General features: G+C 49.1%; 2 protein-coding genes and 1 long non-coding RNA gene across 5 annotated transcripts; 1 reads left to right on the forward strand and 2 right to left on the reverse strand.

Moving 5' to 3' along the window:
- Positions 1-5,932: 5,932 nt before the first annotated feature.
- LOC118906633 lies at positions 5,933-10,067 on the reverse strand. Of its 2 annotated transcripts, none has more exons than XR_005022561.1 (4): positions 9,810-10,067; positions 7,990-8,414; positions 6,929-7,014; positions 5,933-6,797 (listed from the first exon to the last, which is right to left on the reverse strand). XR_005022561.1 is itself a non-coding variant. In XM_036874144.1 (4 exons), exons 2-4 carry the CDS (start codon positions 8,142-8,144, stop codon positions 6,375-6,377), a joined length of 681 nt encoding a protein of 226 aa, XP_036730039.1. In that variant the 5' UTR covers positions 8,145-8,414; positions 9,810-10,067; the 3' UTR covers positions 5,945-6,374. The 2 variants fall into 2 exon arrangements, 1 of the variants encoding a protein (XP_036730039.1); XM_036874144.1 differs by having other exon boundaries at positions 5,945-6,797; positions 6,912-7,014.
- A 512-nt stretch (positions 10,068-10,579) lies between these two features.
- On the reverse strand, positions 10,580-14,369 carry LOC118880360. Its single transcript, XR_005016263.1, has 3 exons — positions 13,774-14,369; positions 12,233-13,038; positions 10,580-10,830 (listed from the first exon to the last, which is right to left on the reverse strand). It is a non-coding gene; the product is annotated as an uncharacterized LOC118880360 (long non-coding RNA).
- On the forward strand, positions 12,480-59,037 carry TBX5 (T-box transcription factor 5). Of its 2 annotated transcripts, none has more exons than XM_036824019.1 (9): positions 12,480-12,562; positions 15,096-15,280; positions 16,914-17,008; positions 19,122-19,241; positions 20,077-20,224; positions 23,792-23,944; positions 31,670-31,761; positions 47,658-47,884; positions 56,948-59,037. In XM_036824019.1, exons 1-9 carry the CDS (start codon positions 12,553-12,555, stop codon positions 57,526-57,528), a joined length of 1,611 nt encoding a protein of 536 aa, XP_036679914.1. In that variant the 5' UTR covers positions 12,480-12,552; the 3' UTR covers positions 57,529-59,037. The 2 variants fall into 2 exon arrangements, with proteins under 2 accessions (XP_036679914.1, XP_036679915.1); XM_036824020.1 differs by having other exon boundaries at positions 56,951-59,037.
- The last annotated feature ends 10,698 nt before the right edge of the window (positions 59,038-69,735 follow it).

The following is a 69,735-nucleotide window of genomic DNA, read 5'->3' on the forward strand; positions in this document are numbered from 1 at the left end:
CATAAATCCTTTCTTTTATTTTTATTATTATTACAGCTCAGGGTCTAGCATGGGCCATAAATGGATTTAAGAGGCTGCAAGAGTATAGAATTTAATACAGTTGGCACCATTAAATAGTGGCATAGCAAACCCACTTGGAGAAGTGCGAACCCTCCCTCACCACCACCCGCCCCCTTCCCCATCGCCTCTCATCTCCCTTCTGATCCCGAAAATCCTTCTGGCAAAGGTTTTCCCCCCCCCCCGTCAGAGGGGGAAGGGAAGAGGGGAATGGGGCAGACACAAGGACAGAGGCAAGCGGGGAGAGTGTCTGCAGCCCCAGTGGAGAGGGCATTGGGCAAATGGCCAATTAGGGACATTGGGGAGATGGGACAGAGCTTTCTAGATAAGCATGGTTTTTTATCAGCCTATAAAAATACCACTTTCACTTATCTGCTGGCTCCTTGTCCAGGCTCCTGGGAACAGATGGAAGGGGGCACAAAAGAAAGGCCCAGAGGACATGGGAGGGACAGTCCAGGGTAGGGGGCATTTGGGGCAGGGAGAGAGGAAGCGGCTCCGAAAGCCAAAAATATGCTGCAGGGACGTTTTCTTCCCTCCAAACTTACCAGTATTCAGACTTCTATTCTTATTTCATTGCATGGAGCAGGGAGAGTCCTACAGTCTTGTGCGTCCTGTGCATTTTATTGATTCCGTATATATGCTTTGTCTGTGTCTCCACATCGTTGGGTCTGAGTCCATCTGTTACAATACCTTCATATATTCTAGTCAACTGATATTTATCTAGCGCCATGTAGAAGGGACAGATGCGGTGTTGAATAAGACAGTCACGATCTCTGTCCTAGGCAGTTTAGAGCCTATGGTGGAGGCAGATAATAAACAAGCACATAACAAAGATGATAGAAGGAGGCGGCCATGAGGAGAGCTGGGAGCAGCGGCAGTGGCACATGCAAAGGTCCTGGGGTGGGAACAAGGGTTGGTGCAAATGCGGAACAGAGAAGGAAGTGGATGGAATGTGGAGGCACAAAGGGGGCGGGAGATGACGTGGAAGGGGCAGGGAGGGGACAGCTCATGCAAGGCCTTAAAGATACAGAAAGGAGTTGGTTGGTGTTTTTATTTTTGGTTGTGCCGTGCAGCTTGTGGGATCTTATCAATAGTTCCCCGACCAGGGATCGAACCCGGGCCTTTGGCAGTGAGAGCATGGAGTCCTAACCACTGGACCACCAGGGAATTCCTAAAGAACCATTGACTTTTTTTTTTTTTTTTTTGGCCGTGGCACAGCTTGCAGGATCTTTGTTCCCTGACCAGGGATTGAACCCACACCCCCTGCAGTGGAATTGCGGAGTCTTAAACCACTGGACCGCCAGGGAAGTCCAGGAGTTGGGATTTTATCGTAAGCTCTTTGAGCTGCCCTTTGGAGGGTTGTAAGCAGGAATGAGATATGGTCTGATGACTCACTTTTGCTTATGGGCGGGTCGCTCAGGCATCCTTGGGCCAGTAGGTGGAAGGGTGGTGATGGCAGTGGTGGGTGGCGTGTCCAGTGATCTTGCAGTGTGGTCTGCATGAGGGGCAGAAGATGGGGGCCCCAGCCCTAGCTCTGCTCCAGAATCCTTGGGAATTGTGTCTGTTTCCTTCCCGGTCTTTAGACCTGTGAACTGTGCCTCTAGACCTCAGTTTCCCCAGATGTAAAATCACAGAGTTGGACTAGTTATTGCTGAGGGCTCCGTTGGGCCCCACTCCCTAGATGAGTCTATGTCAGAGCCCCGGGACCCCTGTGGGGGGTTGACAGGCAGCTAGGGAAGAGGCGGGTTGCAGGGCTGAGGGCAGAGCTGGAGAGAGGCTTCTCCCTCGCCTGCTGCAAAAACCCATGTGTCCTTCCTCCTCCTGAACTGGAGCTTTCCTGCCTGGGTGGGGGAGTTAAATCAAGGGGTTCTCTCCAGAGGAACCCCCCCCGTGCCTTGGTAACGATCCCTGATCGTGCCCACCCAATAACTGCCAGGCTGGGCAGGCAGCCCGACTCTAATGGCACCGTGTGCAGGCTGCAGGAGAGGAGAAGTGAGTGTCCAGGGTAGGGGTGGACACAGTGACTGAGTGTGAACCATGGATGAATGGATGTGAATATGACTGTGTGTGATCGTGTGTGTGTGTGTGTGTGTGTGTGCGACTCAGGGTGAAGGATTGTAATTGTGTGTGTGGCTTTCTGTGCGTGACTGTGGGCCAGTGTGACCGCTTGTGATTGTGACTGGGTTAACGTTCACATATGTGCAGGTGTGAGCCTGCGGTGTGTGTGACCATGGTTGTGTGTCTGTGTGTGTCTGACTCTGTGAATGTGGGCCGGTCTTTGTGTGACGACGAGCCTGAGAGTGTGTGTGTGACTGAACAGGTGTGTATTTGCCTGTGGGAGCTTGTGTGAGACCGAGTACGGGAGGGTGTCTGTGTATTTGTGTGACAGAATCAGTGTGTGTGTGTGTGTGTGTGTGTGTGTAGCAGAACTGCTGCCCCTGTACAGGCAGTGGGTGGCCGTGCATGGCTGTGTGTGCTCCAAGTGACTCCCAAGTGGCTGAGTCTGGGGTATCTTGTTGCTTGATCCCTTGGGGACAGAGGGCCGGGACAGTGGCATCAGCGAGGGGCCAGGACACGGCGCTCAGGCAAGCCAGCTCCCTCCCAGCACCGTGGGGCAGAAGGGGCTGGAAACCTCACTGCTTTCCGTGCAGGGGTGATGGAAGCACGGGCTCAGTAACCCAGATGAGCGCTGTGCCCCAACCTGGACCCCAGAAGGACTGGCTGCAAGTGGCTGTGGCCCTGGATGGATAGGGCTCCAGGAGCAGATCCACCCAGGAGCAGATCCACCCTGGAGCGAGCCCATCAGGCCCATGGCCTTGGGGGACAAGGTAAAGGCCACTTGGACGGGGAGGCGGGTCAGGCACTTGCTGCAGGGGCAGCCAAACTGCAGCACGTGATCCCTTGGAACCAACTTCTAAGAAGGAAACATGGTTAGGACGTAGCGTCACCTCCTCTTCCTTCTGGGACTGGGGAGAGCCCTGGAGGTGTGTGCAGGGCGCATGTGCACACTTGGGTGTGGGCGAATGCTCTGGGCCAGGGGCTGGGGCGTGCTTGTGTATCAGCTGCCCCCACTCCTGAACTCCTGCCTGCAGAGGAAGTAACTGCCCTGCCTACTGTCCAGGTGTGTGGCCAGCACATTTATCGCACTTGACATTTTCAACCTGCCAGGAGTGTGGGCCCTAAGCCCCCGGGTGGCGGGCTTGAGAGGGGACTTCATTTACAACACTGACCCTTCTACTCCCAGGCATCTACCAGCCAGTCCCCAGGAAGTGACTGTGGAATTTGTTTCCAAATATAGACTCTGGTGGCCCGGGCTGCCTGTACACGGCCCCTTTGGCCTCCTGGCTGAACGGCTGGGCTGTGACTGCCTTTCAGGAGACGCAGGCGCTCAGACCTCCGCTTGGCGCTGTTGGTAAAAATAATAATCATACAAGTGGCCCATAAAAAAGGAGGGTAGCTGAACACTGGGTTATGAGCCCAGGACACCAGTTGCCCCGCGATGATCTTTGGGTGATGGCGACCCTGCAGGCTATACACAGACACAAGGCATTCCACAAGGACACACGGACCCACACCAGCCTGTACCACACACACTCGGGGCCCCGACACCGTGGACTCATGAGTGTTTTCCCATAAGGAGACGCACAGAAAAAACATATATGTATTTTCAGTGCTCTGTCTCAAGGAGGGACACACAACAACACACACACGAACACAACAGCAGAGAGACACACAAAGTTCCTCCTCAAATGACACACAGTCATCAGAGAGACTTAAGGATAACGTCATCTCCTTAAGGAGGAGACACACAGCCCACCTCTCCAGGTGGCTAGTAGAATCTCCGGCTTTGTTACAAGATGGGAACTGGGGAAGAGGTTGGGGAGTGAGCTAGAGCCAGCCCTTGCCTGTAGTCAGATTCAGGTGTTGTGGAGTCAGGCACCCACTCCTGGGTCCTGGGCACTCCCTAGGATGTACCAGGAGCCAGTCCTCCTTGGGGCAGCTGTTGTTGGAGAAGGACTGGCATGGGAGAGGTCGGTGATAAAACCCCAAGAACCCAGCTGGTGTCTGTCCCCCAGGGTCCTGGAAGTGGGAGGTGCGCAGGTGGTGCCGGAGATCCTGGAGATGGGGCAGCCCAACGGAGCGCGCATTTTGCATGGAGGAGGGAAGCATTGGTCCCTGAAGGCCATGGGGTCCGGCAGGTCCCGGGAGGAAGCTGGAGTGAGGAGCACTTGCGCCTCCCTTTGGGGCGCTGTCCTGGGGTTTGGATCTCAGAGTTCCTCACTTTCTAAAGGAGTCCCTCCCTTCCTAACTTGGATTTGCGGCAGCCGGTGCTGCGCCAGGAGCCGGTGTGGCAGAGGTGTGCTCCTGGGCAAAGGGGTGGCAGGAAGAAGCGTCTAGAAGCGGGAAGGCGAGGCAGGCGAGGCAGGCGCGGCTGGGGAGGCTGCAGGACTGGTGGCAGGCGCAGACTCCTTCGGATCCCAGGTCCGGAGCCCCTAAGAGGTCTGGGACTTCCCTGAGACCCACGCCACTGGCGCACTCTCTCCACCCCGAGCATGGAGTGTCTGGGAACTGCAGGCTGGCTCCGCTCCACGCCTTCAGCAGGCTGAGCCTACAGGCCCCGCACACTCCCAAGCGGCTAGGGTCCCCTTTCAGGCTCCTCCTGAAGGCGCAAAGCCTAGGGATGGGCACAGAGCTGGGTGAATTTCCAGCAGAGGCTGTGTGACTCTGCCCACCCTCTCTGAGCTTAATTATTTGTTTCAAGCAAAGGAGCCAGGCACATCTCCTCTCGCCCTCTATCCTACCCACCCTATTTCTCTCCCTCCAGGGGACAGCGTGTACTGGCTTGAAGCTGTGATAAATCCGGGCCAGGGTTTGGGAACAGAACACTGAGGTTTGGAGAGGAGGACTCAGCATCTCCCCATCTTCTGTCCCATCCTGCAAAGTGCTGTGGATCTGGGGCTTTGTGTCCACAGGCCCTCTTTTGGGTCCCTCTGCCTCCTCGGTGAGAGTGGGGAGAGGAGATGGGGACATGAAAAGAGATCTAAGCCTTTATCCCACGACTGAAGGAACAACTGACCTCAGCTTCAGACTGTGCTTTTAGGTGCTTACAAAGTGCCCTTCGCACCCCCCCCCACCCCGCAATCCAAGAGACCTCTTCCCATTCCTTCCCTTTCCCCGGCCTTGTCTTGTAAAAGAGGAGCTCCTGGCTTCTGCAGTCAGAGCGCCTGGGTTCCGGTCCCACCAGCATGTGACTGGCCGGGAGCCACCTTCTCATGGAGCTATTTACAACTAGCTGAGCCGAGTGAAACCATGTTACAAGAGCTCCTGGCCTGCCATAAATGTTAGCTCTGATGGCACCTCGAAAGCTAGTGGGCATTTGAGCCTCTCTCCTTGTGGCTGTGTGGACACAAGCAGGACTCTTCTGCAAATACGAATGCAAAATGCTGGGGAGGAAAGAAATGGGAGCTTGAGTGTGCTAAGGGAACCCCTGCAGGTTGTCTTCCAGACTCAGACGGAAAAAGCGGGTAGCAACACTGCAAGGCCAGCCCAGAGTTTTTGCAGACATTGGATGCCCCACTGGAAGTAGAGGGAGAGAAGTTTTGTCCTTCCTGACCAGCTGGGAGATGAATGAGGTCCACAGCAGAGAGTGAAACGAGGGGGAGATGGACCCACAACAGGAATTGCTCTTTTGGCTCCCTCCATTCCGCCAAACCCGGCCGTCCAAGCTGGTCAGCAACCTGTTTCTTTCTGAGAGCTTACTGCCTCCAAAATGGGAACAGAAAAGTTGTCCTGTATTGTCCAGTGGCCACCCCGCAGAGGGGCATTTCCCCGTGCAGGTTCAAGAAGAAAGCAATGCAACCCCCAAGTATTATTTAATGCTCTTTATAGTACGCCCACAATCCAACATTTTTCTCTCTTAAAGGAAAAGGAGTATAATTTATTTTTTCTCTCAATAAGATCTGGCAGACATTAATGCCATGAGTTTTAGCTCCTGACTTTTCTCCTCCCACTTTGGAGACTTTTTCCAGGCAGGAGAAAGGGTTGCCTGGACGGACACGGGGAGCCTCAGGTGCCGATGGGGGTGGGCAGTATGCGTGAAGAGACCCCCTGGGATTCCTCAAGTCCCAGGTCCCTAGCTGAGATGTGCCCGATGCGGGCTTGGATGAAAGTATCCCACCCGCTGCGTAAGCGCACGTCTCCGAGGTCATCATTCGCCATTCAAAGTGGGGGCTTTTGCTGGAGACCCGAACTTACCCAGCAGAAGTTCTACTAAATCTCGATTTTCTCCCCCAGTTTAAAAAAAAGAGGGGAGTTTTTCAATCCCTGCCGTGTTGAACCCACTGAAGAGGCTCCGGGAAGCCAAGAGCGAAGGACGGAAGCGCCTTGCAGGCCTCAGGGCCCACGGCAAAAGTGCGCGGCGATTGTCCTCCGGGCGCCCGGTGGTTGAGAGAGGTCGAGGGGACTCCAGGGTTGCCATGGCGACCAGGAAACCCAGGGCCCTTGTGGAAACAATTGCCGGGAACTTTCCCACCCTGAACCTCTGTCAGTTGCACCCCACGGCCAGCCTCTGTTGGTTTCACCCCAGTGTTTTCCGGGTGTGATTGCGGCTGTGTCGGAGGAGCAAGGTGTTTGGGGTCCCCGCTTCCGGACCCTTCTGTCGCTGTTGAGGCTGCCCCCAAAGGCCAGAAACCCAGTACAAGGAGCCCAGAGGAGACCCGCTGGGGCGCTCTCGGCCCGAGCTGAAAGAGAAGAAAAATTAGAGGTCTCGACCAAGCAATCGTTTTGGTGACGGATCCTTCCAGTTTGGGGTTTGGCCGCCCTCGTCATCCACGCCCCCACCCATCTCCCTTCACCTCCTCAAGGTCATTACTAGAGTTTTCACTCGCAGCTCCAGGCGGGGTGGCCTCCTCCATCCTCCACCCCTGCACCGGTGCAGAACTCCTTTCCGGCAAGTTTCTCCCAGAAAGAAAAGAGGAAGGAATGTGAGGTTTAGCCCTGCAGATGAATCTGCCTATTCCCGCGTCTATAAAACAGCCTCTAAGTTTCTCTTAAAACAGGCCCAAAGCCTGATCAGACCTTAGGGTTTTCCAAAATCACTGGCCTGGCTCACTCTGGCCACAGGGTGAATGTTCCCTACCTAAATCACTGGGTTGATTGGGAGATAGCAAGCTGAGCTTTCTTAAAGGAGGTAAATCTTCTCACAACTGCCATCTCCTGTGTTTTCTTTGCTGTTATGTGTTCTGCCTCTCCGCAGGTAGACGGACAGAAACCATGTCCCTTCCCCCTTAAATAAAACGCTTTATGAAACATCGGATCGAATTGTCTCCGGTGGGGATGCCACGCTCCGTGAGATCCGGGCTGGCTGGAAAGAGGCCCGCGGGCAGCCAGAACTGGAAGAGTCAGAGTTTCGTCTCCGTTTTGAATTCTGCCCTTGGAGCAAGCTTAACACGTGTGGATTTAATTTCCCTTTCTTTCTTGCTTTCTTCCCCCCAGCCCGCCGCCCCACCTTGTGAGGAAACAAGAAAAATAGTCTGCCGTGTCGACAGCGCGACACCGTTCCCTTTGCCAAAGAAAATTTGTCTTTCCAGAGCCCCGGAGAGCTGCAGGCTCCCAAGTTTCCATCGCACCCTCCAGTTGAGGGAGGGAGTATCCACACAGCCACCTCCGCCCCCCATCCCGCCTGCATCCCAGACCTGGAGGTATTAGCCTAAATCTCTATCTTTCCAGGGTCAGAGCCCTGGAATGTAGTCTCTTCCCCACCCCCCACTCCTTTCGGGGCTGTGGGGACATTGTGACCCTGCAGACATGGTGACTAAATGAGGAGGCCTTTCTACGGGTTCTAGGCTGCGGGTACAACTGGAGTTCTCAGGCTCAGAGCAGCCTACGCAATGGGGGGGTGTGCTCCAGGTTTTCTCAGCTCAAGACCCTCACCCTTCTCTTCCACTGGGGACTTGCCAAAGTGGAGGGAAGCAAGAACAGGGACTCCTCTGCATCCAGGTGTGGTACTGCCTTCTCTGTTCTTCTGCAGATCTCCAGCGCTGATATTCTTCCAGGCTGAGCCTCTCGAATGAAGTTCCCGTAGCCATTTATTTCATTAACCTGACTGGGGTGGTGGTGGCCGTGGGGAAATCTCGTCCACCAAACTTGGGGGAGTGGAGAAGAGTATTTCCAAAGCACAGGGAACAACATCAACATGTCTAATCAGTAAAGTAAGTAACAAAACTAATTCTTGGTGGAAATATTGGAGAATATTGGATATTGAAATAATAATAACCGCCAGTATTCCCGGATACTTCTGGTCAAAAGGGAGGAAACCAGGAACCGAATAAAACATTGGGAAGGAGGATACTGCAGTCCTGGAAAAAAATACAACAGAGCCATAATTAACCAGGCAGCAGGGAAAGTGACCGCCTGAGAAACGAGGGAATTTCCCACCCTCAGTCTGACCCTCTCTTCTGCAAAACGAGTTGGTCAAAGTTTGCTTTCGCCATCATTTCTACTGTTGTTATAATTCTTATTAATTTTCCCAGTCCTATCTGCACTTCTACCTATTTTTCTGCCTTCGATAGAGATCCGAGTCAGGCGGGGACACATCGCGGAGAGAAACGGAAATGGGGTGAATTCTTAAGCGAGTTCTCTTTTGGGAGGAAAGAAATACGGTGGTTTGGAAGGCGACTTTCTTAAAAGCAGAAGGCAAGAGTGAAGGAAAAAGATCAACAGCGGTCGCCCTTGCTTTTATTGTTTTCGATTTTTAACATAGGAACCTCTGCTTCCCTATCCATTGCAATATTAAAATCAAGGCAGGAATTTTGCAAAATGAGGAAAATACATTTCGGGAGAAAACCGAGCGTGGGTGGGGGTGGGGATGGGGATGGGGGTAGGGATGGGGGTGGCAGTTCGGGGAAAGCATCGGTCCTCCGAAAGAAGGAAGGGAGGTTGCAGATCGAAGCCTCTCTTTCAAGTTAACTGTCCAATGACTGGGGAAAGAATGGAGATTCTCAAACCTAGTTGCGGTCTTCAGTTTATTCTACCAGTGGTGCGGCCTCCGGACCCTCTGGGACAGCGGGTCCGGAAGCTGAGCATACGGAATCCTTTGTGAGTCGGTCCGGGTCGTTGCGGGGCTCGCGCCAGGGATGCGAGAGAAAGGAGCCAAACGGAAAAGAGCTCGCCCCGCTCGGAGTTTCGCTTTCCCCTTCCAGTCTCGGCGGGGCCCAGGCCTCCGTTTCCGGCCCACCTCGGCCCAGAGGTCAAATAGAAACCCATCTCCAGGTTCTGGGTGAAGGATTTGGGGTTGCGCTCTTGGGCATCTGGGAACAAACGCTGCACCCAAAGGGCCTCGGAGTGGGTAAAAGATAATTATTAATAATTTGGGAAATGAAAGCGAATCTCGGGAAAGTCACTGCGGCCTGGCCGAGAGGAGAGACAGGGGTTCTGCTTGCTGGAAGCAGCAGAGTCTGCGGCCGGACTGGCCCGGGCGCCCGCGTCCGGCGCTGGAAACCACTGCCAGGTCTCCCCGCGGGCCCGACCTTACCTCCTGAGGCTGCTCGGTCGACTGCGTTCCTGCACTTTCTGTTGCTGCTCCAGCCCCAGACCGACGGGGCCTGGAGCCAAGCCGTGCTTCGGAAAGCCCGGGGGGGTGGGGTGGGGTGGGGCTGGGGGCACGCGCGCAACCCAGGCTCGAACCCCGAAGCCGCGGGCAAGTCCAGAGTCCGATGTCCGGCTCCTTCGGGGCCCCTAGGAGGGGAACTTACCCTTTCCAGAAGGCCGGGCGCTCGCTCGCTCGCTCGCTCCGTGCTGGGTAGGCCTAGCTCTCCTTTCAGCGCCGCCCGGGGCGTCTATGCGGTACGTTTCGCAACTGAACCTAGTGGGTTTCCAGCTGCGCGCAAAAGCTTGTGCGCATCCGCCACGCGGCTGCTTAGAAGTTATGCCCCCTGACGAGACTAATATTAATAATAATAATCGTCATTACAAAACAAAGTGGAGCGCCTCGTCCCTCTGCAGGACCCGGCACTACAATTTTTCTCTGCACAAGTCACCCTCCCGCATCCCGCCCCCGCCGGGCCACGCTGGGACCAGTTGCATCCCCCGACCTAGCTAAAGGAGGATTCGCAGAATGGACTTTTTCTCAGCGAGAAACGATGCGGGCGACTCTGTCTTCCTCCAAACGTCTCTGTCTCTTTTCCCCTCCGCGATTAACCCAGTAATTACTTCTATGCACGCCTGCAAGCGGGCAGTGAGTTATCGCGTCCCAAACTTAATCAGCTAGAGAAGGCGCCTCAATAGTCATATGCTGAGAGCTCCTCCTGGGAAAAAATTGTTTTAAAATAATGAGAAGACTCTTGCCTCCTGAGAGAGACCTCGATTCCAAACCCCCCCCCCGCCCCCGCCAACTCGGTTTTTTTCCAATCTATGGACTGATGTGGGCTCCCACCTCCCTTCGCCAAAAGACCCCCTCCCCCTCCCTAAGAAAATCGATCTTGGCTTTATTTGTGGCTGATGTCCGCCACCCCCATTTCCCCAGAGAGCGCTGGATTTGTTTATTTCTTTATTTATTCCCGTGGCCCAGGCGTCTGAGACTTGTGGCTGCGCAGACCCGGGCGGGAGTGATAGGCGAAGACGGAGAGGACTCAACCTCCCGCCGCTGCCCCCCAGTCGAGCGTGACAGCGCGCGGGCCTGTTGCGTGACTCGTGACGTCTCCAAGTCCTATAGGTGCAGCGGCTGGTGAGATAGTCGGTATCGCCTGATTGCCTCTTTATTTTATTGGGGTATGCCTGGTAATAAACAGTAATATTTAATTTGTCGAAGACCACGAACCAACTTCGAGCTGGGAGGTACACACTACTCTTGAAAGACGCTGGAAGAAGGCTTGGCCTACAAGGGGTCTCTTTTGGGGGGTCCTTTCCAAACTCTTCATCTGAACCCCTCCCAGCGAGCCGTTACTCTCTCGGCATCTGCGCTGGAAAGAAGAGGTGGGAGTTTTGGAGGTGAGTGTCGCCCTGGAGAGCTCTGGGGTTGGGGGTAGAGGATTCTCTTAGCACTGGCCTGCCCACGGCCCCTTGGCTTCCCTCCCCACCTCGGCCCTGCTGAATCCACTCCACTCCCAGCCTTGCTCCTTTTTTTTCCACCGTGGAAATAAGAATGCACTCTCTTGCTCACAAGAGTGTCACCTGGCAAGAATAGATTCGCCCTTGAGATTTCAAAATCCCAATTTAACTTGGTGACCCGCAGAATCTGCACTTCACAAACTAAGTGAATCTGGGCCAATTACTTGGGGGAGTACGGATTCTCCCTCTCGGGAGGGGCCTGCAGATTATTTATGGGAATTTATTTTATCCGCAAATCTCTGAGAATTTAAAGGGATTGGAGAGCTCTTTCTGGATTTCCCCTTCCTTTTTGCCAGAGATGCAGGCTCTTCCTGAAGCCATGTCTGTTTTCCGTCGTTGGCCGGGGGTCGCCCCCTGAGCGAGCCCAAAGTCCTCTGAGCTGACATTTTGGAAGAGTGAGGGTGTTTTCACAAATAAATAAACTGTCTCAGCAAAAGGCTGTTTGAAAGCAAACCTGGAAGGTGGAGTGAGAACTCTAGAGAATGCTTGGGTTGGTTTTCTCTCTAGTTGCCCCACTTTTAGGGTTGGACAATCCACTTTGGAATTTTGCAGCGATGCTTCAGGCCTGCCCTGGGATTTTAGTTCCCGGGGCCATAGAGGATGGCACTGAGGCGGCCTCAGATCTCCCTGGCGCTTCTCCTCCCTCCATCCCTCTCCCCAGACCTTGGCCTGCAGGCCTGAATCTCTAGACAGAGGCTGAGAAAAGAACAGGGTGACAGAGACATGGGTGAGAAACAAAAACGGGGACCCTGACGTTTGTTCCAAGCACTAATTCTTGACTTTCCAAGCTGGGTCTGCTCAGGCTAAGACCTACTGACTGTGTTTACGCTTCTATTGACCTCTTCAACTCGACCCTCAAAATAATACATTTCAGATAGGGGGAGGGCAGGGAGAGGAGCCGAGTGGAGATGAAAACCCCAGCCAGCCCCCAGTGACTGTTTGATTATTTTAATAAAACTGGGCACTGCCTTGTGTACACCTCCATCACGGGAGGTCTGGTGGCCCTGAGGGGGTGGGAGCGCAGGGCGGTTTCTGGGCATCTTTGATCTCGGCCCCTATCCCCACGCACCTTCACCCTGCCTTCACCCCGGAGTCTCTCGGAGTCGGGGTGATGAGTGGGGATGGGGGGAGATATCAGGGCGGCTAGCGGCGGCAGGCTGGGCCAGGCGGGGTCAGGCAGTTCTCCGTCTTGAGGTCAGCGGTGGAGAGAGAACGCGGGCAAGGCTGCAGAGGAGGCTCCCAGCGTGTGTGTGCACGCCTCGTGCGTTCGTACTCCGTTCTCCGCACAGCCGCGTCACCGAGAGTACTTCCCGGGCAGAAGCCGAGCGGGTTTGCGATGATTTGTGCAGGATTTTTTGCAGCCACCGAGCCGCGCTCAGAGAAGCAGAGATGGATGGAGGTTGGAGAGCGGGTGGAGAGGAGGGGGTGATCTCGAGGTCTGGGTTTGAGAGTCTTGTTGTGATTTGAGTGTTCGGGAAATCTAATGGAAAAGGTGGTTGGGGGAGGGAGTGGGAAGGGAGAGGGAGGAGGGAGGAAGGGAGGAAGGGAGGGAGAGAGAGAGAGACAGACAGAGGCAGGCGGCGTGCAGTGGGAGCTAGTTGGATAGGCAATTTCAGTACTTTGTAAGCATCAAGGCAGCCCAACGTCACCGAGCTCAGCTGAGTCGGCTTGTATTTCTGAGAGAGAGACAGAGAGAGAGAGACAGAGAGAGAGAGAGACAGAGAGAGAGAGACAGAGAAAGAGACAGAGAGACAGAGAGAGAGAGGGAGAGAGACCAACTCTTACCTCGGATTCCGGAACTTTAACCCTGAAAGCTGCGCTCAGAAAGGACGTCTACCATTCGCAGGCTCCCTCTTGTCTCCCAATTTTCCCTCCCTGTGGGTACAAGGGAGAAGGAGGGCACTGAGATTATATTATTGGAGGTGCTCCCGGAGGCTGCTGTTTTGCTTTCTTCGGAGCCCTTCTGGCGCCTGACAACTTGGAAGTCTTTAGGGAGCGCGAGCGCAAGCGGGGGAGGTGTGTGAGTTGAATTGTGGGCAGTCACTGCCGAGGCTCCCGCGGTGGGTCCTCCTTTGTAGGCAGCGGTAGCCGCTGGTCTGGGGAAGCAGTCCCCCCCATAGACCCCGGAGCCACCATGCCCGCGCCCCCGCCTCGCCGCCGGCTTCCCTGCTAGGAGCCAGAAGGGATGCAGTGAATGCACCGGCTTCACCGAGCGAGGTAACAGTTCCGCAGATGGCCCGGGAGGCTGGGGAGGGAGCCCGCCGGCCGAGCCGGCTCAGGGAGGCGCGGAACGCGGCACTCGAAGCCTGGCCTCGGATTTTGCAGGGCCCGGCTCGCGGAGATTTTACGCGGCCCGGAGCTGCCCGGCGCGTGGAGCCGAGGAGGCGGCCGGGGCTGGGGGAGAGGCGTTGAGGTTTGCAGCACGCGCGGCCCGGTTCTGTCAAGCCGCATCTCGTTCGGCCCCGCCAGCCCCGAGCTCCCCGGGACCCCGGCCAGGGCTCGCGGTGGGACTGTCCCCGCGGCCGGCGGTGAAATGGGAGCGCACGTGGGGCACGCCAGCCCCACTTTCTTTTGTTATGAGCAGGCTTCGGGGCTCCCATCACCGCCTACCCCAAACCCCAAGGGCGTGGTGAAAGAGGCGGCTTGGGCGGGAGTCGGGCCTCAGAAGCTGATCTTCTCCTCGGCACCATTTCTGGGTCTCCTGCCACTGCAGACCCGGGGTGGGATCCAGCCTTTTGCCCAAGCGGCTGCTAAGATTTGGGGGAGGGGGGAGGCATTTCTTGCGCCTCCTTCCCAGTCTTCCCGGGTTTTGAGGGAGGAAATCCCTACTTGGGAACGTAGAGGATGTTGGAAGGAGATCAGAGCAGGAGGCAGGCTCCTCCGGGCTTGAACCGTTCTGCAGCTGTTATTTTGCGTGTTCCAACCTCACATGCTTGTAACCCCGGGCCATTTTGCAAGTTGTGTCGGACCTCAGTGGCCGGTTCAACGCCGGAAGCCCAGGATTTATCCGGGCACCACTTTGGCGTCGCCGACCCCGAGCTTGGGCCTGCAGTTCCAGCGAGCCAGACCCGACGGAAGCTCGGAGAAGCTCCCCTCGGCCAGGCCGCTCGACAAAATGCCCGTCTCGGGCTGGAGAGCCGAGAAAACGAGGAGAACGCGCCCCCAGCGCTGGCCTCCGGCACCCAGCCGCGCACCGCCCTCCGAACCGCTGCGCCGCCGCTTTCCTGCCCTGTTTGGCTCCTTTTTATTTTTCATGTTGCTTACAGTTGGGGGAAAGGGGAGGACTCAATGTTAAAGGACTTTTAATTTCAAGGCCTGTGACCGATAGAAGATGAACGTGAATTCTCAAGACCTGGTTTCTCGATCAGCAGATCTTTCCTGTGTTTTTGGTTTTTGCGAGAGGCGGGTTATTTCAGGCATTTTGCCTGCTGCAGAAAAATATTCCTCTTGTGAGTTTTCATAAACAGGGCTCTGCTGGCCTCTTGTAATTTGACGAAGAAAAAAAAAAATCTCAGGAGGGCACCAGGTTTGTGTTTTGTTTTGTTTTTGGTTCGTACCCAATGGCTTCCAAAAATACCCAGGCCTTATCTTTATTGGCTCTTCCAGAAGTCCAGACAAATTTGACGGGCAGCTCGCTTATCGCGGGGGAGCCTGCGAAGGGGAGATGCGGGCCTCGCCTCCTCCCGCTGTGACGCGGGTCTTTCGCAAGAGGTTGTGCGTGGTCTTAAAGTAATAGTAATGATAATCATAACGGGACCTTCTGCAGCCTCCTTCAGCTGGGGACGGAGGTGCTGGTAGCTGGAAACTGCGGCTGGCAGCCTACTCACTGTTCCCTCCTGTCACCAGAACTGTGCTTCCAACCTTCTCTTTTTCTTCCTCTGCGCCCACCCCGTCCCCCGCCATCTGTCTTTCTCTTTCCTTCCCGTCCTCAGAGCAGGACCCCGAGCGGTCACAGGGCCCCGGGCTCACCATGGCCGACGCAGACGAGGGCTTTGGCCTGGCTCACACACCCCTGGAACCAGACTCCAAGGATCTACCCTGTGACTCAAAACCCGAGAGCGCGCTAGGGGCCCCCAGCAAGTCCCCGTCGTCCCCGCAGGCCGCCTTCACCCAGCAGGTAAGAAGGGCCTTGGGGACCTTTGCAGAAACCAAAGCCCCTCTTTCGAGTGTTTGGGCAAGGGGGGCGGGCAGTGCCCATGATTTGCCCCTTTTCTTTTTATCCTTGCGCAATTCCACCCTTCTCTGCCGTGCCTCCCTGAATGCCAGTATAGTGCCATCCACTTTATTGTGACGATTATCTTTATGGCCAGAGGATTTTTGAAATACATTGAAGTTGTTAGGGGAGCCTCAAAGATCCGGCTCTTTGGGGCCAGCGAACAATGGCCCAGATCATTTCTTTCCTGCTGCACTAGGTGTAAACCCGGCTTGAACGCCTCATTAAGGGTCGGGTCAGCGGCCGCTTCAGGCGGGCATGAGCGATGGCTTGACCCCTCTTCAGATCTTTCGTAGCCTTCGCCTCCTCCCGCCTCCTCCGCGTCACCGCGCAGCCGCGCGCGCTGCACCGTTTGTCTGGCGGCCGGGGCCTGGTGGGCTGGCTCCGCGGGGCCGGCGGCGGGGAGCGCGCGCGGCTGGGCCGGGAGGGCGCGGGGAGCCCGGGCTCGCCTGGCTGGAAGCTGGGCCCGAGCCGAGCGTGAAGCCTCCCCTCTCGCTCTGTGCCCTTCACCCCCGGCGCCCTGGGCGCTCAAGGCGTCGTCCGCAGACCTTGATGGTTTTGGAATAGGGTGTCAGAGGGCCGGAAGCGGGGTGTCTTGACAAGAAAAGATGTTTGCACACAGCTAAAACCCTTCTTTGGGATTTCGATGTCCTTCCTGGCTTTTTCATTGTCTCTCTCCTTTGCCCTTCACATCTCAGGAAGATGCGCGTATATTTGTATTGAGACAGTGGGCACGCATTTTCAGAAACTTAAAGAGGTTTTCTTTCAGGGAAAAACAAATCTACTTGTTAGACGTTTACAAATTATTGCAAAACGAAGACTTTGTATGTAATTTTTTTGTATGGGTTTTGTAAAATAACTTGTAGTTGAAAGTAGAAATGTTAAATCGCTTCGCCCATAACCCAAACAGCTTGAAATGAACGAAGCTGGATGTGAGGAGGGCCTAGGAGGTATGTTAATATAGACATTTGAGAATTAATTTTTGTTTGGGATTGTGGAAACCTATTATATAAATATTTAAAATTTTATATTTCACCTATGTCTACATATGCACTGCCATGGTGAGAATAAACACGCATGTATACAGTGCACATCTGTCTATTTTCGTGTGGACATCTGGGTGTCTACATAAGAATATCCTGGGTGGGTTTTTCAAGATTGAGGTTTTTTTTTTTTTTTTTCCTTTTAGCTGCCCCTTGGCTAAAGCGGATTGGGATTGGTCCCATTTTTTTCTCAGCCCCCCTCCTCCCCATGCACATTCTGGAACACCCTGATGGCTGGGGTTTTTTCTCTAGCCTTGTGTTGGTGGCATTAGAAGGAGACAGCTCTGCACTGTGGGATTAAGACCTGCCCGGGAGAGAGCATTCACAGGGATTCCTGGGCAGGGGCTGCTCCAGAGCCCAGACACTGCTGCAGTGGGCTGGGGGCAGATTTCAGCCTACGAGCCCACTGCCTCAAGGGGGAAGGAAGAGAAAGCTCTGTGTTTTGGGGGAGTTTGGGGAGGCAAGCCTCACTGACTTTTCTCTCCTTCTTATAGGGCATGGAAGGGATCAAGGTGTTTCTCCATGAAAGAGAACTGTGGCTGAAATTCCACGAAGTGGGCACGGAAATGATCATAACCAAGGCTGGCAGGTGAGATGGTCACCTCTGTGGAGGAGGTACAGGGAACTTGTGGGAGAGACTAAGAAAGGTGTGGGAGACCAGAAAAAGGGGAGAATAGAAACAGAGAGGGAGGGAGAGAGAGAGCGAGAGCGAGAGAATATGAATATATCTTATTTGACTCTATTCTGGTTAAAGAGGAGAACGGTGAATTCCTCCAGTGATCTCCACCGGTGTGACGGGAAATACCTGAAAGATTCAACTCAGGGAACTGGGTGTTTCTTCCACCTCGTATATAAGAAGAAGCAAGAGCTTGGGAGGCTGTGCTATCTGGATGGATTAGTAATAAGAGAAGGAGGGATGAGGTGGGAGAGCCAACGGGAGAACAGAGAGTTGCAGAGACACACAGAGATGAGACGGGGTTTGGGTTTCATGGGATCTCAGACTTGATTCCTGGCCCAGACCCTCCTTCCCACCCTCCCTGACCTTGGAGCGGTTCCAGAGTCCCACCCGATCGCCAAACTCGGAATCGTTGAATGTATTCGCTACCTCTTTCATTGTTTATAGAAAGCAGGCGAAGCCTTTGAAAGTGAACCGGGGCTCGGCAGGTCTCTATATACAGACACCGATAAACACGGCCGTTTCATCAAGACACTCACCCCGGAGTTCCTCTTAAAAGCTCACAGTTTTAGCTAGAAATGCGAGACTTCTGGGGGAGGGGGTAGGAGGGCCGTGCAACTCGGTATCTCAGCGTCTGAGTGCGCCCGGGTGCGGGGACAACCCCGCCACGTCCCTACCGGCGCTGGACTGGCCCTCCGCGTCCCTGAGGGCAGAAAGTCCCAGTCTGCGCACAGCAGGCGTGTGAAGCCGAGGATCCGGTAGGCCGAAGCCACCGAGTGTGTGAAAGGGGCGGGTGGAGCCGCCTCGCCAGACGCCCACCGCTTGTGCAGCCCAAGCCTCCCGCAATAAACTGACAACAGTGACATTTATTATTATTTGAAATTAAACAATGTGTGCTCCCCCGCTCGGCCCGAGCGAGCAGGAGGCGCGTTCTGTTTATACCAAAGAACTCAGGTCCTCTTCCCATTCCGCCGAGGAAGGAAAGGGCGGCCGGGGCCTCCTTTTTCCCTCCCAAGCCTGAGCCAACGGGGTTTAACTATAAAAGGCCTGCGAAGCCTCCGGCGCCTCCGCCTCCAGGCGCGCTCGCTCGGGCAGATAAACACCGCGAGGCGAGGCTCCAAGGCCAGAGGGAGAGGTCTCCACTCACCCCTTCCCGCCATCCTTGAGCGAGCCACGTTCCAGCAACTGGTCCTTGCGCCCCGGGCGGCCTTGGGAAGGCTTGCTTTCCGGGGCGCCCTCCTCCCGAGGCCGGATGGAGATGGGGAGCGCGCCCGGCACACGCGGGGCGGCGAAACCTCCTTGCAACCACCCAATCCTCGCGCAGGGCCCGGTTCCGTCCGAAACTAAATTTCTTTGAGGAGGGCCAAAGCGTTTGGACTCTCTAAGGAGGAGTGCCAGGCGCCTCGGAGATGTGGTGGGGACATTTAGGAAGAAACGCCTGCGCGACACTCGTGTCAGAGGTCACGCACCGAGCTGTACCCTGGGGGCGGAGTGAAGCCAGGACGTGCCGTGGGTATCCACGCGCGGGCAGCCCCAGGGAGCACCCACCTGGGTGCCCACGTGACGCGCAGCGCTGCTCAGAGCGGCCAAAGCACCTGGCTGGGCGGAGGAAGCCAACTTTTTTCTTTTTCTTTTCCTTTTTTTTTTTTAACAAGCCTTTTCCTGCCCCCAAATAAGAAAGTAGGTGTCTGGTTCTGAAAAGAGTCTTTAGCAAGAGTTGAAATGAGGGGTCCCTTTCAGGGCTTCCTCGAAACCGGTCTCTTGAAGTCCTCGCCGTCTGCTTTCTATTTCCTCCTATAGATAGGTATAGTCCCAGCCTGCTTTCTCATCTCTTGGCCTTTCTCCTCCCCATAACTTGGAGGGAAACCTGGGATGGATCTTGGCAAGAGCGGAGCAGGGGCCGCGTTTCTCGTCCACGTTTCTTAAAAGATCGATTCTTCCATCAAAATTTGTGGACGCGCTCTTCAGAATATTTGCATTAATTCTCTCTGCCTTTGTGTCTCCTCCTCCTCCCCGTATCTCCTAGGCGGATGTTTCCCAGTTACAAAGTGAAGGTGACCGGCCTTAATCCCAAAACGAAGTACATTCTCCTTATGGACATCGTTCCCGCCGATGACCACAGATACAAGTTCGCAGATAATAAATGGTAGGCACCGTAGCGGCTGGCGGGGAGGGCGGGGAGGACCGTGCAAACCAAACTTCCCTCTCCCCACTGAACCAATAAACATTGTTTTGAGCTCCTACTGTGTGCTAGAGGTTTTTGCTGCCCCTTCTGCTGCATCCTCCTGACCTCACCCTGAGAAAAAGAAAGAGCAGCCATTAGCCCCCATTTTATAAACGAGAAAACTGCGGCTCAGAGGAAGTAAAGTGTCGATGTCTGTTGCTGCATCGGAGGGTTGTGGATTTTTAAAAAGGGTATTGTTACCAAGCGTTGGAGCTATTTCTGGGGGCATAAACCATTAACAGTTATTTTTTATGAGTTACCTGCTTTGAACATGCCTTTTTTATGAAATTGCAAAATCAGTCCGGGGTATTTGAGTTAAACAGGCAAGAGAGGAGAGGCCCATTCCTTGGGTACATTGCTCCGGCGGCTGCCAAGAGTGCAGAGGCTTGAAGACGAAGGCCCTTTGGAAAGCCCTCAAGGAGTCTTCCCGAGACTTTTTTGCACATCCAGGCTTCCAGAACCCGCCAGTTGTTCATGGGCAGAGAGACGCTTCGAGGCTCCCCACGGCACCCTTGGTGCTGGGGGAGTAATTAGGTGGAAGGAGAAAGAGCCGGGCGGCGGCGGTGGTGGTGGGAGCGCTCGCCTGGACACCAGCTCCAGGCTTTCTGCGCATCTGGCATTGCAGATGCCCAAGCAAGACCTGAGGGTCAGGCCATTTCCAGATCATTCTCATATTCAGCAGCCATTGCTTTGCTCAAGAACCATACGGCACCACGGTGCACTAAGTCTAGGGGGGTGGCGCCTCTCCTTGGTCTAGGTCTGTGACGGGCAAAGCGGAGCCCGCCATGCCGGGCCGCCTCTACGTGCACCCGGACTCGCCGGCCACTGGGGCGCATTGGATGCGGCAGCTCGTCTCCTTCCAGAAACTCAAGCTCACCAACAACCACCTGGACCCATTTGGGCATGTGAGTACCTCGTGCAGATCTTCCTTGTATCTTCAGGTTCACACCTTCTCTTCCTCACCTGACTCTCCTCTCCCTCTTCTCCAGGACTTTCTCTCTCTTCTTGGCTCCTCACGCCACCCACCCACGCTTCTTTCTTTGCTCCATTTCACCTGCCTTGGTTTTTTACTCTCTCTCCCTTCTTGACCTGGCCTTCCTTTCTCTCCCCCTTTCTCTTCTCTCCTCTTTCTCATCTCTCTTTTCTTTTCTCTTATTTCTCACACCTTCTAATTCTTCCTGGCTGTGTCCACCTCTCTCCTACCCAGACATCTGCCCCTTGCCGTCCACCCCGTGGTCCACTAGTTCACGGTCTGGGTGTGTCTTTCCTGGGTGGCTGGCGATCGAGCCCCCTAGGTCTCCTGGCCTGGGGCTCTCACCCTGCATCCCTGCTGCCAGCACCCAACCCACCTGCCTTTGCTGAGGGACAGGGGTCATGGGGTGACTAAGGCAGTTCACTCTGGGCCTGGAATTCCTGTTCGTTCAGCCCCATCTGTGATGAGGGGTGGGGAGCGGTGTTTGAGTCCTGCCGAAAACATGGGCCCTCTAGCTCGGCAGGTACTCAGCACAGACTGCAGAGGCTGGACCACGATGGGAGCTGTATACCTTACCTGCTTCCTTCCAAATCCTGCCATATTATGGGGATGTTCCGGCTGAAAGGGAGACCTTAGGCCCCCTGCTTCCTCTTTTACAGATGGGGAAACCAACCCACCAGAGGCGAACTCCCGTACTCGTGCCCCTTTTAGCTCGACACTCTTGGGTTTATCTGTTTTTTTCCCAACTTCCAGCTTTCCCCCCTCCTCCCACCATGCCCAGAGTGGGCAAACCAAGATCAGGGCCCTACACCTGGAATCTGGATTGGCCCCGAGACAGAGGAGCCTGATGAACTCCCTGAAATGGCAGGATATTGAGCGTGCAGTCTCCCACCCTCCAAGAGAATGTGTAGCTTCTAGTAGATTCTCTATAGGGTATCATCCTCTCTTCCCGCAAAGAAAAACAAATGAACAGAACACTGATTTGAGGGAAAACATCCCTAAATCTCTTCATTGGAAATAATCACCAGGACAGAACGCAGTCTCTGAATTCAGAGTTTACAACCCTTAGTTTGATGATTCCACCAAACAAGTAGGCTGGTTCGTCTTAGGGCATTTGATCCTCATAGCAGCCTAGAGAGGAGAATGGAAATACACAGCCTTTATATGGAGTCCAGGGGAGGGGAGGTTACCTGCCTGAGGTCACACAGCTTGTATTTGGGAACAGGGATCTGAGGCCAGGTCTCTCTAATTCCAGAAGTGACCTGCATCCTGCCACTTTGGAGAATCAACACACAGGGTTCCCAGTTTGGGGACATGAGGGGATGGGGTATGAATGCATTTGATCCGGAGGGAGGACAGTTTGTGAAGGTCCAAATGAGAAATCTGTTCTTGTGGGGCCTTAGGGCTGAAGCACTGAGTCTGTGTTGGGAAGGGGACCAGGGCCCTCCACTGATGTGCTCAATGCCACTGTACACGTGGTTGGTGTGAGAGCGGACTGTTGACCACTGGAGACGAGAGAAGGAAGGCCTATTCCCCTTCTACGCTGTAGGAAGGGAGAGGAAAGGGGCGGGGGGGGGGGCGTTTCTAGGCAAAATGCCGGGTCTCCTTTGCGTTTAAACCAGGGTGTTTTGCCTGCAGCGTCCAGCTTGTGGTGCATCCCAGCGCAGACGTGACCTCCACCTTGCGTGGGTGTTGGCTGGCTGACGGTGTACTTGCTGTCCCTGCGGATGCTGAACGGATGCTTTAGGTTAAGCGCTGGGGAGAGAAGGGACCATTTTGTAAAGGTCCTGCGTGCATCTCCCAGGACCGCGTCCTTCTGGAGGCTGGGCCTCCGTGGCACCTTGCTCTGGGCTCCTTAGCTTTCCCTCTGCGGCCCCGGGTGTGCCTTTGGGGTGGCCCCCCGGGGAAGGCGCGCGCACTGTCCCGAGCCCTGGGCGCCCGTGTGAGTTTCAAGTCCTTACAATTCCGCGGAGGAGGGCGCGGTGCTCTGGGCCGCTTCGGACTCCCCAGTTGCCACGTATTCCCACCCCAAACTCCGGACTTTGAGTCCAGAGCCGCCCTAATGAAATTAAGGGCCATTTAGATCGCCCTCACGCTGATGTCTCCACACTGTCCCCAGCCGTCAAAGCAATTTGGCTAAGCCGGGACGGTGGCCGCGCCGGCCCGCAGGGCCCCGCTGCGTCTCTCTGTCGCCACGCCGCCCCGGCCGGCGTCGCTATCGGCCAGGGAGGCGGCCGGGCCGCGGCGGCCGGAGATTAGAGCCGCGCGGCTCGGGGTCGGGGAGCCGCGGGGTCCCGAGCTTTTCGCCCCTCCCCCGGCCGAGTCGGGCCGCGCTCCCCTCCCCCTCCTCCAGGTCGGTTTCAAGGGTTGGCCCGAGAACCCTGCCCCAGGGTCATCCAATCAAAGACGCTGAGACTACCTCCGCCGCTCAGTTTGCGGTCCTGGGGAAAAAGCAGGCCAGATTTTTCAGCTCGTGAAACGCGGCAGTTCGCCCATTCGGTGGGTATAGATCAGAACGTTTTGAGCTACCAGCTTCCCGGGAGCATCGAAAGCACGGCGCCATCAGAACAACAAACTCAGTTTTTTTTTAGTAAAGATGCTCATCTTTTCTGGATAGTTCCGCTCCAGCAAGAGTGTGGTGACTGCAGACCCCCTCCTAATATTCACAGTGGTGGTTGTAATAAGAGCTGCAACAGTGAGACCCCCCACTAGTCCCTGGGACCCCCTCCCCAAGACATGGAGAAGATAGAAAGGAAGGAGAAAAATATTCCCCCCAAAGCAGATGCCACAGTGCTGTCTGGGGCCAGGTCTGGGGATAATTCCGGTGGCAGATCCTGAAATATTGTGAAGTTGGAGACAGGGAATCTCAAGGGCAACCAAACCCCTGTTTGATGTTAGGGGTGGGGCGGGTGCTTCCCTCCCGCCCAACTCACATCCTTAGAGTCTCCCCCTCCCCACCATTTTCCTCTCTTTTTCCTGCGCTATTTCTTCCAGTTCTGCAAATGCTTGGTCTCTTCCTTTGCATCTCTTTGAGCCTTTTTTTCTTGGGGGGGGTAGTTATATATATATATATATATATATATATATGTTTGTTTATTTGTTTCTGCTGTCCTTTCATTCCAAAATTGTTGCCCAGGCTTCCTTGAGGGGGGCACCAATTCCTTGCCCCAAACTTGCTTCACTCCCACTGGGGGGGACATGCCTTACACAGGGAGTTAATTTATTAAACTAACTTTATTAAGCATTCTGATTTACTGCTGTGTGTGCTTTGGGTAGATTCCTGGAATATTACCCTGGCTTTTTCATATGGAAATTGTCATTTTTGAAATGTTTCTTTTTAATGAAATCACTGGCTTCTTTTCAAAAACAGGAGAAAAGAAATGGGACCTTTTTTCCAAGAACCTATATAAGGAACATAATTTTGGGGTGGAGAGTGGGGTTTTATGGAAACAAAGGGGTTTGATTTTTCTTACAATCTCATTTTCTTTATTATTTTTAGATTATTCTAAATTCCATGCACAAATACCAGCCAAGATTACACATCGTGAAAGCGGACGAAAATAATGGATTTGGCTCAAAAAATACTGCGTTCTGTACCCACGTCTTTCCTGAGACTGCGTTTATTGCGGTGACTTCCTACCAGAACCACAAGGTAAGCCCAGTACCCAGGAACCGGCGGGCCTGGGGCTGCCCGCTTGTTTGCATGAATCGCAGTGTTCTCCTGCTAAAAACCTTTAGCTTTATGGGCACCAACTTCTACTTCAGTGGGCTGGGGCAGGGACAGAGCTGCAGCCTAAGGATCACAGCTGTTTGTACTACATTCATGTGGTTGGCACGAAAGTCACACATACACACACACACAGCCCAGATAGAAACGAAATTATCAAACCATAGATGACCACGTGGTATCAATGCTCGGTACTCAAACATAACAAGGAGGCATCTCGCTGCAGTCGTGAAGTGATCAGTGAGAAGAAAGGTCCCCGTATTGGCTGGCTCCGTGCTCTTGGGTGGGGACCTGGTGCCACCCTTCCTGGGACCACCTTTTCTGTGGGGGGTCAGTCTCCTTCCCTCCTCCACTCTGCCTTTTGGATGCATTTCAGTTCCAATCGGGGCAGGTGGCAAAGTTGCCGGAAACCTTGAGCTTGGGTTTTCCCAGATGCTTCCTTAATTGTTTCAGCGATTACTGACCCTGGACCACATACTAAAGCGAGGTTGGCATTGCTAAAACAAAAGCAAAAACTGAGCAACCTGTGTCACCAGCTGCCTGGATCAAAGCTCTGGGGACTTAAATATGATCCTGCAAAAACACAGCTTGGTGAGGGGAGGCATGCACGCGACCAATGCATCATTTGGTGGCCGTAGTGTGGTATAGAGGTGGGATGTCGCAGGTGGATTGTGTCCCTGTCAGACCCCCACGCTGTTCGAAATCCAGGCCCCGATTTGGGCCATTCAAGGCTTGACCGTGATGTTGGAACAGGGTGCCCCATAACCGCAGGTTGGGGGGAGTATCTTCTATTCTTGCTCAAGAGAAAGGGCTTGTCTTGACTCGTCATGGTTCATGTCTGTTCTTTAGAAACCTGAGTGCATGTGGATTCACTTTATTGGGAGGGAGGGCAGGACTGAATGATTCCTAAGCCTCGTTATGGAAAGATCTGGAATCGGGAAAGGCAAGATATAGGGTTGGCGAGAGGCAGCTGCTGCTGTGGGACTGTAGACTGTTGGGAGTATTAGGAAGTGATTTGGGGTTAGAGGGCTGTGGGAGGGGAAAGTAGGGGGTCCATATGGGATCAGTGAGGGCGGGTCATGTGGACGACTTACCGAGATGGACATGGGGATGGGGCGCCCCTCCGCCTCTACAGCTCCTATCCCTCCTCAACCTGCAAGGGAAGAGTGGGGTGGAGGGAAGGTATAGGGACTGTGGAGCCAAGCAGGAGAGGCCAGGGTAGGGTGAGAGATGGGCTTAGCACCCTAAAGCCTCCAGTCACCCCTTGAAGGTCATTTCATGCAGGCTGTGTGTTGGTTAATCGCCCCCCACCCCCTGCCCCCATGAAACCAGGGCAGTAACGAAATACTGCGGGTAATCTCCAAATTCAGGTTGTCAATGACCAAGGCAAGCTGTGACGGATGGTCACTTCCAGGCCACATGGCCTGTCTGGGATCCCAGGCCTTGAGAGAGCTTCCTTTCAGCAGAAAACTCACTCCCCCCACCACCCCCATGCAATTACTTTTTAAAGGGAATGAAGGATTCTTTTTTTTTTTTTTAAGTTCTTCCCACTTGTTGAACCAATAAGAGCGAAAAAGTAAGGTCAAGTGCCCTGAAAGTTCCAGCACTGTTTCAGGCTTATTTGAGACTGGCTGCTAGAAACGTGTTTCCTGGATGGCTGCTGTAAACCTATGTTTAACTTTGTGGTGATGGCCACAGGGCAAAAAAAAAAAAAAAAAAAAAAAGGAAAAAATAGCAGCCAGGATGCTCAGTTCCCCATATATATGTATGCTTAGAGCCTCCTAGTTCTGACAGAGGATCCAAAAATATGTTGGATTTTTTTTTTTTTTTCTGCCAAGGAAACCCATGTTCATCCACAGAGGAAAGGAAGTGATAGACACATGAAAGTGATCTGTTAAAGAAACACGTGGGTGTTCAGGTCTTTTGGGGGAAATTCCTAAGTTCTGTGTAGTAAAGATCTTAGGGGTCCATCAGGAGTGGGTAGGTCTGGGGGACCACGCATTCTTTCTCTGTTTATAGCTTTATTGAGACATAACTCTCATACAGTAAACTGCACTATTTGAAGTATTCAATTCGCTAAGCTTGACATATGTGTATACCCATGAAACTATCACTGTAGCCACTTAGGGACATACTCAACACCCCCTAGATTTCTATTTAAAAAAAAAAAAAGTCTTCTCCAATGAATATATTTGGTGATCTGTGTGAGTGGAGTGCCTGTCCAATGGCGTGTGTATGTGTGAGTTTTGAACACAATCTAGGAGATTGTGTATCTAAACGCTCATGGGTCTCAAAACGTGGGTCTCCAAGTATGCATTTGGATATATGTATTTTTTTTGTTTTTGTTTTTTCTTCCAGTTTTATTGGGATATAATTGACATACGTACTGTTTGAGTTTCAGGTATACAGCATCATGCTTTGACTTACCTACATCATGAAATGATGACCATGATCAGTTGAGTGATGGATATAGGTGTATTTGAGGATCACACAGGAATTACTGATTTTCTTCATTGGTTGGGCCAGGGAGCCCGGTTGTGCTGTCCATATAGGTCTTTTTAGCCAGCCTGACATCCAGAAGAGGGATTTCATAGGAGACCACTTTCAATCACTCTCCCCCGTATGAGGTTTTCCCCAGTATTTAGTTACTGAGTACCAAAGACACCTATTTTCTTTGTCAGGAGGAAGTCTAAAGCAATGGATTTTTCCAGTAGAATCCAGGCCCTTGCAGACATTCCCCGCATGGATATATGATGTGTGACTTAAATAAGCGGGTCAGGTTGAGTGTGATTTGTGGACTCTGTTTTGTTACTTTATTGTCCCACCTGGACGGGATGTTCAGACTCCTGACTTCATGGGTAGAAGCCACCTGAGCTGTTCCTCACCCTCCTGTAGGGTTAGGGTGAGAGTCTGCAGGCAGACTGCCTGGGTTCAAACCCATTTGACTTGGGCAGATTATTTAACTCAGTTTTCCCCATCTGTAAAATGGGGATAAGAAGAGAATTTTTTGGTTGTTGTTGTTATTGTCTTTGTGGGGATTAAAATGAGATAATCCGTGGAATGTGTTTTGTGCAGAACCTGGTACAGAATCAGCACAGTGTTAGTGATGATTCCATTGATCGACTACTTAACTGATCAGTTTATTAACAGGGCAACTCCATCCAAAACGCGCGTGTTGGAAAACTCTTTGCCTATCCTATTTTAGAATCTGAAAGACTGAGATTTTTAAATAAGTTCTCATTACTGTGGTTGAAACACAACTACAAATGTTAATGTTTGTGGTTTAGTTGCTTCATTCCGTGGTTGCATTGTCAATCCAAGGACTGTTTGCCCAGCGTTATGCTTTGGATAAGTGCGCAGGGAAAGAAAAGCAGTCTATGAGATTAAATTGCCAGGACAATTTGGAAAAATGCAAGCCACCAATTTTGGGTCCAAAGGGCTTAGTGCCTCCAGACTGATTTGGAGGCAGGTACCAGGTACCAGGTGGAGGCAGGTACATGGCCGGGTTCTTTTTTTACGCTGCTGTCACACACCTGTATACCACGGGGTTCCAATGACACGACATATTTCCTGATCCCAGCTGTGATCCCACGCTGGATTTGGGAGTTATTTCCCCAGATGGTTGACAGCTTGAGAAAGACATTTAAACGCTCGACTCTTCCCCAGCGACGTTTACTCTGTGAAACATGTTTTTGTAAGTTTTGCGCTGCAGTTGTCAGCAGCTCCCAGAGCAATCCCTAGAAATATTTAGGTGTTAAAAAAAGGTCACATGGGCATTCCATTTCCCTGCTTCTGCAACAGTGGCTTTGTATGCAAGCATGTCTCTCCCCCGATATTAACTTACTTTGCCATTAAAAGGCATTTTCCTCCTGCTTAAATCATTGTGTATGGAGCCTGTATTTATGAGGTATGAGCTTTCTGCTTGGGACCAGGAAATGAACCCCTAATAGAGAGACATAATTAAGACTTCTGGCCTTCGCGAGGGTTTTGTGTTTTTTTTTTTCAAAAGTGAGAATTCACAACAATTATTCTCATTAATTTTTACAACCTCTGTCTCACTGGTTGGAGCTGGCATTTATATTTGTTTTTCCCCCCCACCCGTGCCCCTCCTCCGGATATCCGGTTTTATGCTTATTTTGGAGGGAGTATATTTGTATGACGAATGGAAGTCAATTTTAGTGGAGCCTTTGGGTAGAACTCAGACATCCAGGTGTATCGGTTTATGTGCCCGTGAGTGACTAGCTCTGTGTTAGGAAGGGAATATCAGAGACAGGGTTATGGTAAGTGAGGGGCCAAGTATGAAATAGTATGAAATCAGATGGACATTTTTACCTGCACCTAAGCTTGCATGTTAACATTTCTCATGGGTAATTCTTATGTCCAATAGGCATCTGCACCAAGACATAGGTAAGATCCACACACCTAAGTGTACATCTAGCAAACTGTGCGTGTTTTTGGAAGCTATGGTGATAAGAGCAAGAATTAGGTAGTAGTTAATCTGTTCGAGGTGCAAAGAATGGGTTTGAGCAAAAAAATTTTGTTGATAAAATACCAAAGCCACCCTTTTCTTTTTTTTCTCAGGGTAATTTTTTTTATCCTGAGCTCTTGGTGAAAGAGTGACGTCATGGAATAGGCATTAATTCAGCCCTGATGCCACACCCTCATTGTCTTACTGTCCTCAGTATATTCAGGGGCTGCCTTCCGTCACGGGGTGGGTGGGAGGTACAGAAAGCGGGGTAAGGATTCCCTCCACCCCTTTAAAAAATGATCTAATTTTTACTTAACTTTTTGAGAAGTCCCCTCTCCCCCTTTAAAAAATGAGTTATGGTCAATTGGGCAGCATTTTATTGTCATAAAACCGGAGTGAGAAAGAAAACCCCACTAGGTGATGGGCTTTTGGACTCAGAACTGGCTTGAGGAGTACACATGTTCAAGACTGTTTTCCAAAGAGATTTTTTATTTTTTATTTTTTATTGCAGTATCGTTGATCTACAGTATGTGCCAATCTCTGCTGTTTTCCAAAGAGCTTTTACAGACGTTTCTACTCATTCTGAAGAGTTAATTCAAAATCAGAAAGTTGCAGGAATGAGTACAGTTAAAAAAATGAAGGAGGAGGGAATGTGTATACATAGAAATATCCAGACATATTTTAAAAGTTTTAAAATTGATTTTATTTTTTGGAGCAGTTTAAGGTTCATAGTAAAGTTGAGTGGAAAGTACAGAGAGTTCCTGTATACCCTCTGTCCCCCTACATGTACAGCCTCCCCTGCTCCCAGCCTCCCCCCCGCCCAGAGTGGGACATTTATTACTGTTGATGAACCTACATTGACACACCATCACCCAGAGTTCGTAGTTTGCGTCAGGGTTCACTCTTGGAGTTGTAGACTCTGTGGGTTGTTTTTTTTTTTTTTTTTGGCTGTGCCATGCAGCTTGTGGGATCTTAGTTCCCCGACCAGGGATGGAACCCGTGCCCCCTGCAGTGGAAGCGTGGTGCAGTGGAAGCGTGGAGTCCTAAGCACTGGACTGCCAGGGAAGTCCCAAGACTCTGTGGGTTTAGATAAATGCATAATGACACGTCTTCACCACGATGTATCCTATAGAATCGTTTCACTGCCCTAAAAATCCTCTGCGCTTCTCTCGTTCATCCTTTCCTTCCTCCTAACCCCTGGCAACCACTGATCTTTATGCTGTTTCCACAGTTTTGCCTTTTCCAAGATGTCATACGGTTGGAATCACATAACATTTAAAAAATGTTAATTTTACATACATATTTTATTGTGAACACACACACACATATGTAGTAATTTTATGTTCATGGTAGAGCCTTGGAGTTAGAAGGAAACTTTATAAAACCACCTCTTCCAGAAAACTGAACAGACCAGAATGCTTGCCCCCAAATGGACAAATTATGGGTGCGTTCATTAATTACGCCTAGTTTCTCAAAGCAGCTACTTGGTTTCTCAAAGTCTATAACGATACTACTGGGGGTAGAGGAGATGGTTTTGTGGGTACTTGAAGATGATGGAATCACAGAAAAAATGGTTCTTGTTCCAATTATCTTTCTATTCATTTATCAGAGAGGAGTCTTACTTCAATACCAGTGTATCATAAATACTTCTCTAAAAGTGTCGAACTTCCCCTTGCAACAAAGAGAAGGCAGGCCTTAGGTTTGGAACTTTCCGTGGGTACCAGGAGAGGGAATTTTTTTAAAAATTTAATTAATTAATTAAGTTTTGGCTGCATCGGGTCTTAGTTGTGGCATGTGGGATCTTTCGTTGCAGTGCGCAGGCTCTCTAGTTGTGGTGTGCGGGCTTAGTCGCCCCGTGGCATGTGGGATCTTAGTTCCTCAACCAACGATCGAGATAGTTCCCCAGTCAGGGATCGAACCCGTGTCCCCTGCATTGGAAGGTGGATTCTTAACCACTGGACCACCAGGGAAGTCCCAGTAGAGGGAATTTGATATACTTATTTTCTTTTTATTGACTAGCAAGTGATTCCACTTTGACATATAGAGAAGTGATATAATTATTTTTATAATATAAATTTAAATCAAAAGTGGTTTGATTTAAATAAAAGTATTAAGCAGACCAGTGAACAGGGACTATATAGATACGATAATGATGGTGAAGGTGACCTTTGAATGACTGGCCTCTGATGAATGCTGCCCTGGTTTCCATAAAGTGATTTGATATATAAAAATTCAGTTCACACACAGCTTTTAGGAAATACTTTTGGCAAACTCCATAGGGATGCACTCTTTTACTTAGACCTGCTACTTGTATGCTCACGCTAACAGAATATGTGTTGATGGTTTCCATGAAGGTTCTGGACCTTGAACCAAAGACCCTGTTCTATCACTAAGTTTTGTATAGTGCAACAAAAATTTCCAAGAAGAGGGCTCTCTCTTCCTTACTTAGACAATTTTTTTTTTTTGCCCTACCGTGGGGCATGCAGGATCTTAGTTCCCCGACCAGGGATCGAACCCCACTGCCCCCTGCAGTGGAAGCACGGAGTCTTAACCACTGGACCGCCGGGGAAGTCCCCTTACCTAGCCAATTAAAGAGGTTTGAAGCTGTTTGGTAGCTATCGTATATGTTATAATTTTATTTGTTGGTCTTTATTTAATTAGACACCATTTTCCACCTGAGCTAGCTTCACTATCTGTGAAGCTATGAAATGAACATGAAATGAGGCATAGTAGGATTTTGAGAGCAATAATCAAGACCTTCCCAATGGAGATTGCCACGCTGCAGGAAGTTGACACCGTGTCAGCATGGTACAATCTTCCAAGGAGCAGGGGGTGTACCAAGTGTTGAGGCCAAGATTGTGTTTGAAACACAAAATGCTACGATTTAGAAAAAAAAAAAAAAAGCCACTCCAGCTGGAATGATGCAGAGTAGGACTCCAATTAATGGGCAAACTGAAACCAGGTTTTCTTCCCCTTTTAAATACAATCTGATCTAGGACATTTTTCAAAGCCTCCTTTCGAATGACATGGTGGGTCCCGTTGATGTGACTGGCTTAACTTGCTTCTTTGGGTTGCCAGAGGTTGCGTTTCCGTGACACTTATTATTAGCCGGGTCCCGAGGTAGTCTTGTAACAATCAAGTGAAAACGGAACTCTCTCTCTCTCTCTTCCCCCTTCCTTCAGATCACCCAGTTAAAGATTGAAAATAATCCCTTTGCCAAAGGATTCCGGGGCAGCGATGACATGGAGCTGCACAGAATGTCGAGAATGCAAAGGTAAGAATCGGCTCCCCGTCTCTGCACTCCGCACCCCCACTGATAACCCAGGTGAGCCAGCAGCACCAGCAGAGCAGACACAGAGGAATGGGGCCCTCTTTGCCATCAAGAAAAAGGAGAAAGAGCCTCTTCAATCCCACTTTCTGGTAACCCTCCGGGTGGTTTCCTCTATCAGGCAACGTGGAGTTGCGTAGCTTTAGGGGAGAGCACGTCGGAGGGAATGTGATGGTCTCCATCTGCCTCGGGAACAAAAGCTACAATCTTGTCCTCTTTCTCTGTTGTCTCTCTCCCTCAAGTGAAGTCCGCTCTCTCTTTCTTCCCGTAAGTCACAGCCGATGAATGATGTTCTTTTTGGCAACAGCTCTTGATAAATGAAAGGGAAGTTAATGGCTTGAGTGCCTGGGGGTGATATACAGACAAAGTTGACACCACGTGGTGTCCCAGGCATGGGGGGATTGGAAGCTGGTGATAAAAATTGCTTGGTGTTTTTACATATCCTGTGGTCACGGTCGCTGATATGATGAATAGAAGGGGCTGTGGAGAATGGGAATTTGGTCTGATTTGAAAGGATTGTACAAGCGTTGCCAATTTTGTTAAATATTCTCTCTACCTCTTGGTAGAGTTCCAAAATAACTTACCATATGGCAAGAGAATTAGAAATACATCTTGATCCCTTTGACCAAGAAAGTTTTTTTCTTCCCTTTTTGGTGGGTTTAGTATTTCAAAATAAAATGAGGTCATTTAGGAAGCTTTTCCTTATCCCTTCTGGAAGACACGAAAAGGGAGAGTTGGGCAAATGGACAGATGTAGTCATTCAAAGGAGGACAGGAGACCTAAGAAAGAGAAAGAGAGAAAGGCCGCAGCTTTGTGGTTTGAACATTGGGTTTAGAAATACATGCCATGGAAATTGTTTTCAGATAGCGGGCTTACCAGATCTAATTTTGCATGCTCTTAAAAAATAAATATGCCATTATCTTCAGATGGTACACGTACACCACACTCATATGAATTCCTGCATTCATAACTGGTTTCCTTCACAATTGTGGATTTGTAAAGATGCTTTTTGTGGTGAAAATAATCAAGTTCTTACATGATTATTTAGAAACATTTTTGGCTTTACATGTCTACATTTGGGAACTGGAGTTGGGTTTAATCTATGGCCGTTGGAAAAGTTGACAACAAATACCACTTAAAGGTGAAAGAGGCCAAACTATTTTCAGCCGTAGGCTCGGGATGCCAAGTTTTTATTTCTATGGTGTCTAAACCCCCATCCTATCCTGATGGTCGTCTGTCATCACAGCAGCTTCGCCGTTGATGGACAGTGTCATCTTGGTCCTCCTGCAGGTAGGGGCTGGTTCCAGCCTGCAACTGAAGACCTTCTTCCCTCCCCCACTTCTTCCCTACTTCCCACAAGGTCAAGAGCAGGTGGGATCATGGGTTTAAGGTGTTGCGAGTCGCCCCCTCAATCTTACCCAGTCACCAGGTCCTGTTGATGCTACCTTCTTATCATATCTCTCAAGTCGCCTCCTTTCTCCATCCAGGCTGCCTATTCCAGCCACCGCCAACCTCGCCTGCTGCAGCCTCCTAACCTCTTTAGACCTGACGTCAGCTCTGTTCCCCTCCCGGACGTGCTCCAGGCAGCTGCCCAAGACATCTTTGTACAACGCAAATCAGACACGCTTACTGCACAGCCTAGAACACTCCCAGGCCTCCTGTTGCTCTCAGTGTCAGGTCCAGACTCCTTGGTGTAGTCGACCACGCCCTTCCCATCCAGCCTTGCCACGCCCCCTAGCTTTGTTGCTCACCAGCGTCCCCTCTCCCTTTCAATCATGCTGAAGGAGCTGCTCCAAGTCTGTCTTCTTTCCATTATTTTTGGCCCTTTGAACACCACAGTTGGTCTGCCTCTGTCTTTCTCCCCTCCTCTTCCACCTCCTGCCCATCACTAAAGCCTCCTTGTAGCTATTTCTTCCTCCAAGAAGCTTCCCCTGGCCACAGACTGCGTAGTCAGGGTGTGTCTATTCCCAAGAGCCCTCACTGCTTTCCTTTGTCAGGCCGGGGCCCTGTGCTCTGGAAGCTGGTTGGACAGATGATGGACATCAAAGGAAAGGCAGGTGGGGAAGGACAGGTGTTTGAGAGCTCACACGTCAGCGATCCTGGGGACTCTCTATTACAGCTCTGAACAACACGGCTGGTTAGATGTTTAGGCAGCTGACTGTACTTTGGTCTGAACGGGCTGCCCTAACCATCCCCTAGTTACTGCAGATTGGCTGAGGGGTCCTTTCCGGGTAGGCCCTTGGAGATGGAAGGAAGGCAAGGTGGTTGGTCCTCAGGAGTCAGTGATTGACGTGTTGGATCGAAACTCTCAGCCTCCGAGCCACGTGTGTCTTTGTGGCCGCGTTAGGAGTTGTGCTGGGGAACAGGGAGTGGACAGGGTCATGCACGCAGTTCTCTAGAGATGGCCCCTGGGGAGGAGAGGGAGCAAAGGAGAGAGGCTCCAATAGGCTTTGGAGTCAGACAAACCTGGGTTCAATCCTTGCTCTGCGTTTATCGGCATGTGACCTCAGGCAAGCAATTTCACCCCACGGAGCCTCAGTATCCTCATCTGTAAAATGGGCATAAATAAATATAGCTTCCCCTTTCTGGGGTTCTTGTAAGAATTATATGAGAAAATACCTGAAGAGTGCTTGGTTCCTAGACCACGCTCCAAAAAATGATCCAAGCTGGGGAAAACTCCTCATGACTCCCAGTTTTGCCCTTGTTCAGAATTTATTCTGGGCTGTGGTCCCAACTCCCAGCTCGCAGTAGGTAGTGACAAGTGGGGAAGATGGCTCTCCGGAGACGGCTGTGATAACAGCCTGGCTGGAACGGCAGGCTCACTGTTGATCTTGTAATCCTGTTTCCTGTCCCCCACACACCCGGTGACAGCTGGCTCAGGCAGCAAAGCGGGAGGAATGAAATTTCCTCTAATTCCAACAATCGGACGAAGGGAGAAGGGTGGGGTTAAGGAGGGTTGAGCCTTCACTCGCAGTGATCCCACATAAATAACGTTTGGATTAGCTTGGCCAATGTCTGGGCACTCACCGCCCCCTCCTCTCTCTTCACCCAGCAGTCTGGGTTTGGAACATGCAGAGGGTGTCTTAGTTTTCCAACATCGATGTACGGTTTCTAGTTACAGAAGTAGTAACTGCTTGTTCTGAAAATGGGGGCACGAAGGGAAAGCACAAAGAAGAAAATAAAATCATTCCACAAATCCTGCCTCCAGCCGGCTGATTAAAATACATGCCAAGGTTATTTTGAAAGGTTAGTCTGTGGCTTAAAAACATCTTATCCCTAAAAACCAATATTTCCCAAATTGCAGTGTCCCCTCCCCTGGTGAGAGATGAGATGATTTTAGAGGGTGCCCACAGACACACAGTTGCATCAGGCTGATTTCATAGACAGTATTGCTTAGAATGCGACTAAGTTCATTTTTTTTTTTTTTTGGCCACGCCGTGCGGCATGTAGGATCTTAGTTCCCCGATCAGAGATTGAATCTGCGCCCACTAAGCGCAGAGTCTTAACCACTTGACCGCCAGGGAAGTTCCCGAGACTAAGTTCTAAGGAAGGAAGGGAAGAAGGAAAGGAAAGAGGGAGGGAGGGAGGGAGGAAGGATGGAAAGTTAAGGCTGATTATTTAAGGAAAATATTAACTAAATGGCAGGACAGCTGGTGAACATTGTCAAGGTGATATGCACATCGCAGAAATCTGGGAGTTGCACCTAAATAAATGCTCACCTTAATGAGAAAGTGTGGGAGCTTCACTGTCAAAGGTGAACAGGAACTTCCTTGGCTTATGGGGCCAAGGCCAGGGCCCTGGGGTTGGGGAGGGCACCTTTATGGAGAGGATGGGATCCAGGCATTGCCCCAGCAATGGGATTTGAAACTGTTGGGAGGAAGGGTTTTCTGGGTTGGATCAGGGAAGGAATGGACCGGGAGCTACCTGTCTTGGGCTCTGGAGGAGGCGTCAGACTCTAAAGATCTCTGAAAGCCGGCTGGCGTGGCACTATGGCAGGGAACACCGTTCCTTACAAGCGTGGGGTTCTAGAGGTAGAAGGGATCCCGGGAGGTGGCATCTGGTCCCAACTTCTTCCTTTTGTGGAAGGGGAAACTGCGGCCCAGCCACTCTTTTATTCAGTTTTTGATCTGTTGCTTGCTTCTCCAGCTAACACACATTCATTCAGGGCTTACTCTATGCCAGGTCCCGGGGAAGCAAAGGTGAATCCATGCATCGAGGGGCAGGGTCCACTGATGGTAAAGCAGGCTCTGGAGCTGGGGTCCAGGCTATCACGCTGATTAGCCCCGGGGCTCCCCTACTCCATGGAGCTTCTATCTCCTCATCTGTAAAATGGGAGATAATTATAGAACCTACCTCCAGAGCTGTTGCAAGGATGAGATGAGGTAAAGCGGGTGTCCTAATTACTATTGCTACGAAACAAATTACTGCTCAATTTCACATGGACGGGCTGCGAAGTCCTGCGCTCTGAGCTGTGCCGTCAGCTGTGTGTGTGTGACACTAAATCCGGGACAGCCAGAGCTCTAGCACTTAGCTTCCGACGCCTCCACAGACCACTCAAGGGGGAGGAGGTACAGGCAGCCTCGGTCCTTCCATGGGGAGCTCAGAGGCCGTCACAGTGCACCAGATTTCATCCACTTGCAACCCGCTAGCCCTCGGGAATGCTCCCTCAGTGCTACTTATGGTGGAAAGACCAGGCATCGCTTGCTGTCACTATGCATGAGGTGAAGCAGGAAGTCCCAGGGAAACACTTTGGTTTAGTTCAGGATTTGTGGGTCGGGAATTTGGGAAGGGTGCCTCTGGGCAGTTGTTGCTCGCCGTCTGGTGTTGGTGGGGACGGGGCAGGTATCTGAAGGCCAGACAAGGCTGGACGTCTAAGCTGGCACACCCCAAGACCCGCAATTGACTCTGGCTTTTGGCTGGGAGCCCATCTGGGTTGTCCACTGGAGCGTGTGCAAGTGACCTGTCCAGCATGGTGCACTCAGGGGAATCAGACTCCCCCCGTGGTGTCAGGCTGCCCCTGGAGAACCACAGGGCCTTTGCTCACTAGACCTCGGGAAGCTGTAGTGTCTTTTCTGCTGCGTTCTGTTGGTTGAACGGGACTCACCGAGGCGGACCCAGATTCCAGGAGGAGGGCAGGGATCCTTCCTCTAGATAGAAGGAGGGTCAAGGAGTGTGCCCACATGTTTTAACACTGCCCCAGGGTGCCCAGGAGTGCCTGGCGCGGTCCCTGGCCTGGAGTGACCCTGGATCACGTTAGGTGCTGAGATGGGATCCTTCCCCTCGTGAAGCCAGAGGCCAGGTTGACTGCCAGTTAAGGCGCAGAGGCCTGGCTGTGAGCTTTGTTTCTTTTGGATGGAGAGAATCCCCCCTCCGCCCCGCCAGGCCGCCACTGGTCTTTTTGGAATGACAAACCCCAGAATCTGAACAAACAGCAGCAAAGTGCTTCCTTGGGCACTTCTTGCTTTAATGCACACAGAGTGGCCGTGAGCAATGCCTGGTCTCTGGGGCATACACAGCATTTACTGAGTATTATTGGGAGGCTAGCAGAGTGCAGCGGTGGGGGCTTCAGAGCTCTTCGTGGGAGAATTGCGGTTGCCTCTCCTTCCTCAGTTTTTACTGGACTGCCGATACCTTGGCAGGAAGTCATCTCCAGAGCTGGGGTACTTGGAGTCTCTGTTTGGCTGGCCTGGTTTTTGAGCCCCTCAACCAGAGAGCAGATAGAAAAGCTTAGAACCCAGGATGTCCCAGGTAGAGCCAATAGGTTGGTTTTGTCAGCCCCAGGCCGTGGACGTCTCTGCCCACCCACGTGAGAAACCCACTATTGTCCCCCACCTTTGCGGTGCATGTCACCTCCTCCTCTTCTACCTTTAGGGCGGGGCTTCTTAATCAGAATCTAAGATCCTGTTGGAAAATCTGATTAAAGCAAGGAACGCTGAAAAACTCAAAATATATAAATAGAAAAAAATGTCAAAGAATTTCAAGGGATTCATGGGGTCCGGGACCCTTCAAAGTTTAAAAGCTTCTGTTGGAGCTGTCCCTCCTTTTCCAGCCCTTCCTTCCTGATTTCAAATGAATGTTCAGCTCCCTAACCTCAGATGGCCTTTTTCAAATGAAAGGCTCAGCGCTCTTGTATTCTCATGCTTGTGGTTAAAGGTGATGGGGAAGTCCAATTAATGAGGTGTGATTTCCAAGACAGTGTTCTGGAGATGGCGTTAAATCCCCACTTCTTGCTGTACTAGGCACGTGGCTTCTCTCAGGAAATTGTGAAGTTATGTAAAACAAGAGGGGGGTTATGTTTGGGAGGCCAAGCCAGCCTAACTTGTGAATGGAGGTTTGTCCCAAGGGGTCCCATCCTGAGTCCTGGTTGTCCATCATGTCTACCATCGTTTAAGGTTTCCCGTTCATCTGCAACATTGTACCCACCCCTGCCCTCCCCAGCCCCTGCCCCAGTGAACCTTCTCTTCAGGGGTAGTGTCTAAGGGCAAACCACATGAAAGCAGTGCTTCTCAAACTTTTGGCAGACATGACATTAGCTGGGGGTGGGGAGGCTCGTGAAAAAAGCAGATTTCTGGGTCTCACCTCAGAGGTTCTGAATCAGTGGCTCTAGGGAAGGGGTCCGAAACTGCCCTTTAACAAGTTATCTGATGGAAGGGTCCCCTGGTCACACCTGGATAATTTGTTTTGGCCCTACAGAATGAGCAAAGACATGCAGGTAATGTGTGATCTTATTTTCTGGAAATAGAGCTCTTGTGCTGGGCTGTTTTATAAAAAAGAACCCTTTTCTCTACTTGGTGGTCAACTTTGGCTGAACATTAGGAGTTCCTGGAGTGTGTCCCAGTGTTGCATTATGAAGAATGTAAGACATATAGAAAACATGGAAGAATTGTATGGTGACCACCCATATGCCCACTGATTAGGGTCTGCAATTAACGTTTTGCTATATGTTTGCTCCGTCACACATCCATCCACCAATCTGTCCGTCTGTCCATCCATCCATACACCTACCAATCTATCCATTTATCTCTCCATCTATCAATTCATACATACATTTATTCTTCCACCAGTCTATCCATTCACCAATCCATCCATCCATCCATCCATCCATATTATTTTTTTTTGGATGCATTTCAAACTCAGTTGCAGACATGAGTACCTTCCATCCTTGTATACTTCAGCATGCATACCATTAACTAGGATTCAGTTTTTGTTCGTGATTCTCTATTTCAGGTAAAATTTACATACTGTGAAATGCACAACTAAGTGCACCATTCACTTCCTGACAAATGCCCATACCCGTGAAGCCCAAGCCCGTATCATGATATAGAGCATTCCTTCACCCCAGAAAGTTCCCTCACGCCCCTTCCCAGTTAATTCCTCCTCCACTTCCCCACCAGAAACAGTCAATATTCTGATTTTTTCAAACTGTAGGTTAGGTTTGTCTGTTATAGAATTTTATATAAAAGGAATCATACAGTGTTTACCCTTTTGCTTAAGGCTTTTTCCTCCTGGGCAGCTTTAAAAACTCCCAATGTCCAGGCTGCACCGCAGAACAACGGCATCAGTATTTACATTCCCCAGGGGACTGCAGGATGCAGCCAAGTTTGAAACTCACTTCTCTGGAGAGACTTCCCTATCCCTACCCATCCCCACCTTAAGCCCTGTCTCTCAACTGTCCCGTCATCGCGGTTAACGTTCTCACATTAGGAAATTGTTTTCCTAGAGACCCATCCTCCCATAGGTGTTTTTTGGTTGGTTGGTCTTTTTTTACGGGGGAGAGGCAGACTTGTATATTAGTCCACAGAACATTTAGTATTCCTGCAGAAGTGGCTGCTTTGGGGTGACTTTGTCAAGGTCATCATTTCACTGACGGTCATTCTGCATATGACCAAGGGGCCCCCGTGCTTCCTTTCGGAACACAGGAGGCCACACAACCCCTTGAGTACAGGAAGCAGTTTCAGAAAGGTCCCTGTCCCAGGTTAGTCCCGGTCCCTCTGCACTCTGGCTTCCAGAAGGACCGAGGCCCAGCCTCAGAAGGCATCCCTCTACCTTCTCATCCTCCCTCCAAAATCATTAAAAACAAAACAAAACAAAACTAAACTAAAACTAAAATCAGTAAAGTATTGAGCTCTTTAATTTAGTACTAGATACCTGGGAATACTATCTGATGTACTATTACTAAGAGCCCGCCACAGGTTTAGTTTGCTTTGATCTTTCATGACTGTAGCTTCACATCCAGCTTTTACCTTGGGGCTCACAACTCAACTGTGACGGGGGCCTTGTTATCCCCATCTGCAAAGGGAGAAACTGAGACGGAGGGAGATATCCTGAATCATCCACATAACTGGTCCAGGACTTTTCTCTCTCTTTTTTTTTTTTAAATTAATTTATTTATTTTTGGCTGTGTTGGGTCTTCATTGCTGTGCGTGGGCTCTCTCTAGGCATGCAGGCTTCCGTAGTTGTGGTTCACAGGCTCAATAGCTGTGGCACACGGGCCCAGCCGCTCCACGGCATGTGGGATCTTCCCGGACCAGGGCTCGAACCCGTGTCCCCTGCATTGGCAGGCAGATTCTCAACCACTGCGCCACCAGGGAAGCCCCAGGACTTTTCTCTTGATTCTGGAGCTGCTTCTGTAGTGTTACTCAAAACCTTTTTGTGAATCTCAGGCCCCTTCAGAGTAACCGATGCAAGTGTGGACCTCTCCCTAGAAAAACTGACAAGCTCTACTCATCTGATATTAGGGGTTGCGGGGCGGGGGAGGCAATTCATAGATCAGTTGAAGCCCTTACAAGGTAAGAACTTCTGCTTTAAAACATAATTGTGTGGTTTATAAGCTCGTGTCTATTGAGCAGTGTGTCCCAAATATATGCTAAGCCTTTCCAAACACCGTATCATTTGACCATCCTGAGAGGCGGTGAATCTGATATTCCCATTTTACAGACAAGAGACTTGAGGCTCAGAGAAAGGAAGAACTTAGCCAGCCCCACAGTGGCCAAGTTGGTGACTGGGTACCAAAGGAAGGCACATCCACACACCCTGACTTCAGAGCTGCAACTTGAAATGACCACCCTGGTATGAACTTATATAGAGATTTAAGAGGTTGCCAACCAAAGTTGTCATAAATGGTGGGTGCTCATGGCTAGAGAGGGCAGTGTCTTTGAGTTTCTTTTTTCTTTTTTCTTTTCTTGGCGCGGCATGCGGCATGCAGGATCTTAGTGCCCCCTGCAGTGGAAGCTCAGAGTCTTAACCACTGGACCGCCAGGGAAGTCCCAGTCTTTGAGTTTCTTGCTGTCCCTTACATCAGACAGCCCTGGTTGAATCAATGGTGGGAAATTCACGTTACTTCTTTGTGTCCCCCTGGCCTCGCCAGCGAGGTGGAACAGCCAGCGTTCACCGTGCTTTTCTCCAGCTCACTGGTGTGGTGAGATCTGAGTCATAAAACGGTCGAGAAGCACTTTGTAGACAAGGAGGAGGGAGCGATTCATTATTTGCAGAGCAAAAACCCACTTGGGGTGAGCTGCCTCCTGTCCCTTGAGTGTCCACACACGTTAGATCAGAATCGCTTCCCCAAGCGTATCAGAAAGTTAATAAACCGGGAAGGCTCTCATGGGATTTTGGGGCCCCCCCTTTTCATTTTAATAGCAGATTGAAGTGCTAGTGAGAGGAGGAATTTGCTCTTGGAGAACAGAGATCTTACAGTCCCCAGCTTTGCCCCAGTGCGCGGCTTTAGTCGTTTGAGAAAGGCTGCCAGAAACTGAGTAAGCCTCGCCAGGGGAAAACAACAACTGAAACCTCCCAGCACCCCAGAACCTCTGCCACCTGCTCCCGTGAAAAGGCCAATTCAGTCGGCTGCAGTGGAAAACATTCTCGGGGCCGTTCGTTAGCAGGCTGCGACGCCGTTTGGCCGTGGATTTCAATATTCCCTTGTAACGTTTTACAACCCAGACCCGGCGACAATGGTGTCATTCATTGCATCCGCTCACGTGGAACAGAATGTGAGAGGGAGGCGGAGCTGGGGAGAAGCTGGTCTGCAGTCCTGACACCCAGGGCGAGCTGAGGTACTCAGGACCCTGGTTAGTGTCCAGACTGGGCAGAGCGCGTCCGTGTCTGCAGGAGACAGCGGAGAGCGGTGGGATTTGACATTTGGTAAAGCAGGATTGATTGACAGTTTGACCGGTAAAGGTTGATGGTGCCTGGTGTAGCCAATATCTAACTCTGGCATCATAGAGGAGGATGTCATATGTAACAGAATGGTTGTGTCGTCTCAGCAGCGATGGGAAGGCAACAATTCCCTATTATCAAGTATAAGTTGGCAAGAGCTTTGGAATAACCCTGACCTGGAGTGCAGCTCAGCTTTACCTCTTCTTAGCTGGGTGATCCGGGGCAAGTTGCTTAACCTTTCTGAGCCTCATTTTCTCTATCTCTAAAGTAAATCTAATCATACTGATGAAATGGGATTCTTGCCAGGATCAGGTGAGGGAAAGCGTGTAAGTCAACCAGTACAGTGGCTGGGACATTAGGACGTACAGAGAGAACAACGTGGATGATGAAGAGGAAGATGAGGATGAGGATGGTGGAAAAACAGTCCCCAGTTGCTGCCCTCTTCCCAGACACACGAGGGCTTTTCAACTTTCACTTTAATTCTCTGGTGTCCTGGATTCTTCAATGATGCTCTCCAACTGTGGAGGAAAATAGTCTATCTTCTCATCACAGGGACTTTAGAGGCTTTTGCTGTGTTGCTACTCACTGAGTTCCTTTGATTGGTCCATTGATGAGCCCAGGAAAAACAATCCCGGGAATTCCCTGGCGGTCCAGTGGTTAGGACTTGGCGCTTTCAATGCCAAGGGCATGGGTTCGATTCCTGGTCAGGGAACTGAGATCCCGAAAGCACTGTGGCCAAAAAAAAAGATGCCAGTGTTGTTTGTTGGTACCGTTTTCTTCTCTTTGCCTCTGTAACCCCATCCTGATTGAGAAGTCACTCTACTCTTCCATGCCTCAATTTTGACACCTGTCAGATGGATTTGGGGATGTTGCATTTCAGGCATCAAGAAAGATGTGCGTGATTGATGGTGGGAATGATGTTTCAAGTTCTTCAGAGAGGAACAAACTGAGAGGGACAAGTGGTTATTGGGATAATATGCCTTTCCCACTTCTGTGAGTGTTAGTAATCAAAAGCAGAATTTGGCCTTTCCAGAGAGTAATTTTGCAATTTGGCAGTGCTGGAAGGGAGAATTCCACAGAGTCCATTGATACATTCTCTTGTAAATTCCCTCAGCCAACATTTTTTAAGAGTTATTTTCTTTAATTAAAAAAATAACGGTCCCCATTAAGAATATCAAACTAAAAGAGATTCCCCCCTTCCTGTTGGATCTCTGACAGTCCAGTACTTGAACTAAGCAAGACCTAAATAGAATTGCCAGTGAGATTTGACAACTTCTTTGTTTTTTTATTATTATAATTTTTCTTCCTCTTCTTCTTCTTCTTTTTTTTTTTCCATTACGTAGCTTCAGCAGCCAAGGGAGAACTATAAAGCTAATTTCATTCCTTTCAGCCTCCTGGCCCCAGAAGGAGAGTCTGAGCAGTGGAGCTGCTCAGGATGGCTCCAGCTTTAGTTCTGAGATGACACAGGCCACGGGAAAGCTGGGCTAGGAGACCCCTGGGTGTCGTGAGGGTGTCTGTAGCCTCATGGAAACTTGGCAGACACTCCATTGTCCCCTGCCTGGTTACTCTGACGTACTTTCAGATGACAAAGGCAGGGGCCCAGGGTGGAGATGGTCATCCCCCTGAGGGATGGGAGAAGTGAGAGAGGAGTCTTGGGCCCCAAACACCCGCACCCCCAAAAGCATATTATGTTTTAAAATTGAAAGAAGTCAGTAAGAGATTGGCTAGAAGTAATTCGGGGACAGTTGGGTTAGAAATCTGGTGGTGTCTCTTTGTAGCTCTGTGATCCTGGGCAAGTTATTTAATCTGCCTGGGCCTCGGTTTTCTAATCTGTAAAATGGGAACTAAAGCAGTACCCACTTCATAGGGTCATGGAGAGGATGAAGTGGGCGGATGCAGCGTTCTTCAAAATGTGCTAGGTGTAGTGCTCTTTGAATGTAAGATAATTTCAGGTCTACCTTTTGATTTTAATAGGTATTTACTTTAAATTGCATTAGAATAACTATAACTAGTACCACAAACCCCTAATTTCATAGATATTACTACTCAGAGTGAGGCAAAACATATTTAGATAAAGAATTCATTTTAAAAATGGAATAAGTTAAAGAACAGTTGGTTCATGGCAAAAATCACAGCTAAGTTCGGGATCTCCGGATACATATTTCTTCTAGAGAGGCGTTCTTACTCTGTTTAAGGCCATGGGCCTCTCTGGCAGTCTGGTGAAGCTTAGGGATCACTTCTTAGAATAATCTGATTAAATGTGTAAAATAAGATGCATCGATTGCCAAGGAAGCCAGTTATATTAAAACACAGTTGTCAAAATCTTTTCTAAATGGTGATATAGTAGTATGCGCACTTTATGAACGTCTTAAGTAACAGGATCTAGTGGCAGGTCAAAAACGACTGTATTTTTGTAGTCATCATGAGCATAAATGGTGTCTGGAGACACATACAGCTGCAACGGGATGTGCAGCTATTTTGTTTCTGTTGATGACAGTCGCTAGGGCTGCTAACCGAACCGTGGCTTGTTGCCGACACCCAAACAGAAAGAAATACTAAATTCCAATTCAAGATGAGTGAAAACAAAGACATCATTTTGAAAATCTAAGTTTACACCCCTAAGTTTTTCCCCAAAGTTAAGATCTCCAAGTTAAGGAGACAGGTTTATGGCAGTGCTCCCTCCCGAGAAATTTTATGGGCTGAAAGCACGAGTCATTTTGTAACGGCAGTCACGATAGTTTCTACTATGTGCCAGACATTTTCTAGAGTGTACTGTTGGGTAATTTCAACAATCTTGAGAGGTAACTGACGCTCAGAGAGATTGTGTCTTGTCCAAGATCACACAGCTGTTAGATGGTACGTCTGGTATAGAACATATATTTTCCTGAATCTAACACCTTTATTCTTCCCACTATACCCTGATGCTTAGATACTCAAGTAAAAATCACAGCCCAGTGGGTTATCAGGGAAGGGAAGGTGTCCGGGGGACTCAGGGCTGACTGCTGTGGTTTCTCCAAACTATCTCTGTATTTCTCCCATTTTGCAGATGAGGAAACTGAGGCTTAGCTAGGTCACCTGCCAACTCTATGACCTTTAGCTGAGCTCTGTGCTACAGACTTGGTGGATTGGAGAACCCATTTCTGTGGGTTGCGTGAAGAAGGGACATTTCCTGAGGGGTATCGCTAGCAGCTTTGCTGGACCCACAGATGACCGGAGATCGGATTCAAATCCTGCTCTGCCCCTCTCACTTCTAGGGACCCATCTTGGGGGAAATGTGGGGGAAACTTGGAGTATCTTCAACTTCATTTTCATTTTGCTTTCCAGCCAAGCAGGTCCTCCCCTGGGAGTTTCAGCTCTGTTTCCATTGCGTTTTGCCAGGCGCGGTGGTGCGGTGGGTGGGGATGGGGGGAGTATGGATGGAGAGCCTGGAGGGTCATACGTCGCTCCGGGAGGCTGTACGCGCTTCCTTTATTTGTGTATTCCTCCTAAACTAGTCCTCCCGCTCCACTGTAATAATAATTATTATATTAATAATTCATATAATAATTCTGTTAATAACTGGTAATAGTAATTATTGTTTTCAACATGGAAGTATTCATCTAAACTTCGTAAGCGCTCACTGTAGAAAGAGCCAAGCCGTGCAGACGTGCAGAAAGTAATAAGTTGATCTAAAAGGTCTCCTGTAACCCCAACTTCTGGAGGGAACCTCTGGGATTCATTTCATAATCCAGACCATGTTGTTTCCTCCTTCTTTAACTTAATTCAGCTCACACAGATTTCTGAATTTGTGCATATCCAGCCTTCTCATCCTTTTCAAGGCTGCATAATATTCCATCGTTTAGCTCTATCAAAGTTGACGCTACCATTAATGAGGACATTTAGGTTATTTCTGTTTTTTTCCCTTGTTACAGACAGTGCTGCAGAGAAAATCCTTATACTTACGTCTTTGGGTACTGACCTGATGGCTTCTTGGGAAAATCCTTCGTAATGGGATTGCTTGCTCCATGTTATTGTATATTATTATTATTATTATTGTTTTGGCCATGCCTTGTGGCAAATGGGATCTTAGTTTCTTGACCAGGGATGGAACCCGTGCCCCCTGCATTGGGAGCGTGGAGTTTTAACCACTGGACCACCAGGGAAGTCCATGTATATTTTTAAAAATGGATGCTCTCGGGAATTCCCTGGTGGTCCAGTGGTTAGGACTTGGGGAATTTCACCACCGTGATCCCAGGTTCAATGCCTGGTCGGGGAACTAAGATCCTGCAAGCCATGTGGCGTGGCCAAAAAAAAAAAAAAAAAAAAAAGGGTGATATCATATTGCCTTCCAGAAAAGATGGGCAAATCACCCTTCCATCAGCATACACACTGTACTAGTTACTCTCCTGAACAAGATTTCCTTTCCCCATCCCAAACGTTGACAGCCCCCTCCTCTTTGTGCATGTGGGAATATTATGAGTTGGGCTGTTCTCTTCTTATCCCCCCCGGATGTTTCTCTCAATTCTCCCTGTTATCTTTGAGCTGTCCCTCCTCTCAGCTCCTTTGCAAACTCTCACTCTGATCCCTCCCCCACCCACCTGGCTTCCTTTGGGACTCTTGTGATGCTCAGCACCACTTTCTTCCTTTCCAGGAGAGGTTTCTGTTGAATTTCTCAAACTCTTAGGAGGAAAAAAATGGTCTGAAAACTGAAGGGAAGGGAATGTGGAGGACGTATCATAAGAGTGTGAGGGACCAGATTTTGAGCACTTTGGAGGAGGCTTTACCTATGGCATCATAAGCTGAGGCTCAGAAAGGTTGTGGTCCAGAAGTCTGTAAGTGGTGGAGATGGGACCTGAATTTGCATCTGCCTGGTCTTAGTTTCCATGCTCTTTTCTCTATCTCCTTTGTCCTCCTTTTTCTTCTCCTTTTCCTTCCCTCTCTCTCTCTCCCTTTACTCTGCCTCCAAAACTGTGACAGTCGTGCTGATGGCTACCATTTGTTGTGCCAAACACCGTTTTAAGCCTTTCACGTGTATTAACTAATTTCCTCTCTCAATAACCCTTTGAACCTGGGGGGTTTTATTATCCCTTTTTTACAGATGGGAAAACCAAGGCACGGAGAAGTTAAGTGTTATGTCATTGGCGACAAGTACAGCAACTCAAAAGGAAAGTCTAAGGCACAAGGAGCAAACTATTCAGATTAGGGTAACCTAGGTTCTTACGTGACTACCCCAGGTGGTCAGCTACCATTCTTTACTAATGTTGGCCAAAGGCCGCAGCCCCATGTTAAAGATGGAGACCCAGAAGTTAAGTCTCAGTGAGCTCTCAGCTCTTTAGCTTTTGAATTAGGGAATTCAAAGACGTCTAGAATAGGTTAAAATATTTCAACTGCCATGTGTGCTTATTGATTGTTGAGAGGGGTTCTCAACTGGGGGTGCTCATTTACCTTTCTGCATATGTATAGAACTGTTCATAAATCTACTTGCCTAATGTATAAGACATGAAAATGTGGTGACTAAATATATACGTATAGGATAGGATGCATTGGATGCACTTGAGTATAACTGGATCTATTCATTCATCAAAGATCCCTTTGTTTCTTATTCTGTGAGTTTTCTGGTAGAGTCTTTGACCCTGTGGTTCAGCCAGTGGAAGAATCTCTATCAGGCCACTGACCAGTGTTAATTCGCATCTTCTCTCTTTCAGTAAAGAATATCCCGTGGTTCCCAGGAGCACAGTGAGACAGAAAGTGGCCTCCAACCACAGTCCTTTCAGCAGTGAGCCTCGAGCTCTCTCCGCCTCGTCCAACTTGGGGTCCCAGTACCAGTGTGAGAATGGTGTGTCTGGCCCCTCCCAGGACCTCCTGCCCCCACCCAACCCGTACCCGCTGCCCCAGGAGCACGGCCAAATTTACCACTGCACCAAGAGGAAAGGTGAGTGTGACAGCCCTGCCCTCCTGGCCACTGTCTGTACTTCTTCCTTCTTTTCCTTGAAAAAAAAAGTACACATAACTACGTGTATTTATTTTTAAAATGTAAGCAATACAAAACTACATGGAGATTGTAAGAAATTCAAACCATTCAAGTAGAGCTAAAGATTCCTTTGACATGTCCCCCCCCCTTCCTTGGGGAAAACTTATTTGAAATGTTCAGACCCATTTATTTATTTACACTTGCACACACCCACAAATACAAAGAGTTTTGCTTTTAGTTTTAACAGTTGCTATCATACTGCATCTATTTTGCAATTTGCATTTTTTTAAACTTTAGAATGCATCGTAGATATGTTTTCATGAACTTAGAGTGGCCTCATTCTTTTTAGCTGCTGAAGAGAAAGTATTGCCCCAAAAGAATAAAGCTGAGTTTATGTTGCCACTAGTGGTCAGGGGGTGTGCTTCCAGGGAACCTCCTTGGAATTGGATGTGCCCTTTAGTTCACGTGCAGGGTGTCTCCCAGGTGGATTCTGAGCTCTTCTTTCCTTTCCAGATTAAATCGATACCGAAAAAGGCAGGGAGGGAGAGAACAAAATCACAATAGATTTTTCTCTCCTGTGCATCCCTTCTTTAAATCTACTAGACTGCTGTCTGAGACACAACCTCGTTTTCTTTGCCAAATGAGAAATGGATGATTTTTCCCTAAGGTATCTGAGTCCAGAGGGTAGGTTAAGGAAGGAAATTTCTGGTGGCAGTTTTTCAAGGCAGAATCAAAGGCGTTGATGCGGGCAGTGGGACCAGAGAAACAGATTTGAGTCTCAACTCTGCCACCAGCTTCCTGTGTGACCTCAGGCAGGCGTCCTAGCCCTGCTGTGTGTCAGTTTCTCGCTTTGTAAATGATGCTAAGTTCCCTAGAGCAGTAGGTGCTTGGTAAGCTGGGTGACAGCTATGAAGGAATAAGTGGCAGGTATCCCTCCAGAAAGTGAGTTCTGGGAGGAAATAAAGAGAAGGCTGCTCATCTAGGTGAAGGTTTGGGATAACAGACACAAGGGGAGGGGGCCACGTAGCCTCGTGCTTACGCCCGTGGTCTTCAGAGTCAGAAAAGCAAGATGAATCCTACCTTTGCCATTTTCAGATGTTTATGATTAGGGGCGAGTTACTTAGCAAACATCACTAAAAGTTACTCTAAACATCACTAGAAGTCATCTATAGGTTCGGGCCCGTGATTGGACCTGTCTCATAGACTTGGTGTGAAGATGTCATGAAATCATGCTTGTCCTGTGTTCAGCACAGGGTTGACTTAATAAACCGGTCCTGTTTCGGTCCGGCAGGCCCACGGCTCCGTCTTTAGAGTGGCCTGTTGGACCTCACAGCCTAGCAGCCAACACGACGCCTGTCAAAGCCCAGTGCCTGGTGCCTGGACCCTTTTTTGGGGTTGTGCTCGTGGCATGCGGAACCTTACTTCCCCAGCCAGGGATCGAACCCGCACACCCTGCAGTGGAAGCACGGAGTCTTAACCACTGGACCGCCAGGGCAGTCCCCCATGGGCTTTCTTTAAAAAAACAAACAAACAAAACCCAACAACTCACTAACCAGAACCGATGGAAAAGGATGCTTTGGCAGCTTTCTCTGGAACAGGGGTGACATGAGGAAAGGAACACGGTTTGGTGATTTGACATTTACCAAAGTCACGTTTTGAAAGAGGGAAGAGCTATCATGGGTCCAAGCCTGGGGCTGGGGAGCTGACTTGGGTGAGACTGAGCTTTCCAGACTTACCTGAAGCCCATCCAAGCTCCTTAGATCTGGAAGTCCTGAGCAATATCACCCCATCAGGCCCCCTGGCCCAACTCCCAGCACGACCGCTGCCAGATGGGCTGGAGACCAGATGCCTGCAAACATGCCTCTTCAGGCACAAGCAGGGGTTAAGAATGTCCCATGAAACACAGGTCCCTGCACAGAGATTCTGTTTTATATTATATTTAAGGGTGCCCTGCCTAGGTTCCAGACCACAGCCTTTTCAAGAACGTTAGTAAGTAGGGACTCATATTAACCCACTTTACAAACGGGGAAACTGAGGCCCACAGAGGGAAAATTGTGAGCTAATGGTTCTTGAAGGCAGCATTTGAACCCAAGCCTGGTCTGCAGACTCTGCCTGGGCCCTGAACCACCGCCCTATCTGCCTCCATTACCTTTGCTTATGGGCTACGGTCTCCAAATTTCATCGTCCACCAGAGATCTGCTCTTGAGGCTGGGTCAGACATGCTGATTAAGAGCTCACCAGGTTTGAATTAAAGAGTTCTTTCGATTAAATTAATGCCAGACCAGCAGAAGAGGAGGAAGTTACAGAGAATCAGGGCGCTGTTTTGAGTTCAGTATTTACAGCAGCGTCCTTGTAAGTCCGCTCCTGGAGGATGCAGGGTGCAGGCTTTGAATGCAAGCCTGATGAACCTCTTTGGGTGATGTGAGCACTTGGTTTGCGTGGGGTGTTGTCCTCGAGTGAACTTGGGATCAACTCGAGGTGGCCCCTGGGGAAGCTCGAGTCAGTGGCTGGTCCGTTGCCGTATGTTCCAGCAGCTGACACTTTCCAGCAGTGTGACCATGGGTCAGTTGCTTCAGCTTTCTCAACTACCTTTTCTGCAGAATGGGGATGACAGTAGCACCTACCCTGCAGGGTTGTTAGGAGATGAAATGAGATAATCCAGGTAGAGCACCTAAAACAGTGCCTGGTACCTGTTAAGTCCTCTATGGAACGTGAGCTAGCGCTGCCCTTGGGAAACTCACACGGTTGCAGGCAGCTCACACATGAAACGACTCACTATAGATTTGTTTGATGACAGTGGTGATCGAATGCTGGAATGCTATCACGGAGATACGGAAAGTGTTAACAAAAAGCAAAGTGGGGTATCGATTGGACTAGGGTAGGGCGTCAGGGAAGAATTTCAGCTGAGGTCTGCGGAGAGTGGGAGTTGGATAGGAGATTGGGGAGTCGAGTGGGTGTCCAGGTGTTGAGAAGAGCATGCGTGCAGCCCCTCGGAAGATGGGGAGCCCGCTCCCACTGGGGCAGGGGACAGAAGGCCAGGGTGGTTGGAGCACAGAGCAGGGGAAGGTGATGGGAGGGAAGGCTGCCGAGGAAGGCAGGGACTAGCACGGCAGCGGCCCTCGTGAGCCATTTTGGGGGGTTCGGATTTTAGCCTAACACCGATGGGCGGCCATTGGAGGGGTTTGAACCCCCGAGTGGCAGGATTCAGGTTGTGTTTTGAGGCGGTCACTTTGCTGTGATGGAACTGATGCCAGGGCCCCGTTCAGAGGCTGTTGCAGGCTCTGAGGTGTGAGATGACGGTGGCTCAGGCCAGGGTGTGCGGAGAAGAGCTGGCGATGTCGGGAGAGTCAGGACCTCGTGACTGGTTGAAGATAACAAGGTGAAGAATTGCCCCTCATTCACGGATGCGGGCACTGAGGCTCAGAGAGATTGAGAAACTTGCCCAGAGTCACCTAGCTAGTGAGCCGCTCTGCCCCAAATTCATACATACTGAGGTCTGTGCACTTGGGGTGCAGGGCTCTGTTCACCTCTGCAGAAACCTCTGCCCTTCTCACCTCCCTCCACCCCGCAAAAGGGAGCTCCCAGGGACAGAGAACATTCCAGCCAAGCTCGGTCTGTCCTGCCTGCCTGCCTGCCTCGGAGACGACAAAAAGCAATTCATCATCAGCCTCCATTGTAAAGTGATAAGGAATCAGCCGAGGTTTCCTTCCAGTTTGGGACTCCCGTTAAGTGATAACTCCATGGGTGGCTTCCCCCGACCCCGGCCCCTGACTGCCCCACTATCTGACTTCCCCTCATTGTCTGTCTCCTTTCCAACCAGCCCAGGAGGCAGCCCCAATGAAATGTCAAAGGGCCAGGCCGGCCAGAGGGCCCCTTGTGTTTGGACCCAGCTGTCTCCAAACTATCTCTCCCGATGGTTGGAGCCAAAAAAGCTGGGAAGGTCTTTTATCAATGCCACTCAATCAAATCCAGGACCCCAGGGCCTGGGAGAGCACTTGTCTGTCTTTCTTTCCCCCACCCACCCTGACTACCCTCCCCACAATTAGAAACCAAAGGCAACCCAAATAAAAGATTTTAGCAAAGCCATTTTCTGCATTGGTACGGAGAGGGAATTGGATATAGTAAAGGGTTTTTGCATCCTCTCAGTCTCCGTAGTTTGTAGAGCGATTCTACCTCCTTTTCTTCACTGGATCCTCACTGCAATCTTTGAGCCGTGGGAGATGCCCTCCCATCCCCATTTTGCAGGGGGGAAAACAGAGGACTAGGAGCTTGGATTGCCAAGGTTATGTGGCTGGTGAGTGGCCAATCTGGGATGCGTTCATCAAGTAAATGTTAACGGTACACTTACTTTGTACTGGGCACTGTGCTGTGTGCTGAGGACAAGGGGAGAGCAAGATGGAAAAGGTCTCTGATCCCAGGAAACTTGTATTCTCACTGGGGAGACAGGTAGTAAGCAAGTCAGTACATTTTCATGGCTTCAGATAGCGGCTGAGATCTGAACTGGAGTCCTCTGATTCCCAATCTAGGATCTTCCCACAATACCATCCCAGTTCTTTTCACTTCAAAGCTAAGAGCTAACAGCGTGGGGACAAACACACACACAAATCCATCCATCCATCTGTCCATCATCCATCCATCCATCCATCCATCCAAAGTGTCAAGGTTACCACCTTGTCTTACTCTCTGAACACAGTGGGTTGCATGAAGGCTGAAAGGTTGGGGCCGTCTAGCAGAAGGAGCACTGTTTAAGGAGTCCAAAGGCCTGAATTAGAGTCCTACTTCTGACTTGCTGAAGGTCACTCAGCTAAGGAGTGGGTGCTCACTGCTCTACCTCCAGGGTCTCTGTCTGTGAAGACTCCACCACGGTCTTTCATCTGAATGAACTCCATCAGCAAGGGAAGTGACCCATTTGGGAATGGTGACAATATTTACTCAATGGCATCAGTGATTTGAAAGCAGCTCTGTGAGTTTTCTAGCTCTGGAATCCACCCAAACACCTTCAAGTATTGGATGACCTTCACAGAGCCATCTCTCCAATCTTCCAAGAGGGAAAACAGAGTCGACCCACATTACTTGGGCAGATAGGATTTGAATACTTACTTTAGGTACAAGGAAGATAGAAACTAGATTGCACTGTTATTATCTCAATTCCTACGTGAAATTTAGGTCTTATCCCCACGTACAAACAAGAACTGAGACTGGAATGGTCCAGTGGTTCACCCAAGGTCACGTAGCCAGTGAGTCAGAGACATAACTGTGCCCTGAGATCTGTGTCCTGGATTCATCATTAAAGTCACTTTATCCAGAATCGACAGCATCTGGGAACACGCAAGGCATCAGGGGTTTTCACACTGCTATGCGGTGATCAGTGGTCAGAATCAGGAAGAGGTTTACTATTGTCCAAGAGGCTCCTCTGGGTTCTGGACATTACATCAATATAATTGACCACCCTTACGCAACTTTCTGAAACCAAGCCGTGGACTCATCTGATTGAGGACTTGACCCTTGACTACAGCCCATTCCCCAACCGTGGAAGAGAAACAGGACTCAGCTGGGACAGAGGTCTTTGCTGTTGATCAGCTATCAGGCTCCCAATAAAAAGATAGAAACCAAACCATCACGAAAATAAACACGGAGATTACATCCCAAGCATTTATCACGACCGACGTGAAATTTGGATCCTGGCTTTGGAATTTCTTTACAGTGTGATGCGGACCAAGAGGCACTGGAGAATGCTCACGTCCTGTTTCCATCAATAAGCCAGCATTGAGTTTTTCTTAGGACTCTGCATCAGATCTTTGGGGTATTAAGGATTGGAATGTGTAATTTTACGATTTTCCAAAATGTGCTCTGGCCTTTTTCATATTATTCTTCCTTTTTTACTTGTAGTCAGTCTGGAAGGGGATCAGAAACTCGGGAATGGTTAGTTTGCCGTGTTTTTTTTTTTTTTTTTTCCTCTTGCCAAGGGTACCCTGCAGCTGTACTTTCTATTATTGAAAAGGGGAACGCCCTGGTTAAATGGAAAACCCAAAGGTTATGATTCCAGCAACAATGGGAACATTCAGATTTATGGATCTTGGGGGGCGGGTGGAAGGAAGAATGGAGGGAAGGAATCAAGGGAGGAGGTGGCCAGGACAAAAAAAAAGAAATAAGTCGAGAGAAGCAGTGTCTTTAAGACGCCCCCAAAACGCCCGGTTGAAAAGTGAAAGAATGTGGACACTTGCTCATCTGGATGTCTTCAAACATCTGGGTGGTTGGCATCATGTAGCTAGAACACCTGGAAGAGTGATGACTGCATTTTTCACTTTTTTTTTTTTGGACCAATGTTTGGGCATCCTATGGGTCCCAGATGTGTCCCAGAAAGAGTCTAGCTAAAAATAAGTTAGGTGGGTACAACCTTCATGTAGATATGTGTTATTTGGGGAGATTTTTGACTTACCTGGGGGTATCACTCGGAGAATGATGCCAGTAGAGGTGTTTGGTGGAACCCACACCTGTTGGTTTATAGTCCAGTGTGAAGCCATAGGGCTTCCTGTGGGGAGGATGACTGACTTGGAGCTTTACATCCAAGGACCACCTGCTCTTCACACAGTGTCAGCCTCCTGCCCTTACAGGTCCTGCCCCTGTGCGGGGGAGGATGGAGAGGGGCCAAGGATGTGTGCGTGCCGAGCAGGACCGCAACTACCAGTTGACCAGCACCTGGCACTTCGTAGGGGCTCAGTCAGTATCTGTTGGGTGACTTGAGTGAGTGGCGTTGCGTAGTAGAAATTGAGAGAGCTTGGAGGCAAGGTGTGGTCGGCAAGGTGAAGCAGACCCAGCTTTGATTCCAGCCCCTGCTCCTTCCCAGCTGCATGGCCTTGAGCAAGTCACTTCCTGCGTCCTGCCCACATGCCATCAACCATCACAGTGGTGACAGTTGTGGGATTGTCCCAGTGTTTCATTTTTCTTCATACTTGCCAAACTCAGGCATATTTCTTTTCTTTTTTTTAAAAAATAAATTTATTTATTTTAGGCTGCATTGGGTCTTCATTGCTGCACACGAGCTTTCTCTAGTTGCGGCGAGCGGGGGCTACTCTTCGTTGCGGTGCACAGGCTTCTCATTGTGGTGGCTTCTCTTGTTGTGGAGCATGGGCTCTAGGCACGTGGGCTTCAGTAGTTGTGGCACAAGGGCTTCAGTAGTTGTGGCTCGTGGGCTCTATAGCGCAGGCTCAGTAGTTGTGGCGCACGGGCTGAGTTGCTCTGCGGCATGTGGGATTTTCCCGGACTAGGGCTCGAACCCGTGTCCCCTGCATTGGCAGGCGGATTCTTAACCACTGTGCCACCAGGGAAGACCAGGCATATTTCTTAACGTTATTCATTAGAAAGAGATTGGAAGTGAGGAAAGAAAAATCTCCAGTTTGGGGAGTAAAATTCCAGCCAAGGAATGAATCTGTGTGAGGTTTACATCTTGGTAGAAACTCCCAAGTATTGCTTCCCTTGAAGGAAACACCTGGAGGTGTGTTATTACAGACGAGGTCTGCCATGACACAGGTGGTGTTACCCTGGTAACAAGAGCTGCCCTTGGTGATGGATATCAGGACATTTACATGCTCGATTTTATTCCTTAGCTGCCCAGTGAGGTAAGTATTGCTAACTCTGATTCAAAGGTGATAAAAATGAGTCCCAGAGATGGCAGATGCCTTGCTAGTGTCACACCGACATTAAGTAAAAGAGCAGGATTCAGACTCATGCATGTCTAAGTTTCTTAACCTGAGGTCTGCATTTTAGGGAGTCCTTGAGCCCCCTGAAGTTGTGTGCATCGCTTTGGTCTATACATACACTTCTCAAAACATCGTGTTTCAGTTTATTTTTCTAGGAGAGAAAAGAACCCAGCTCTTTTGTTAGTCCCCAGAGGGGTCAGTGACCTCAAAGTGGTTAAGGAAGACCCTCTTTCAGAGACAGAACTCTCTCTACTGCTCTCCACTAGGGATTAATGAGTGCTTACAGAAGGGAAGTGACTTGTTCAGCGATGAAACAGCGACACATTAATTGGTACCAACTCAACAGATCGTAACTGGGTCCTTGTTCACATAAGGCATCAGGAAAGGACTTGGGGATTCATTCGGGCTCCCATCCATTTATCCACTTGCCCATCCACTGTTCCATCCATTGCACAAGTATTTGCTGCGTGTCTTTCTGTCTAGCCTGGCATGGAAGAACAGGAATTTTGTCACGAGATTCCTAGGATTCTAACCTTAGCTCCACTGTTTATCAGCCATATAAGACCTTGGGCACGTCTCTTGACCTCTGTGTGTCTCCTTTCATCTGTAAAATGAGGATACTGAGAGAACCCACCTCATGGGGTTGTTGAGAAGATTAAACGGGTGACCTCATGGAGAGTACTCAGAACAGTGCCAGGCAGAGTAAATGCCGTATGTGTTTTTACTGTTATTGTTGATGCTGTTTTATTATTTTTGTTACTAGGTACGTCCCAGGTTCTGGGAATACAGTGATGGGTAATCCAGACCATGTCTTGCCTTCATGAAGTTCACATGCTGGGGAGGATGGAAGATAATAATAATAATTGTGATTTATTGAGTGTTCCCTTGTACCAAGCTCTGGACTAAGTATTTAATCTATATTTTCCCATTTCATTGTCAACACTTCCCTTTCTAGAAGGTGCTGTCATGACCCTTTCCATTTTACAGATGAAGAAACTGAGCTCAATTTCCCCAGGTTACTAGAAACTATACAAAGCATTCTTTCTAATGATTGCATTAATGTTCTATTGAGGGCATATACTGAATATTATTTAAAAAAAAAAAAAGAAAAGGAAACTGAGCTTGGAAAGGTCAAACTGTTTGCTTAGAACTCCGTAGCCCAAAGTCTTAGCCGTGACAGTCCACCCCCTTTTTATCAGAATGGAGGTTGGAGCTAACCATCTTCCGGACTTAATTCTTCCGCCCTTGGGCCAAATGGCTGTCTCTGCCTTGAGCTATGGGGTGGCTGATCCTGGCCTCACGGGTGTCTGTCCTCCTGTCTCAGCAGATGAAGAATGTTCCACCACAGACCATCCCTATAAGAAGCCCTACATGGAGACGTCGCCCAGTGAAGAGGACCCGTTCTACCGCTCCGGCTACCCCCAGCAGCAGGGCCTGGGTGCCTCCTATAGGACAGAGTCAGCCCAGCGGCAGGCCTGCATGTATGCCAGCTCCGTGCCGCCCAGCGAGCCCGTGCCCAGCCTGGAGGACATTAGCTGCAACGCCTGGCCCAGCATGTCCTCATACAGCAGCTGCACGGTCACCACCGTGCAGCCCATGGACAGGCTACCCTATCAACACTTCTCTGCCCACTTCACCTCGGGGCCCCTGGTCCCCCGGCTGGCTGGCATGGCGAACCACGGCTCCCCGCAGCTCGGAGAGGGAATGTTCCAGCACCAGACCTCCATGGCCCACCAGCCTGTGGTCAGGCAGTGTGGGCCTCAGACTGGCCTCCAGTCCCCCGGCAGCCTTCAGGCGTCGGAGTTCCTGTACTCTCACGGCGTGCCAAGGACCCTGTCCCCGCATCAGTACCACTCGGCCGTGCACGGAGTTGGCATGGTTCCAGAGTGGAATGACAGCAGCTAAGGCGAGGCCTACTCCTTCACTGCCATTTCCAGAGGGAGGGGAGAGAGGGAGAGGGACAGTCGCAGTGAGAACCCCACGGACGAGATGTCTCATTTCACCCCATGTTCACGTCTGCACTTGAGAACCCCCCACCCTGCCCCAACACTGATGTAATCAGTCGCTTGAAACCACAATTCAAAAAATGTGACTTTGTTTTGTCTCAAAACTTAAAAAACCGACAAGAGGAGATGAGTCTCCGCCCGCCCCCCCCACCACACTCATCAACCGGCCACATTCACACCACCTCCAGATGCCCTCCTTGATTTCTTTTCTTTTGGTCTCCAGAAAGTCCTGCCTCCTGGAGTGTTTGATCCTCATGCATAGTTAAGAGTCCTTCCCTGTCTTGGTGTTAATGTTGACGTTGTTATATAATAAATAATAATATATTTTTTTTTCTTTCCATTTTCTTAACGGGACCCAGTCCCTTATTGTGGGGGAGGTCTGAGGCAAGTATGTTTCAAAATATGTATTTGTGGGGTTGCCCTCAAATACTCCTCCACCCCCAAACCTAAATCCGCAACCCTCCGCCTTGACTAAGAAATTACCTACCTCTGCCATGTGGTGTCTCCGATTTTATCCTCCCTTCCCCATCCTCACGAAGTCCAGTTTCGCCTGCTACCAACCAGTGGAGTCAGGGTAACGCCAGACTCCATCTGGCATCCTACCTTACTCGGCCCTCCCTGTCTTCCCGGCTCCGTGTTTTTCCCGCCTGCTAAAACGTGGCCTATAGCTTCCCGACCGGAAAGCTTGCTTTGAAAAACTTAAAAAGCCCCGGTTTACATGCGGGCAGAACTGCGATAAGCAAGGCGCAAGCTCTGTGCTGACAAGAGTTGTGAAAAAGCCAAAATAAATATTCGTCCTGATAAAAAAACAAAGCCAGCCCCCAGCTTCCAAACCTCCATCACTGCCGACCCAATCTGGATACAAAGGCAAAAGCCACCATCCTAAAGAAGCAGCCAGACGTGCTTACTGAGGAGCCTTCTCCAGAGACATCACACCAGCACCAAATGCAGGCCAAAACTGTGGTTATTGAAAGCAGAAAACAGTATTAAAAAAAGTGTGTAAGTAAAATGTTATTGCAGGGTTCTTCAGATGTAATATTTTACTGGTACTATTTATTTATAAATAGGAGTTCTAATTAAGTAATAACCTGAAATGAAATCCAGCATGGGAGCTGGCCAAAAGCTTTTAATTTTATTGATACTCAAAACCAAGTTTGCGTTTTTTGTTTTTTTTTTTTTTCTTTCAAATGTGCTTTGCTTTCTTGATTAAAAAAGTTTTGTTTTGTTTTGTTTTTAACTGACCCTAATAAAGAGAACAGGGTAATATGTGAGACTGCGTATGTTCAAGTACGTGAGGGCGTGTGTCTGTCATGTGAGTGTCTATTCGATTATGTCTTTTTATGTTGCTAAGGCGGGGGGGGGGTGAGAATTAAGTACTCGTTTCGTATATTTGTGTGCCAGTTAATGCCTAATAAATACCATGTGCTTACAAAAGTACAGGGACTTGAACACCCATTTTTTCTCCCCTGTTCTTTCGACGGACTGATTTGAGAGGAAATTTGGTGGAGGAAACTGCTTTCTCTGGTTGTTCTCAGGGGTATTTGGAATCCTGTACTTGAGTGTAATGGAGCTGAGTACGTTTACCCACTGGTTTAGGTCTCTGGAATGGAGATATTTGTTTTAACTGAATTTGGGTCGGCATCGGAAAGGAAAAATCATCAGGAATCCCAGCTGATCAAAAAATGATATCGGCCATACTATATGTAACACCTAATCCTTGGTTTCCTGAAGGATCTCCTTCTTTGAGTTAATTTACTGCAATCAAGGGTTTTGGAGGTCCCAATATAGGCAACTTTACAGACCTTCAATGGATATTTACTTAAAACCCACGAATTTAGGATGTGTGAGTTTGTCCCATCTAACACGTGTAGGGCAGAACAGAGCAGCAAATTGGTAAGTAAATCAGTGCTGCAATTTTTTTCCTATTTTTATAATTTCAGCTCCCACACCTTTCAAATGATCTAGAACCATTGAATATGTCACATCCCCTTAAAACAGGAACAACTGGCTTGTTAATTCCAAATTGTTCACTTCATCAGGTCCCCCTGGACTTTTCCTAGGCAAAGAACTCCCAGGAAGTGTGAATTAATTATACAGAAATGACAATTCAGCTTCTTTCAAGTACAATGGAGAAACTAGGTCAATGGCCTTCCTGTCCCCACAGAGAATGAATGAGGAAAGTTTCACTGGATGAGTTCTGACTATACTCTAAACAGATACATACTTTGATGGGTTAAAAAAAATCTTCGAAAAAATTAACTTCTAAACTAATTTACCAACTCTACAAGATAGGCAGTCTTACTCTTTCTCAAGAGCATCGTAAGAATACAGAATTCACGTCCCCATCCCCAGCACTCAAACAATTGCCTCATAGGAAAAATCATTAAAAGCATGTCCACAGCAAGTTTCATAAATCAAAAAAGGGACACTGTCCTTCCATAACAGATGCAGGTTGACCTCTTTGTGTTCCAGACAGTGGTAATAAAGGAGCTTTTCAGGGAATTGGTAGGTTTAAGGATGTCATATCCAAAGATTCATGTGGTTTTTTCGTCGTTTTGATGTCAAAAGGCACAACACAAATTACTGTATTTCTATAATATGTTTAGTGGATGTTTGCTCTGGACTGGACATGTGATAATTACTGAGGACACAGTGATAGAGGTTGTGTCCTCCTGGAGCTTATGGTTTACTGAGAAAAACAGCCCTTAGGTAATCATCTGCGTAATTAAAGGATTGCAAAGGCGGGGAGAACTATGAAAGCAGCATTCATGATGTCATGAAGAGATAAGACAGGGAGTCCTAACGTGGGTTAGAGGAGCTGAGTCCTGAGTGATGAGTAGGAATTAGCCAGGTGAAAAGTTGGGAGGGAAACATCTCAGGCAGAGGGAACAGCTTGTGCAAAGGTCCTGAGGCAGAAATGGTGATGGAGAAATGAGATAACAGATTCATGAATGGGTAGTAATCACTGAGTCTGCATTCATTCATTTGTTCAACAAGCATGTGTTGGAGTCCAAGCCTGTGTGACAGATAGACACCCTTACTTGTTGAGGACCTACTAATGGTGTTGAGATCTTTCCCAGTTTGTTCCCACAGCTGCATATGGCAGACTGGATTTGTGAGCCAGTAGGCTTCTTTGTATAATACTTGGGAGAGGAGTGTTATAGCATTCTTTTGGCTGCCTTGCCCAACACTGAGTACGCAAGTGTGGGACTCAAAATTGTGGGGCAGAGGATCACCAGAGCCATCAGAGACTCTGATCATTAGTATTCTTGAGCTCAGAGAGGTTGGGAACACCCATAACATCACACAGCTGGTGTGTGGCAGAGCTCAGCATGGAACCTAAGTTTGTCCAAGCCTTAGCTTCCTTGGTCACTAAAAGGAGCTATTTCACCTGCTTCAAAGGACTGTTATGAGGTTTAAATGAGATAATATCTCTGGAAATGTCCAGTTAAGTACCTAACACAGTACGTGCTCAATAAACACTTAAAAAGAAAGACATTGATCCATGAAATGCAAGTTACATAAAACTTTTTATTCATTGATTCAGCAAATCCATATTTAAAAAATAATAATACAGGGAATTCCCTGGTGGTCCAGTGATTAGGACATGGAGCTTTCACTGCCGAGGGCCCGGGTTCAATCCCTGGTCGGGGAACTAGGATCCCACAAGCTGCCTGGCATGGCCAAAAAAAATAAGAATAATACATGTTGCTAATGAGGAAATAGGAAATTTCATAAACTCCTGGCTGGAATGAAGATAGATAAACTCTTTGGGAGGAGACTTTAGTAAAACAGATCAAAAGCCTTAAAAAGGTGCCAATCATTTAATTGGACTATTCTGCTTTAAGGAATCGGTCCTAAGGTCATAATCTGGGGTGTGCATAAATATTTATTTTCTGGGATGTTCATCATGATTGGTTTTTTTATCGTGTTTTTTTAATCATACAAAACTGGAGACAGCCTTATTATACAATATGGAGTTGGGGTAAATAAATTAACGTCTGCCCAGACAGTGCAATATCACTTTGCCATTAAAAACCACATTTGTGAAGACGATTTGAAGAAGATTTCAAGATCCATTATGAGTGAAAGAACGGGTTACAAGAAGCATGCCCACCAGCATCTCAGTTTTACTAAATAACAACAGCATTCATTCATGCTCAGAGGGAAAAAAAACCAGGATGTGTAACACAATAATAATAGTGGTGGGAATTGTGAGCGTTTAAAATTTCTTTGTGTATTTGAATATTTTCCATCTTCTTGTGATGAAGATGAATTCTCTTTATAATTAGGAATAGAATTAGTAAAATAAAATCTAGTTTATTTTTTGGTTGTTGACCAAATCGAGTTTGTGAGGAAGGTGAGGCACTGGTGTCTGCTTTGAGGATGAAAGGTTGGAGATTCCATCAGGGGTGATATTGGCCTCGGCAGTGACAGAGCTGGGTACCAGTACCAGTCGGCTGCCTGCTCAGCGTGGAATGTTCTCCTTGGCAGAAACAAGGAGGCATCTGAATGTATCTCTGGCTCCGTTTTCTGGGATTGATTTTTTGCAGGCTTGGTCCTCTTATTGGGTTAAACTGTTGTCCTGGGAAAACTGTCCTTCTCTTGTTAACAAATACACACCCACACATACACACAAACACACAAGCACACACATACATACATACACACACAAGCACACACACACACACGCGTATGTTGAATGAGGCAGTTGTAAGAATCTCACCTTTGTTCTCTACCTGACCCGGCTTATAAAATTCACCTTACCACTTAGTGCTTCTGTGACCTTGGGCAAGTCACTTAACCTCTTTGACCCTCCATTTGATCATCTGTGAATCGACGACAATAAGAGTACTTACCTAAAAGAGTTGTTCTTGTAAGAATTCAATGAGACAGGAGTGTAAAGTGCTGAGAACCGTGCCTGGTGTAGAGGAAATACGCAATAACTTTTAGCTAATAAGAGTATTAATTATTATTATTATTATCATCATCGTTGTTAGGAGTCCTTCTCCTCCTCCCCTTCTTCCTCCTCTTGCTGGGAAATCTACCCCTATGTTCTTCTTCTATTTTTATAGTAGACTTAAGCTCACTAGGGGGTTAGGAAGGCATCACCACCACCATCAGCATCATCACCATCATCACCTTCAACAATAATTAAAGCATAGCTTTCCCGAGTAGGCTCCACATTGAAGACTATTTAAATAGCTGGCTTTGTAAGTGGCTTATCAACCCTGAATTTTCTATGGCAACAAAGAAGGAACAGAAGTTTCTACATCTTAGAAGGCTGACAAGCCAGCACCTTTTCTGACCTCAGAATGCATTCTTATACCTCTTCAAAAAGCAGTCAGGCATGTTAATCCTACCGAAGATATGAATTTAAGAATGCTTGGTCCCTGTTCCTGGAACTGTAAGGGCTGAGGGTGAGAGACAGCCTGGAGAGTAGATTGAGGGTTATTCCTGACAGGATTTTAATATCTGACAGACAACCCTGCTACGGTTGATATTAGTACCAGTGATAGTAAGAGTGGCTTTCATTTATTGACCATATACTATGTGCCAGTCCCTGTACCAAGCAGCATACCTATATGGTCCCATAACTGGGATTGTAGGGGCCAATCTGATTCCTGTTTTACAGGTGAGAAAGCCCCTTAGCAGAGACTTTAGGTGACATGTCCAAGGTCACTCCACTTACGAGTGACCATTGCATGCTGCCAGACTCCCTTATGTGATGGTTGGATCCAAGCCACCTCTGCAGGACCTTCAGGAACAGGAGAAGATGGGCAGCTGGAGTGTGCCAGGGCGTGTGTGCCTTCAGGTGGCGTGTCCTTGGAGACTTCAACCTCAGGGAAAGTAAAGGAGGTTTTGTGACTTGGTGGTTTCCTGGTCTCAGATGCCCAGCTAACCCTCTGGTGTGTGAGCAAGTTGTACTCACTTCCCCAAGCCTCAGTCTACACCTCTGTAAAATGGGGGCAATCAGATCTTCCTCCAGGCTTGGGGTAGGGGTTAAATGAGAGAGTTTAATGTGTTTGTAGGAGAGACACACTAAGAGAGACTTCTTTCTTTAACTTTCATCACAGTTTACCCTTCTTCCTTCGTTCACTGCAGGCTTTCTCTCCTGGGGTCAGGAGAGCTTTGTGAGGGCAGGAATATTCCAGTCTCGTCTGATTGTATTTTCATTTAGAAGGTGTTCGCCGTCTATGTCCTGAGTGAATTAATGAATGACTCAACAGATGTGCATCTCGGAGGACAGCAAGTCAAGGACTCTGTGGCTGGTGATTCTCGTGCCCGCTTTTGCATCCTCTCCGCCCACCTCAAATTTCCGATGCAGTGAAGGGGGACAGTTAAGTGCACGCTGACAGCATGCCACCTCAAACATCCCCTGAGATCTTTAGCCACAATCAAGGCAGCAGGACAATCAACCACAAAACCTCAGAGGCATGTGTGGAAAAACATTTATTTTTGCTCACGAACTAAGTGAGCAACTGAGTTGTTCTGTTGAATCAGCTGAGCGGTTCTGTGGATCATGGCCAAGTTCCACTAGTCTTGGCTGGGCTTGTGTGCCGTGATCAGCCGATGGCTCGGCGGAGGGCAGGTTGGTCTAGGACGTCCTTGGATGGGTGACTCGGTTCTGCTCCACGTGACTTCTCATCCTCACATTTACGTTCAAAACCAGGAGTGTGTATACTGTGCCTATAAGTCATTTACAGGTCTTCCCTTAATAGTTCTATAGCCGGGCTTCAACCAGAGAAGCAGAACCAGTAAGAGATGTACAGATATGTATTAAGAACGTTATTGAATTGGCTTACGTTTGTGGGAGCTGGTAGGTAAGTCTGAAATCCATAGGGCAGGCCATTAGGAAGGGCAGTGTATTAGTCTTCTCAGGCTGTTGTAACTGAGTGGCTTAAATGACAGAAATTTATTTTCTCATGCTTCTGGTGGCTGGGAAGTCCAAGAACATGGTGTGCTTTATATTATAACCCCAGCTCACTACCCGGAGAACCCCATTTTAAAAAATCTTATTTATTTATTTTTAATTGAAGTAGAGTTGGTTTACAATGTTGTGTTAGTTTCAGGTGTACAGCAAAGTGATTCTATATATACAGACTATATATTCTCTCTATATAATCATATATATATATATAGTATTTTTCATATTCTTTTCCAGAGGAGCCCCATTTTTTTTTAAACATCTTTTCTGGAGTATAATTGCTTTACCATGGTGTGTTTGTTAGTTTCTGCTGTACAACAAAGTGAATCAGCTATACATATACACATATCCCCATATCTCCTCCCTCTTGCATCTCCCTCCCACCCTCCCTATCCCACCCCTCTAGGTGGTCACAAAACACTGAGATGATCTCCCTGTGCTATGCGGCTGCTTCCCACTAGCTATCTATTTTACGTTTGGTAGTGTATATATGTCCATGCCACTCTCTCACTTCGTCCCAGCTTACCCTTCCCTCTCCCTGTGTCCTCAAGTCCATTCTCTATGTCTGTGTCTTTATTCCGGCCCTGCCCCAAGGTTCTTCAGAACCATTTTTTTAAAAAACATCTTTATTGGTGTATAATTGCTTTACAATGGTCTGTTAGTTTCTGCTGTATAACAAAGTGAATCAACCATACATATACATATATCCCCATATCTCCTCCCTCTTGCATCTCCCTCCCACCCTCCCTATCCCACCCCCTCTAGGTGGTCACAAAGCACCGAGGAGCCCCATTTTTACCCTGAGTTTTAGGGTTCTGGAAATGTCAGATATTAATACTCTACAGACCTTTAGAGAAGAGGAAAGTGAGGCCTTGTAACTCCAAAGTGGAGGCGGATGTCTAAACTATGGGCATGAGATAGTTGAAACACCATTCAGGTATTCTTCCGGCTAAAGTTTGTCTCTAAAACAAGAGTCCAGAGGAGAAAGAACCAGGTATCACAAGGGAAACTGGGGATAGAAGATTTGACTTTGCTTTCCCAATACCAACTGTATTCAGGGAGTGAGCCTTATTTCTGTTACTTTCATGAAGTTGAAATAACCAGCCCGAAGCCCAGCTATTGCCAGCAGCCTTTCCCAACTCTGTCTGGTATCTGCTTCCTTTCTCTGGAAAAAACATTTGAAGGAAAAGAAGGGGAGAGAGAGAGAATGACAGAGAGACAGAGAGACAGACAGAGACAGAGAGAGGTAAAGGAACCTGAGAAAAGATTTTACATAACTCTAATTTCTGAAACATAAAAACTATTCTTTTAGAGTAAATCCATTTTTTTTCCCTGTGGCATTGAGGATAGAGAAATTCCTGGGAAAATAATTTGTCAAGTCCTGACCGATCAAAGATACATATGAAAGGAGCTCACCTTTTTTCCTTCCCAAGGAAAAAACCAGCCCCATCTAAGCTCAGAATGAATTGGCAATTCATTTACTGACTGTCAGATAAAGTAGCACAATCTCCATCACATCTTTAACTGGGACAGGACCAGAAGGAAGCAATTCTGTGCCCACCGAATGTACAAGCTGGGGGTATGTTAGTGATTAAGGACTCCTGGCCTAGGGGGAGGCAGAGAGATATGACTCAGATTCGAAAATGCACCATAAATCTCTCTCTTTTATTCAAAATGTGTGTTTTATAGTCGTTTCCTGGCCAATTGCTGCCTTGAATAAATATATAACATATCTGGATTTAGCTTTTAGGCCCAGAGCTGGGGTTTGTCTTGAGGGCCAAGTATTCTTGATATTTCCAAGAACTTAGCAAAGAGCAAATAATGAAGCTCTCCTTTCTTTCAGCCACATCCTACACGGAAAATAAAAATAAGAGGTCGGTGCTAATTGGGCAGAGACAGATAAAGCAACACCTGGTCAGCTGAGCTAATTTCTTGTATTCTCCAAACAGGCTGCCACTTTACCCTCTTGACACTCCTCAACCAGGTACACCCCAATGAAGTTGCCAGCTCCGAGCCATTGACAGCATTTGGTTAGATCGATACATACTAACTCTGACATTTGGTCAAGAACTTTGGTTTGGAGGATTAAGGTTTATAAAAAGGTTTTCAGGAGATTTCCATTTGATTTCATCCATTCTCTTTTTCCCTCTTGCTATCAACTTCGGTTGAGTTTGGAGTTCAAGCCCCAGAGTGCTTTACAGTCCCGATTATTGAGGGTCCATTGTATGCTAAGCATTTTATATGATTATCATGCATAGGCTCCAAACTTGCTATTGAGTGTTTTAGAAGTCAAGGCCAAAAGGGAGACCTACTCAGTTACAAGATTCCCAATATAGCCCTGGGAGGTGTGCAGGGACCATTCTTAGCCCCATTTTACAGGTGAGCAAATAGAGGCTCAGAGGGGCTGTCACTCGCCCAAGTTTTCATAGCTGGACTAGACAAACACTTCTACTTCCTCCAGCCCTGACGCCAGGCACTTGCAGTGTACCTACTGCAAAGCCCAAATGGCACAGTCCCTGCCCTACAAGAGATCTCAGTCGAGTGTGACATTAAATGTCTTGTGCCTAGATTCCTGAGAGTTAGCTCAGAGCCTGGCAAGAAGTGGGTGCTTAGACTTCCTGCCAAATTCCCCAATTCCCGACAGCCTGGCTGATCTAACTTGGAGAGAATGTTAATCTTGATATATATGCAGAAGTCACTGAATACTCTCTTATTTCTCAGAGAAAGCTGCACTTGAGAACGCTCGGTGGTCAGAGGAGACATTTGAGGGAGGACAGAGCTGAATCTTGTAGAGCCTTCATGTTACAATACCATGTCAGGATCTTGTTGTGGAATGAGGTTCAAAAGGTTGAGAATAGAGGCACGTGGGGTGACTCTACCTGCGACAGCTGAGTCAGACTGCCCGGAATGGAACCCCACCTCTGCCACTTCTCCACGATGCCAGATCTGGTAAACCTCTTTAATTTCCTGCGCTCTGGTTTCTCTACTTGTAAAATATTGATAAGAGGATTGTTTGTGAATTAAAGCAGTGAAGGCATAAGGAAGGATCTATTTACACGGCTCTCAGCATAGAACAAACACTCAGAAAACGGCATTGATGACAGGCACTGTCTATCTCCTGCCTATTTCCATCAAGAATCTTTGACTGCAAAAGTGCAAAAAATGCATGCAATCCACAGGTGGCAAATAATAAAATAATGAGGCCAAGAGTGATTAGTATATGTCCGTGAATTCCATTTGGTCACGTGTGATAGGCTATATTTTCCAAAAGTGGCCACCACAATATTTTTGTCCCACGCTGTCTTCCAGGGCCATGATGCTTCTCCCATCAAGAGATGGAGTCTGGGCTGATTCATTTTGTTGCGCAGTGGAGACTAACACACATTTGAAAGCAACCATACTCCAATAAAAATTAATTAAAAAAAAAAAAAAAGAGATGGAGTCTGATTCTCCCCTTGACTTTGGGCTGGACTTACTTCTGGCAAATAGAATGTGATGGTGGTGGGGTAATGCTCCCCAGCACTAAGGACTGAGCTAAACACAGGCCAGGCCCAGGGTAGGCGACAGGTGGTGACCCCTTCAGTTGGAAGACCTCCCAAGGCTAGGTCATAAAAGGTGATACAATTTCTGCCTAACTTGCCCCTGCGCTGGGATACTCACTCTTGAAACCCAGCTGCCATGCTGTGAGGAAGCCCAAATGAGCTTACCGGGAGAGCCCATGAGGAGCAGCCCGTGTGGAGAAGAGCTGAAGCCTCAAGCCCACAGCTAGCACCCAGCCCCAGATGTGCGAGAGAACAGCCTTCAGATCATTCTGCCCTCAGCTCCCAACATCGCGGTACAGAGACTGCCCCGTGCCATGCCCTGTCTGAATCACTGACCCGCGGGATCCAGGAACGTAAGAAAAGGTTGTTTTACATCACTAAGTTTTAGGATATGTCGCTTCTCAGCCTTCGGAACTGGAACATCCTGTGTAGTTAATAGAAATATATTTGGGGCTTCCCTGGTGGCGCAGTGCTTGAGAATCTGCCTGCCAGTGCATGGGACACGGGTTCGAGCCCTGGTCTGGGAAGATCCCACATGCCGCGGAGCAACTGGGCCCGTGAGCCACAGCTACTGAGCCTGCGCATCTGGAGCCTGTGCTCCGCAACAAGAGAGGCCACGACAGTGAGAGGCCCGCGCACCGCGATGAAGAGTGGCCCCCGCTCGCCGCAACTAGAGAAAAGCCCTCGCACAGAAACGAAGACCCAACACAGCCAAAAATAAACAAATAAATAAAGGAGTTCCTCCAAAAAAATAAAAAATAAAAATTAAAGAAATATATTTGGCTCTGAGTTTTCGAGCTGCCAAAACGAGGAGAGAATTATAGTTAGTTACAAGAGCCCTAAGAGTTCATAAAAGACAAATACATCGAGATGTTTGCTAAACACCTGGAGGGAGATTGTCCTTGGGTTCTTATAAGGATGATGTAGTGCTGTGTAGTGTTTTGGTGATTTTCTTGAGCGTACCATCGTGTTAATGAAGCCCAATAGCAAATATTACAGGACTGTCTCTCTTGGGTTCCCTGGATGTGCTACCACCCTAAGTCACAGTTGGACAAAATCAAGTGGCACAGAGGCCAAAATGATAAAATCCGGTTCTTAAGTTCTCTGCAGGTCTGGCTTAACGTAGGGCATATGTTGCAGAGATCAGTAAGCAGTTGGGGTCAACTCTTTATTGTCAGTACCCAGAGCAGAATCTGGCACCAAGGCGATAAAAGTATTTGTTGAATGAATACAGAACAAATCCTTCATCCAGAGGAGTTGCAAGAAAATACCCTGGTTAAAGAGGTAAGAAGTCAGTTCTGGAGCTGAGAGAAATCCACGTTCAAATTCCCCCGACACCTCTGATTGGCGGTGTGGCCCTCGGTGAGTTACTTAATGTCTCTGAGCCTGGCTTCCTTATCTCTGAGACAGGGAGAATCAGAGCCCCCGTTTCACAGGGTAGTAAGAGCCACAGCTGGTTGTTAAAGGATCATGGGGCCGGATGGCTGAGGTCCGTTTGAACAGCAGCAGAAAGCGTTTCTCTTTTGCTCACTCTCTCTTTCCTGCGTTTCACACTCTCCCCCAGCCACTTGAGAAAGACAAGTTTCAGTTTCAAGTGGTTCCCCTGGGAACGGGGCCCAGGTAGGGAGCCAGTGCT

Source organism: Balaenoptera musculus, chromosome 14 (genome assembly GCF_009873245.2).
Source record: "Balaenoptera musculus isolate JJ_BM4_2016_0621 chromosome 14, mBalMus1.pri.v3, whole genome shotgun sequence".
Taxonomy (NCBI): domain Eukaryota; kingdom Metazoa; phylum Chordata; class Mammalia; order Artiodactyla; family Balaenopteridae; genus Balaenoptera; species Balaenoptera musculus.

What these genes read in the sequence shown, in the direction of transcription:
- LOC118906633 (XM_036874144.1), bottom strand. Translation starts at nt 8,144, where the DNA reads ATGGCTACGGGAACTTCATTCGAGAGGCTCAGCCTGGAAGAATATCAG. An exon ending in GTCCCCAGTGGAAGAGAAGG is followed by an intron (nt 7,015 to 7,989) that starts GTGAGGGTCTTG and finishes TCTTTCTGGGAG; the next exon opens with AAACTTGCCGGAAAGGAGTT. An exon ending in CTAGTAATGACCTTGAGGAG is followed by an intron (nt 6,798 to 6,911) that starts GTGAAGGGAGAT and finishes CTTCTCTTTCAG; the next exon opens with CTCGGGCCGAGAGCGCCCCA.
- TBX5 (XM_036824019.1), top strand. An exon ending in ATCATAACCAAGGCTGGCAG is followed by an intron (nt 17,009 to 19,121) that starts GTGAGATGGTCA and finishes CGTATCTCCTAG; the next exon opens with GCGGATGTTTCCCAGTTACA. An exon ending in ACCTGGACCCATTTGGGCAT is followed by an intron (nt 20,225 to 23,791) that starts GTGAGTACCTCG and finishes TATTATTTTTAG; the next exon opens with ATTATTCTAAATTCCATGCA.